The following is a 67494-nucleotide window of genomic DNA, read 5'->3' on the forward strand; positions in this document are numbered from 1 at the left end:
ATGGAGATTGTTTTTTTTTCCCCCAATGGAACATATGAACGTTTGAATAAGGTCAATTAAAAACGTATGAAAGGAAAGGAGAGCAGATTTTTTTTCTATATTTATACACATTGTAAAGAAAAAGACGTTTTTCACACCCACTTTGGCTTTTTCCATGCGAGATGCGTCTGCTTGGAAGGTTGGATACTTGACTGGAAAGCGCACACCTGTACGTTAACAATCAATCATAGAAAGATTCACGCCTAATCTAATCCACCTGGGTCTGCATCGTCGTTCATAACACCCTCTGTAGAAACTCATAGGTTCCGTTAGTTTGAGTCAAGCAGCTCAAACGTGTTCAGCGTGCGTAAATGTCAAACATGCCCACCAAAAACTGTGCTGACGAGCGGCTCTCCAAATATAAAAACAAGGGCAAAGATTTGGCAGTAAGTAGCCAGTTATCTATCAAAGCCACACATAAAAGCAATTCTATCTAAACTGCTTCGTTCCCTCTCGCAGAAACTTCGGGAGAAAAGGATCTCTGAGTGCGTGGAGCTGCGCAAAGCTCAGAAAAACGAGAATTTTCTCAAGAGACGAAACATAACGCTGTCGTCCCTCCCCGACGAAGACGCCATTTCTCCTGGAAGCGACGAGAAAGTCCGTTCATGGGAACTTTAAATAACCGCATTGAAATTAGTGGAGCTTCTCACCTGGCGTATCTGTCCCGCAGGTGACACTCGAGGATATTATCAAAGACGTGAACAGCGAATGCAGAGAGACCCAGACACGAGGCTGTCAGGCAGCCAGGTGAGCCATCAGGGATGATTAACGGTTTTTAAATCTGAGGCCAAGTATTGTCATATTAATGATTTTTCTAAAAAGGTATCTGTACAGAAAAATAAGCTTAAATATAAGGATGTCTCCTGGGGGAACTTTTAGAAATGGCGGCTAATTGAATTTCCTTATGTCCTAACCCTGGACCCTGATGGTGCTAGAAATCAATTCTGTCCTCCCCTCCCTCAGGAAGCTGCTTTCTACAGGGCGTGATTCTCCTCTGAAAGAGGTTATAGATGCAGGCCTGCTTGCCCGTTTTGTGTCCTTCCTGTCCATGGATGATGAGCCAGCACTGCAGTTTGAAGCAGCATGGGCTCTTACCAACATCGCCTCTGGGACATCTTGGCATACACAGCAGGTATCTGTGCTGAAATGAGGAGGCACAGGCCTTATGTGCACTGTGCAGCTGACTATCATTGTAACAATGAACACATCAGGTCATGCTCACAATAACTGAATTTCTGCTCTGAGGTGGTGGAACATGGGGCTGTGCCAGCTTTTATCAACTTGCTGGCCTCACCGAAGTTGCACATCAGTGAACAGGCTGTCTGGGCTCTGGGAAACATTGCAGGTGAAAACAAACTAAACTTCAGTCATGTGTGACGTTGATGTTAAAATGATGCAACTGAAGAGGTACTAAAATGCTGACTTTGTCTTTGTATGGAAGGATATTCTATTCATATATATATTAGATATATATTTCTAATGCGACTTACTACAGTAGCTGGTCAACATGCTCTCTGCAGAAGCAGGATTTAATGTCAACATGAAAACTGAAGAGCAGTTTTTCCACAAACACACTTGAAACCTGAAAAATTGATTGTAACGTACAGACTTGTAAGGTGGATATTTGCATCACATGACTAATGCGGTCACCTAATCATAAATTATACGAATTGCAATGCAGGCCATGTTTGACATTGTTATGTGAACAAAGCTTAAGAAACTGCAAAAAAAATATCAACAATGGTGCTTGCTAGAACCACTACGAAATGTTTATGGCGTTTAAATGGCAAATGTATTCCTCTGGTTCCCATCTATGGAACAGTTGGTTTGCCAGTCATGACTCCTTCCCAATCCAGACTGAAATAGTTGAATGCTGTCTATTGCAGGCAAGATGCCAACTACTCACTTACAAAACCCACTATAAAAAGGGAAACTGCACCTACAACCCACTTCAGTGGTTGTCAATCACAATTGTAAACTCTTGGCAGGTGATGGTTCGGCTTTTCGAGATGTCCTGATCGAGTGCAATGTCATCCCAGCCTTGCTTGCGCGCATCTCCCCAGACACACCAGTAAGTCAGAGCTTTGCATGACCTGCTCAAAACTGTGCACATAGATCTTTCAGAGTCAAGGATGCATTTCTTTAAAGCCAGCTGCTATAAAGAACTCAGTTTAATGAAGCATTACGTACACTTTGGATAAGTGGAATTTATATACATGGACTACTTATTTATTTATATTTTTTTTAAATCAGAGCTTAGTACCTAATAAAGCCAGTTCTGGTCAAAATTAATTTGGAGCATTAGTGAACCAAATCACTAGGGGCCCCATAAAACCAAGAAATGGCATGTAGTATGTAGTTATTATTTGAACTTTTACTACACGAGTTTAGAGTGTTTAAAAGAAACTATTAAAATTAATCTAATTTTAAACTCATTCCATGTGCAGCTGTCATGCATACATTTCCCAGCATGTAGTTCATGATTAATACATGAACAGCGTCATTCTGCTGCATTTAGTCTCTTCAGTTTCAAACTCTGGATTGCCTTGCACAAGAGTATACAGTTGGATAATACCTGAAAAATGATTGCACTTTAAGACCTAATTGTAGTTATTTTCAGAACAACAAGACCAATGATCTAGGGACTTGGTTCATGTTTTGAGTCGACATTAAAAGCTGGAATCAAATGGAAACAGCTGTTCTCAATAGTCTTGCATTTAGACACTTGTCTCCATACTTTATGCCTGCATCCATCTTTGTCTATGGCTACTACTGACTTTGCTTGAGCCTATTTAAATGTTTGCAATTCTCTGGAGTTTGAATGTACTTTTAAAACTGGAAGATTTAATAATTCAAAATTACTCAAGTACAAATCTGCCTGTCAGAGGTAGCCGTTACTGCTGTACGGTTCCATTAATGGACATTTATAACTGCAGGTTGGATACCTGCGTAACCTAACATGGACTCTGTCAAACTTGTGTCGAAACAAGAACCCGAGTCCACCCTTGTCTGCTGTGCAGCAGGTAAGTGAAACCACTGCTCTGTAACGGCTCTTTCAGTTAAAGCTGTTTTGCCAGCAAAACTAATGTGCCGTCTCCGTTATTCCTTCAGATGCTTCCTTCTCTGATCCAGTTGCTCCACCTCAATGATAAAAACATCCTGTCCGACTCATGCTGGGCAGTCTCTTACCTTTCAGATGGCAATAATGATCGCATTGACGTTGTAGTGAAAACTGGCGTCATCCCTCGACTGGTGGCGCTCATGACCCACAAGGACCTCTGCGTATTGGTAGTGTGGTCTCAGATTATAACCCATACATTTTTTTGTTTTCCCTTCAGTAGATATTTTTAAAGAGTTTGTATCTCAGAGATTGCTTTAATTTGTGCTCATACGTCCAGACCCCAGCTCTCCGTTCCATCGGGAACATAGTGAGTGGCTCTGACCTGCACACCCAGATGGTGATTGATGCTGGTGTTCTCAACTTCCTACCAAATTTGATGAGGCACCCAAAATCCACCGTGCAGAAAGAGGCAGCATGGGCACTGTCAAACATTGCTGCTGGACCTTGTAAGCAAATCCAACAGCTCATAACCTGCGGCCTACTTCCTCCCCTTGTGGAACTGCTCAGGAATGTAAGTAGCTTTCAGATCGTTTGTTCAAATGGTTGTCAAGAACTGCTTTGACAATGAAAGCCTGATGTCTACTTGCTTAATTTCAGTCATGACTATATGGAGCCAAACATTAACTTTGCAAATTGCTGCTTGGAGATAAAACTAATGCAATTCAGCTTAATTTCAAGTTGGCTGGACTTCAATTGCCCCTCTCCTGAAGCCTTCATTAGCTTAACGCCTATAACTTTTTTTTTATTTATTTTTTTTATCTTCATCTTACTCAAAATTGCCAGTTAACAAACAATTGTTCATTCTTTCAGGGAGACTTCAAGGCTCAAAAGGAGGCAGTGTGGGCAGTGACAAACTTCACCAGTGGGGGCACTGTAGAGCAGGTGGTCCATTTGGTGCAGAGTGGAGCTCTGGAAGCCATCATCAACCTGCTGCAGGTCAAAGATGCTAAAGTCATTCTAGTCATACTTGAAGCCATCAACAATATGTTCATGGTGAGAACAAAACAAATTTTCTAAACTTAACTATTGGATCAAAACCAGACCTTGATCAGATGGGTTTTGGTAACTGACTTCAGGCTGCTGAGAAGCTTGGGGAAAAGGAGAAGCTTTGCCTGTTGATTGAAGAACTGGGAGGGCTGGAACGCATTGAAACACTGCAAAACCATGACAACAATGTAGTGTATCAGGCTGCGCATACCCTCATCGAGAAACACTTCAGTGACGTAAGTCCAACGTCACTACGCATGTTGATATTAAACACTTGCAGCTTAATGCATTATGCTTGCATGTGAGGTTTTTGTGTATCCACAAGTTTGAAAACTTCCTAACATAATTTGTTCTCCTAGGGTGAAGTTGAAGAAGTCCAGGTTGACACTACAGAAGATGAATTTGTATTGGAGACTTCTGATGTTCAGAGAAACTTTAGAATTTAGAATTTTAAAGTGTTTTGATAAATTCTTGTAAAGGAAAATAAACTTGTTACTCATATTTGTTTCTGGTCCTGGCTACATGTGGATGACTTTCAATGTGCTACATCTAGTAACGCCTTCATTCATGTAGCGTGGTGATCCAGTTTAAAACAAAGGGTTATTTTTCCATGGATTAGGGACATCAGTTCTTGAAGACAATCGATATGGGGGGAATTAAAAAATTTCCATTGCAAAACTGCATTTTTGTGAAATCAAAGATTTAGAGCAACTTGTTTTTTTTTTTTTTTTGGGGTTCAATGGTATTACAGGAAAATGCAGCATTGCTGCAACAGGTACTGGGTCACAAGTTTGGAAGCGCATCTTGCTGAAGATATTGTAGTCTGCAACAGTCGTACAGATCCTTGCTCCAGTGCTTATGATCCCAGATAAGGACATGTCATTTTGGACAAATTCCTAAACACTTTCCTCCAGTGTTGTGAAGAGAGGATAAGCAATTTAGAAATGTAAAGAAGTCTAAAGGTGTTTAAAAAAAAAAAAAAAAATTGGAAACTCTTTACATGTCTAAGTGGTCCATACAAATGTGTTTTTCACAAGACTGTATTTAAGTTCCAATATGGTACCCTCCATTTGTAGAGACTCCACAGCCAAAACGATAGCAATGCTTATTACAGACAAAAATATCCAAGTATTGAGTCAGTTGAAGGGAGAATATTCTATGGTTCACTAGAGGTGAGTAATCTATTTCGGTTGCAACTTTTAGGCAAAGACGGTGCAACAATGAAAGGAAGCTGACTTTAAAATAAAACTACCAGTTTAATTGCTTACAAACATACAGTCTACATGGAGTGAACTTAACATGAATCCTTAAATATAGCAGCATCCCACAGGGTTGTTGGCAGTGTGGATGTTTATTCAGAATATAACTGGAACACTTTATTCTGTAACTGGCCTGCAGTCCATCTCTTACTTTCTCATGCTTCACTGAGTTGCTTTCATAAGAAAGCTCATACTGAGTTTCCAATATCCAACTTGGAAAAAAAAAACATTACAGCAATGGCAACATGAAAGTCTGACTTGACTTCATTTCAGTCTCTATAAAAAATAAAGTGGGGAAGGGCAAAATTTGAGTGCTGCTTTCAAACTGCCAATTTTCTACAACGATATGCCTTTTATCTGACCATAACGACTCCTGACAAAATGAATCCCATTGCAAAGCTCTGGTGAAAGCCAAAATCTTCTATTTCGAAAAGGACACCTGCAAACTTGAATGAACTTGAACGCATAGTAGAGGAGTGTCAAACTACCACCAGGCAGCTGAAAGAGGTTTCAAGAAGTCCAAGTGAAACATTTAGGCTTAATTGTTGCCAAATGTTCTGCAGCCAAATATCCGTGTGGGATGATTGTGTCTGGGATATATTTCATGTTTGTATTTATTCATTTGATTAAAAGTTTTGACTATTAAAACAACCTGATTACACTAAATTGATGTATTTGCATTTATTTACAAAGATATTCAAAATGATGTACTCACAATTATTCTGAGCAGGATTGCTCTTGGCAGAGAGTTTGTCTCCTGCAGAAGCACCAGACATTTTACTTTCAAAACGGTCTTTACATGCGTGTCTACATCTTCTCGTAGGTAAGTTCATGTCCACAGGTGGAGCAAGTTTTCTTGTAGAGGTCCTGCTCTGGATCCACCACCTGCTCTGGTCCGTACTCATGTTGGTGAGTGCTGGTGTTTTTGGTCCACATGCTGCTCCTCACTGCCCTGCGCAGCTCTGACACACACACAGTAGGTGTTCAACATCACATAGCGTGACTTATTTGGCATGTGATCCTCCCCTCACACAGGAAACCAACCTTTGACCTTCTTGTTGAATCGCTTTTGTTTCTGCACTTCTCTGTTTTCTTCCCTCATCTCTCTGGCTTCCTCCAAGGCCTCCTCTGAACCCCAAACCTCCATACATCTCTTCTCCACCTGAGACAGACAAACACAAACATTTTAGGTAAATGTTTTTAGATTAAATTTTTCATCCAAAGGATAGTGTTCAAGTATGACACATAAACATATCGCAGTCTCTGTCACATTAGTCAACGATAAAGAATTTGTGTATTTCCATGAAAAATCTTGTGTACCTGTAGCTTGAGGTAGAGCTTCATATCCCCCCAGCGTGAGTTATGAGGGTTTTTCCTCAGGATAAACCTGAGAGGAGGCTCTCTTATGTCAAAGTCGCAGTCCTTCAACAGGTAGTGCTGCTTGGACTCTGTTCTGGAGATCAGCTTGTGCTTCTCTTCGTTGTCTCTTAAGAGGACAAAGGCTTCAATTGTCAATCCACCTTAATTTCGTTGTACTTCTGTGCAATGACAATGAAGCTTTCTATTCTGATCGCCTTAAAGTCATATTGTTAGCCTAAAAAGTTGGAAATGTTACAATAAATCACCTTAAGACATACTTTAAATAAATATAAACCTGCACATATGCGCCTTAAATGGAACTTGTAAAATTTGCATACAAGTAGGCTAATAGAAACAGTGTTTGTTTTTTTTTTTCTAAAAGGGCTGCCACAATCTAATGCTTAATTTTCTCCTTAATTCAATCTGTGACTGCATTTCAAACCACAAAACTCTGCCTCATTTGCCTTGGCGTCACCTATGAAAAAATATAGCAGCACGAAATGCAAAGAAAAAAGAAAAAAAACTGTATTTGAAACTTAATCTATTCATAATTCAACCAAACTAGGTGTGCGTGTGTTTGTACCTGCACTTGTCACATACAGACAAGTCAAAGCTGTTGCTGAGGAAGGAGTCCATAAAGGGCTTTTGACAGTCATCACACAGCAGGTACTCTGGTTCAATCACAGGAGCTGAGAACAAAGCACACACACACACACACACACACACACACACACACACACACACACACACACACACACACACACACACACGCGCACACACACACACACACACACACACACATTAATGTAAGAAACGCGCGCGCGCAAACACACAAACTCACTCCCGCTACGGAACCCACAAACTCACTCCCGCTACGGAACCCACAAACACACCTGGCTGATGCACCACCTTCTTGGCCTTCTGCTCTCCCTCTCCGTCATCCTCATCCTCGATGAAGAAACCAGCACCAGAGTCGATGGTCTTGGAAACTTTGGCCGAAGTAGCGCCCTCCACCGCGGCCAGAGGCTGACGCGCTAGTCGGGCTTGTCGGAGCATCAACGCCCGCTGCCGGTTCCTCTCGATTTTAGCCCGCATAGCTGCGGAAAGCTCGGGTTTGGGACTCTGTTCTGGGCCGGGACCGGCAGCATCATCTCCCTCTGATTCTGGCCGATCCATGCTGCTCTGCCACAACACAGTGTGTGCAATTTGGACACATACAATGTGCTGTATTAAGCTATTGTTATGAAACTGACAGCGGCATACTTCCGGTTTCTTCTTCTGTGGAGTTTAACGGCAGCTGACTTCCTCGAAGTAGCGTTACTGCCATCCTCAGGATCTGATACGTCATCTGTTTTAATTCTTATTAAACGACCTGCAGCTTTCAAGAACCCCAAGATCCCTGTCTTAACACCCAAAGTCAAGATACTTAAAAAAAAAAAAATGTTATCATGTCACGATTATATGTTAAACTATTCACACAAATAAGTGTATATGGCATCTGTCTCCATGAGTGTGTGACCCTGTGCATGTGCATGTGTGCGTTTAACAGGTGCCAACCTGGATGGGTTAAATGTTGAGGAGTAATTTTGTGTATTTTCCCTGTATTTACATGACATTAAAATCTGATCTTAATCTTAATCACACAATCCAGCCTGGTGTTTCTTTATCATACTATTTAAATTACTATGTCCAATTACTATGTCCAATTCTTAACCAGGTTATTTCAATTTCCTATTTTCCATGTCTCACTACTCTTATTATTAATTAGGCACTTATTAATTAAAAAGTGCCTGCCTTTTTTTGTTTCTTGATCCCAATACTGTTGCAATCCCTCATGAATCCTCATTTTGACTAAACTCTTCCTTTCTGGGCTTGATGATCTGATGAATTCAGTTATTCATTCATACCCCATACTATTATTATCCAACTTAGAGTCACGAGGGGCTGGTGACTATCCCCAGCTGCCATCGAGCAACAGGCAGGGTATAATCTGGACAGGTCACCAGTTTATCACAGGTCCACACAGAGACAAGGTGTACATGCACACACTTAACATGCATGTTTTTGAATGGTGGGAGGAAGCCGGAGTATGAGGATAGAATCCACACATGCAACGGGAGGACATGTCCTCAGATGTCCCGCTAATCTCTACCACATAATGCTGACCATGGCAGCCAGCCATGCATAATTCTATGAGAGGCTTATGTCAAAGTAAACCTCATCAAACACTGATAAATGATGAAATTTGTCAGGTATTGTGTGGAAGTTTGAAATATGGCTCATTATAGTTAAGATATCGCCATGAGATAAAGTTACTCTACAGAATGTTACTCTGTTTTATAGTAATGCTATTGAGAATGAGGAGTCACGTGACTCCTGTCGGCCGATCGGCTATGTTGGCAGGAGACGCTATTGGTTGCTTGATGTCCACTACCCGTAATAATAACCGGACTGTGCGCAATCTATTTCTAGAGGACATTATTTCTGTACCTTGTGCAATCTCAGCTTGGAGTGGATATGCCAACGATATATGCTGGACCAAGGCTTGGACACTACCCAACAGATTCTTACTGGTCAATAAAGTAAAAGAAGTGTCCTTTAAAATCATTCACCGTTTTTACCCAGTTAAATCCTTTTTAGCTAAATTCAGTAATGATATTGATACTAATTGTACTCTTTGTAATACACATCCAGAATAACTTATTCATCTTTTTTGGTTTTGTGATTTTTCAAGAGACTTGTGGCGAAAGATTTGTCGTTTTATAATTGACCATATTTGTGAAACTTTTGAGTTACATTTGCAAGATGTTTTATTTGGTTTTACCAATTTTAGTAAGAAGCTGGATGAGGAATATTTTCTTTATAATTTAATTATTCTTCTGGCAAAATTCCATATACATAAGTGTAAAGTACTTAAAATGAGGCCTTCTTTTGTTTATTTTCATAGGGACGTGGACATTTATCTCAAAAACATTTATGCCTCACAGAACAAAAAAGCAATCAAAACTGTGAATTTATGTACAAAATTTAATATTGTTTTATAGATGTGTGTCTGCTTTGTTTGTGTCTGCATTATCTAACCCCTGGCGTATAGTTATTGTATCTGTCTTTGTTTCTGTAATTGTCTGTTTTTATAATTAAAAAAAAAAAAAAAAACTTAACTGATGTTAAGCCAAAAAAAGCCAAGTATCAGCATTTATTCTGGACCCGTGCAGTGTTTATTGCTGACAATGAATTCAATGAAAACTGACAATGATCCTTTCGAAAATTTAAGTTCTCATTTATTTGACCATAACACTTCATACAGAGATAAATAATATATGTTTTTACAGTATAGTACATGATTCAAGTAGTATGTGAATAAGATTCCATACTTACATAACACATGAGGGAGATACAACACCATTTCACTATTTGTCGTGGTATTGAAACTGGTCAAGGAGAGTTCTTATGGACATTCGTAAAATGCACTCATTCATTCAAACATCCCTCGCCTTCAGATGATCCATAAAAACAAAAAGAAAAAAAAAATAGAGGCGATACTGTATCGACAAGCTACATCTGAACTTGAGTGTGAGCAAATAAAGTTGTGCTGATGTTTATAAACTACTGCATGTGTTGACTAGGACTACATACAGGAACTTATATTCACATACAGTATGTCTCCATGTACAATTCATAAACTTCTTTATAAATATAAACACACAATTAAAGTTTTTTGACATTGGGAACGAATGGAGGGAATTATATGGAACCTCAATTTTACATTGATTTGGGAAAAAAATGTTTGGATTGTAGAGTTGATTTTCTGATTTTATAATTAAATCTAAAAGGGAAAGTCAGATTTGGGAGTCTAAAAAAATGTGTTTACATTCAAAATGAAAAAGCGACACAAATGCAAATTATGCTTGAATACAGTTTCCAAGACCAGGTTAGCACACAGAATATAAAAATTCTAAAAAACAAACAGGACACCATATTTTGCTTTTATTTATCTCCTCTGTTGTTTCAAGATTGCACCGCAACTTTCTTTTTCATTTTTCTGCACTTTTATAAATGAAAAATAGACAACGATTGTTGCTGAGAGACGTCCAAAGAGCCTTCGTTGAACATTTCTCACATACATGAGGGGAAAAAAATGTACTTCATATATTCAACAGAGAAAGCAGGCAACATAAGGAAGATATCAAACTAATCTGCACTGCATAGGCAGCTACAGTGTACACGTTATTACTGGGTCATATTTAAAACAAGATGCTTGTTTCTCCTGAATATTTTGAGCAGTTTGGGGCACTGATAGTTATCAGATTATTCAAATTAATAACTCTGATACTTTGCATATACCAGGGCAGTCAGGCAGTTCAGCAGCAACAGGTGGTGCAATGATGAAGACAAGATGGACGACATTGACACTAATGACATTACCTTGCTGTCTGAGCAAGGCCCTTAATGGGTCCCAATACTTGCCTCACATCATGTTTATTTTCACCCGCTTTCATTGGCAGTTTGGAAACCGCATAAAACAAAACAGGAAACAAACAAAAAAAACAAGCAAAATTTAATATACAGATGTCCGTAAATCTGAGAGCAACACTGCCATACCAGGAAGGGAAAGTTTCAGACACTTCTTTTTTGCATAATATATTGTTTAAAGTTGTAACTTCTTCAGATTAATTGCACTACCTAATGAAAATGATGCATTCGTTTAACTTTTTTGATAACTATAAAATGAACTCATCCTCGGGATGGTGAAGATGATGATGACGAAAACCAGCCTCATCAGAGTGTGTAAGTGAGGCTCTTTGCTGTCCGTGGACCTATCGACTTATTGGGACTGCACAGACATGTCTGTGATCCTGATTCAAAGTGCACAAATGCAGGTCGGAAAACCTCTTTTTGTTGATGCCATGTCCTCAAAAGAAGACTGCGCCGGTACCACGACAAGAACAATAGTATGCCTGCTGGTTGTCACTATGTGCATCAAATAAATCAGTACGTGAGTAGTTTTAAATCAAAACACTGACCAAAACAGTTGATGATACCTTTGATATGGAACACTCCGTTTTTATATTGGAAGAAAACTTAAAAAAGGTCAAACAGATACAATACAACAGAAAGAAAAAAACAGTCTTTTGTCCATCACTTGTTGTCCAAAGAGCAAAATCAGGAAACTGAATTTATTCTTTTCTAAAGTGGTAGATGTAAAGGCAGCCAGAACAGACAAAGTCATGTTCAGAAGCTCATTACAGTACAGGAAATCATCCAAATAAGATACTTGTTTTATATACATATATATATATATATATATATATATATATATATATATATATATATATGTATATGTGTGTGTGTGTGTGTGTGTGAAAGTAGACCTAATGAAAACCTTAGCCAGTTTACACTACTTAGTCTTTCTCTGTACTTTACCATGAATGCGATAAACACTACAATAGCTATTTATGCCAAATGGGATCTAAATCTGTGTCTGAAAACACACCCAAATTGTTACCAGTAAATATTTCAATATTTGTTTATGACATTGCAAAGTCATTCCCGGGGGAATGTACACAGTTAAAACCTAAAAGTCTCTGAATCAGCTATTCCAATTTTGTGCTGCGTCTGCCTTTCAAATGTGTCCATAACCAGATTCCCCTGATCTCAACGCCAGAGCAACAAAATGCCTCTTTGATCTTAACTTGGTTACTTACATGAGTGAGGGGCATTCTTTTTACACTACCACACAGTCCTTTAGCCACTAAATAAAGGGTTTCTTAAAGCCTTCGGTTTCCATCCCACAATTGCGTTCACTCTCCAATAGGTGGTTCCAGTAGGTTTTGCCAGTAGTGACTACACAATGTAGTCACATGGTACAAAGAAAGTCTGGGTACTGGGTGGCCTAAAATCTGTTAAGACATAATAGGCCATGCCACTGTTAAATAGTTGTGATGCACTGGCTTCAAATTGCAAGGTTGATGTATATCACAACTCTTGCTCAACCAACATCGACAACCTGTTTGTGTGTGTGTGTCTGTGCGTACAATACTGGATGCATGTGAAACAGATGAGAGATTGTTTCTGTGTGTGTCAGAGTGTTATTGCACTCTTATAATAAATGTAAGCTATGAGACAATCGGCAGGAGTCCCGCTCTCAGATGGTGACAGGGCACACGAGGATTTTGTCCTCCAGCATGACACTGACGACGAGGAAGACGAAGTAGAGCAGGAACATGAGAAAGCCCAGAAACTTACTCATTCTCCACTTACAAGCTGCGATGGAGATGATGACAAAGAGGAGCATAAGGAACAGGAGGACGATGGCACAGAACAGGCCGTTGCTGCTCACTTGCACTGGCTTAAAGTCATTGATGATGTTGTAGATGAGCCATGGGAATGGCAGGCTGCAGGAAGAGGAACGTAGATGAAAATGTAAAACAGACTGCAATAATAATAATAATTTTTTCTTACCATGTTTCCATTCAAATAATGTGGGTGTCCTTGTTTACATGTGGACTCACCCCACAGTGATATCGAAGATGTTGGAGCCCACTGAGCTGGACACGGCCATGTCACCGAGGCCTTTTCGTGCAACGATCACACTGGTGATCAGGTCAGGGATTGAGGTTCCAGCAGCTAATATGGTCAAACCCATGATTTCTTCTGTGATCCAGAAAGTCTCTCCAACCTACAATGAAGCAAAGTTTAGAAGTTTATGAAGTAGAGACACATTAAACTTAAATCGCCTTGAGCTATCCTGTTGTCTTGTAGATGAATTTGCTAGCACAGATTTCTTCGATTTGTTTAACAGGCCTCGATAGATTTTCAGTAATGTTAATTTGGGTGGCTGATGGTTATCAGTCCAGTTTTATGGGTGTTAACAAAAAGGCGTCTCAAGTTTCCAGTTTTTTTGCTTGGTTTGCTGTTCATGTGTGGGACCTGGGTGAAAAAGAAAAAGCTAAAGCACTTTTAAGACATGAGACTTGTAATATTGATGCCTTTGTCGGCCTACTTAAGCATTTAGTTATTCACACATTGCTCACTTTAGTGTTAATGTCCATCAGGAATTCATTAAGACGTACCTGTGGAAGTAACAGTGAGAGCCACAGTGTGTCGTGCCATATTTGTAGTAAAGTAGTAAAATAAGGGAGGTATATTATCAAAGTTTCATGTCATAGTGACATAACATTTCATCACAGCCTGCAAAGTATGCTGTTGTTGTAAAAAGCAAAGTGGTGGTGGATGGAATCATCTGAAAATATCACTTTCCTGCTTATTTAAGATGATTAAACTGTCAAAATGAATGTTATACTGATCAGAATCAGAATCAGAATCGAGTTTATTGCGAAGTAGGTTTGCACTTACAAGGAATTTGACTTGGTGTAGTTGGTGCAGAAAAAATATATATATATCTATATATATCTATATATATAGATATATATACAGAATCTAGATACATACAAATGATGGGGGTCTCATTTTTTTTTTTTTAATCTAAAGAACATGTTCACGCAAAGACAGCATCCAAGCTGTAGATGGAGGATTGTGGTGACAGTTTCTTTATCTACAGCAGATAAAACACATAGCCTGTACATAGCGGCCTTGTGTGGAAGTGATCAGTGAAACATGGTTGTATACATGGAACACGGTATGTTAGCTGTCTCATGGCTGCAGTTATCTAACATTCTCAATTGAAAAATATAGTATATTTTGTATGTACATATACATTAGTATATATAGAATGTATGAGGACAGAAATATAAAAAATAATAAGAAGAAACAAAATCACTATCATGATGTTCTGGTGAAATTGACTTGTTTTATAAAAAAAGTCTGTTGCTTTTTTTTCTGTTTCTATTTTGTCTTATCGGGCTTCAGTTGCTCTAGAAACATCCATAATCATAGCTCACTCGCACTCACACTGTCTATGGACCTTGCCCATGGTGTGTGTGTGTGTGTGTGTGTGTGTGTGACAACGAGATTCTGAACTATGTGCATGCGTGTGTGTGTGAATATGTGTGCCAAGTACCTGGTGAGCCCACCACACCATCAGGTAGGAGAAGAAAGCAATCCAACTGATAGAACCGATGAACGTTATGGGGAAGAACCTTTCAGAGGACTGGAAAAAATGAAAAGGTAACCCCTTAATCAAGCAGGCAATTTCCAACTTTAAATTACAAAATAACCTAATACTTTGCTCTTGAGATGCTTGATGTTTTACAACTGTGGTTCCAAAATGTTAAGAGTCTGGGCAAAATGTAAATGAAAACAGAAGGCAATATTTTACGAAACAATTTAAATACAACATCTTTTTGAAAGTGATAAATGGTGAAAGTAAGAGATCTGATTGTTTTTTGGATAAATATCTATCTTGTGTATTTCATCACTTATTCTATGAACAACACTACAGAAAACCACCATTTTAAAAGCAAAATGGAGAGTATTACAGCAGCTCAACAGAGTAAAAACTTTCAGTGAGTTATGCCTCGCGGGCCAAGAGAGCGCTGAGGGTTCACTCTGTGAGCTTCAGGGCTAGCCCGATTATCATCATTATCCAGCTGGTTGCTCCCTTAGCTGGTGGTCTCAGAGGTTAGATCCTGTTTAACCAGGAGCAAGTGAGCAAGCTTCTTGCAGATTTCCAGAGCTACGACTCCTTTTTCGGTCTTTCTTCTGCTTTGTTCTCCAGCTATCCTGTACTAATTTCTCAAATTTCCCAAAGCAGAAATCCTCAGCCTTGGCTTATTGTCATGTTGAAAATGTTAAAATGTTTATTTTTAGCCAAGGGGAACTTTAAATATAAGGCATACATTATTTTCAAATCACTGGATTATGTTTTTACTTACATTTTACAAAATGTCTGTACTTTCTGGGAATAATAGGTTAACTTATGCAGCATGTAAAGGGAAAGCCTTATGTGTGTGATTTTATTTCTAACACGAGTCTACAACCGTGAAAGAGAAGCTGTTTTTTGAGATGCACTGTATATAGTTCTGCTCATGATTTTTCATTGTGGGAAAGGGTTTTTGTTTATGCATGATCGTCTTCAAAGCAGAAGTGAAACAAGCATGTATTTACAATTTTCATGTTGAAAAACACAGTAAATAGATATAACATTATTAACTATTTCATGCAGACAAAGACGGTAATGCCCTGCATTCTAGGACAGAGCAGTATAGCGTCATGCAATGTGCATTTAATTGAGTATGTATTGTGTACGTTAGATTTAGTGAGTGTGTTCACCTCTCTCCTGACGTCAGGCAGTGTCAGCCACAAAGGGAAAACAATGGGCAGGATTATGACGTAGGTGAGCTGTTTCCTGGGGGTGTCGGGCCAGGCCAGGCTCAGAGGCTGGTTTTCATCATCATCGTCCTCACCACCCTGAGGATGAGTTCATTATCTTACATTGTGTATAGTACATACACCTGTGCATAGCAATATCTGTCAATATAGTTTGGTGTTGGAAAACTTAGCAGAATGCAGTCAGGTACATTCATCATATCCATTTTACTGATGCAAAGTTATTGAAACTTTATTAAAAAAATACTGTATGGAGAAACTTTTGAAGCAAGGTGACATACCATGTCTCCTCCAGCGATGCCATTCATTGGCGGTGTGACTTCGACTGCAACGTTTGAACTATTGGGGATTTTTTTATCAGCTGTGGAGCAAAAAGACAAGTTAAGACATAAATTATGGGGAAATGTTGATTTGATTGGTAAGAAATGGATGAATCAGATTTATACCAGTTAACCTGATTTGTTTTCATAACCTGCTTATAATAACTTCATCTAATGTACCAGACTTGTTTCACACTTATATTCATGTATTTATGTAAAAGAGTTCAACCTGAAATCAGAAAAAAATGGAAAGGTATGAAAGATGGAAAAAAAAGGGATTATTTTAATTTGCTTTGACTTTTTTTCAATAGCAGATTGTATGAACCCAAGATATTTCATGTTTTGTTCTGGGCAACCTCAAACGCAGGAAGAGGTTTGCATATTTACCCCTCTAGAGTGCATGATATCAGTATCAGTTGGACACCTGTGATCTTTGATGCACTGCATCATGAATCGTCATTGACCAGTGGCCGATATAACCACACGGGCAAAGGACCCTGTACAACTGCACATCTTAAGACACCGGAAACTCTTCACTGCTTAGTAATAAGTGGTAAAAGCTTCCTCGCACCAAATTTTTGTCAAATATGTCGCAGGCCCGAAATAAAAACAAAACAAAACAGTATATTAACAAATAAAGTGAAAAATTCTGAAATGTCTTGGGTTGATACTGTCTGTGATTAAATGAAAGTCAATATGAATGTAAGAATCACTGCCTTTTTGCTGTTTTATTTAGCATTCACACTGTCCCATAATTTCCGATCTTTGGTTGTACATTAGGTAAACGCATATAATTAACATGATTAGGGAAAATGAAAACTACAAAAAAAATGCAGGCGTAAGTTTAGGTGTGCTCCACACTTTCAGCCTTTGATCATTTCTACGGATTAATGAATTAAACATTTTGTGCACTGTTAATCAGTAACCTTTCAACAATCAAACTAATGACTTGAGGCAGGTGGCTGCACTTTCTGAGTCTGGAGGTCTTTCCCTTTTTAAGTGTCACTCTGTGCCTTAATCCAAGCTAAGGGCAAACATGCATACAATTACAATGTATTGGAATTCATTGTGTCATAATTAGACTGAACTGGACTGCTGTGTATTATTAACTTTGTATTGAAAGCTCAATAAGTTGAATGAATTTTGTTGTGAATTGGCACTATAAAAAAAGTGAATTGAACTGATCTCAAATCATTTCAGTATTATTTCATCTTTTATCTGTCACTTGAATCTTGTTCCATTGTGTCAGTGGTACACACCTATACCGTTGGCACTGATAGCATCATCTTTACACTTCTTCTTGGCCATTTTGTGAAGGATTGATGCCTTCTCTCTGAAACGTCCTGCAACAGAGGCACCAGACATATCACTACCTCCTACACGAGGTAGCAAGACTTGTGACAATTATATAGCCAAGAGCAAATTGAAATGTTTGAATGAAAAATATTTTCCTGAACAGCCCATTTCTGTGCGGCATACCTTCATCACTGAGGGGGTCCAGTGTGTGTATCATGAGCTGGAAGATGCTGTTTCTCATCAGTGAGTTGTGTAGAGAAGCACAGCTTCCTTCTCTCTGCAGCTTGGGTTTGGCCTGTTAAAAAGCAATTTGACCACAAATGCCACACTGAATGAAAACAAACTCGAGTCTTAATCAACATTTAACCAAGTTTTCATTTGACCTTTCTTATTTTATTTTTTTTTTTAACCAACCATTGATCAAATGTCACACCATGATATATACAGAAGTTTGCTGAATATGCAGCATAATGTCGTACAAACACACAAACCAAACTCACCATCAGCCTGTTCTCATCATCTCCGGATGCATTTGCCTTCAGTGAAAATACAAAAAAACAAAACATTACTTATTTAGCAAATAAGACAAATTAAAGCTTAGATTACCTTCTCCTAGCAACAATCCTCAAATGGACAAATGTTTATTTTTCTGCTGATACATACATCATGCGTCATACGTCATTGTGTATTCCTAATTTATGGACGTCTGTCATTCCTTTCCCTGATGGTAACTGGGCCAAGATCCAGGCCCCTTGTTACCCTGAATTAGATTAAGAGGCTATAGAAAATGAATGGGTGTATGGAAATAAGTCATGCAAGATATTTGTAGACTGTGGTAGCTCAAATTTGGTCAGGGAGCACTCTTATTTGTTAGTTTTTGTCAGTGGATTGGATTGCATTAATACCATTCTGAGGTGGAGAGAGAATAAATTAATGCAAGCATTCATCATTACGTAAACTTTACATATATAGATAGATAGAGTGGGGGGATAGATAGAGTGGGGGGATATGACTATAGAGAAAACCTCAACTTCAGAACTTTGAAGGCTCGAACAACAATGAAAAGAATGTGCATTTCTGGTGTTGGTGTGAAGATCTGGAATAAACTCTCTAAAGAGCTGAAGCAAAGTCCAAGCATGAGATATTTTAAGAAAGGTCTCAAAATGGTTATTATTCAAAGGTATAAGGAAGAACAAGGGGGATGATCCTGGCTGGGAATTAAAACTCTATGTATGATTTCAGCAAGTGTGTGCAGGTCTGTGCATGTGTGGGTAAATGTATATAGGTCTGTAAATAGTGTGTATTATTTTTGTATATAAGCAGATGGGTGTGTATATGGGTGTATGTATGTATATGTGTGTATAGGTGTATGTATATGTGAATATGTATATATGTATGTGTACATATGTATATGTGTGTGTATGTAGTACTTTCATCTCTCTGAGGAAATATAACTATAATTATTATTTCATGTTGTCAGAAAGGATATTGGAAACTGAAAATAATGTGATAAATTACGACTGGAAAAGGGGTATGATTATATAAGTTATACTTCATCATACTCCTTTTCAGACTCATAATCACCGATGTGATGTGTCTTCAAGAAATTTATTTATAATTATGGGTGCCAAATGCCAAAGGCATTAGGCAAACATATTACTACTGTGCCAGATTATTATTATTATTATTATTATTTTCCCGTTTCCGCCCTAAAGTTCGGCGCGTAACTAGTCTGGCTGCGATGGTCCCACCGACATAAAAAGCGCACCGTTAGGTGCGCTTTCCTCAGGAGTAGGGTGCAAAGACTTTTCTCTCTCATTAGTCTAAAGGAATTCCGGAAAAATGGGAAAACGTCGGAAAATTTAAACAGGAAATCCCTATTCAAAAGTCACAAACTGCCGATTTGGAACCTTCACGAGCTGAAAAAGGGCATTTTTAGAGGCCTTATAACTCAGCCATACAGCATCGTACAGACCTCATTCAAAGTTTGTAAGTGACACGAGACTCTCGGCTATAACCGACTCGAAGGGCTTGAATATATTCAATACGGCTTGGACACGACGGCAGTTTACGTTTGAGGGTGCCAAAATGTCAGATCTGGCATCTCTCCCACTCAACCTCTCACTCTAAAAATCATTAATCACAGATTCTTCAAACAAAACTCTCTCACGTCGGAAATATCTGGCCGATATGGACAAATTTTATAGCAAAACGTAGGTATTTTTGTCCTCTTTCACACAATGTCACACTCGTTTACCTCTGCCGCACACATTTATCACAATTTGCCTTTGAGCGCAAAGTTCCATCCCTCAATCCCATTATAAATGCCTAAAATCCTAAAATCAGTGTTTCAACGTGATTTTAAAATTGCCATTTAAAAGGAGCCCGAGGGGTTAGCCGAATGAAAATCACACCGCTGGATTCGGCCGTCCCTTGTGGCGCTCACGGTACAAAAATGATACGGATTCGAGCTTTACTTTTCGAGCTGTGACCGTTTGTTCGAGAAAGTAGCCGCAAATCAAAAATGCTCCATTTTAAGCAGGGAGAAGTCTGTGTCAGTTGGAGAACTGGCAGTTGGAACCTGTGCGCATGCTGACGAGCTGTCTCCTAGCAACAAGCTTAAGAGCCTGCTCAGGGCTGACACAGAGACTGCTTAGGAGAAAAGGCCAAGGTGGAGGCCTTAAGCTTATTTAAAATTGCATAAAAACTGTTTTTTACACTGGACATTGATAAAAATGACTTAAAATGAAGTTTATATGTGACAGGAGTCTCTAAAGCTTCTTCAGAAGACCTGTCTTAGGAATTTTGGGTCTCGCAGAGACCCAAAATTCAAAGGAAAATCAATTGAAAAGTACTTAATGAGCCAAATATGCCACAAAATGCCGTTTTGGAGGCCTAAATGCTCTGCCATACGACATCCCAGAGACCTCATTCAAAGTTTATATGTAACAGGAGGCTCTCAACTTTCTTCAGAACACATGTCTTAGGAATTTTGGGTCTCGCAGAGACCCCAAATTCAAAGGAAATATCGATTGAAAAGCACTTAACAAGCCAAATATGCCAAAAAATGCCGTTTTGGAGGCCTCATAACTCTGCCATACAAAGTCACAGAGACCTCATTCAAAGTTTATATGTGACAGGAGTCTCTCATATTTATAGGTTTGTTCATGGAAAATGCATCAGCATTAAAACTCATTGTCATAAGGAGAGAAAAACAAGTCACTTTTGCCTCTAATGCCAGAAACTGCCCTATTTTGGAGTTGCCATAACTCAGCCATCCGACATCGCAGAGACCTCATTCAAAGTTTATATGTGACAGGAGACTCTAAAGCTTCTTCAGAAGACCTGTCTTAGGAATTTTGGGTCTCGCAGAGACCCAAAATTCGAAGGAAAATTAATTGAAAAGCACTAAATGAGCCAAATATGCCACAAAATTCCGTTTTGTAGGCCTCAATGCTCTGCCATACGACATCCCAGAGACCTCATTCAAAGTTTATATGTAACAGGAGGCTCTCAACTTTCTTCAGAACACATGTCTTAGGAATTTTGGGTCTCGCAGAGACCCAAAATTCAAAGGAAAATCAATTGAAAAGTACTTAATGAGCCAAATATGCCACTAAATGCCGTTTTGGAGGCCTCATAACTCTGCCATACAAAGTCACAGAGACCTCATTCAAAGTTTATATGTGACAGGAGTCTCTAAAGCTTCTTCAGAAGACCTGTCTTAGGAATTTTGGGTCTCGCAGAGACCCAAAATTCAAAGGAAAATTAATTGAAAAGCACTAAATGAGCCAAATATGCCACAAAATTCCGTTTTGTAGGCCTCAATGCTCTGCCATACGACATCCCAGAGACCTCATTCAAAGTTTATATGTAACAGGAGGCTCTCAACTTTCTTCAGAACACATGTCTTAGGAATTTTGGGTCTCGCAGAGACCCAAAATTCAAAGGAAAATCAATTGAAAAGTACTTAATGAGCCAAATATGCCACTAAATGCCGTTTTGGAGGCCTCATAACTCTGCCATACAAAGTCACAGAGACCTCATTCAAAGTTTATATGTGACAGGAGTCTCTAAAGCTTCTTCAGAAGACCTGTCTTAGGAATTTTGGGTCTCGCAGAGACCCAAAATTCAAAGGAAAAATCGATTGAAAAGCACTTAACGAGCCAAATATGCCAAAAAATAAGCCGTTTTGGAGGCCTCATAACTCAGCCATACAACATCACAGAGACCTCATTCAAAGTTTAAATGTGACAGGAGGCTCTAAACTTATCGATTGGACGGGCAGTAGATTGGCACCCATCAAAATTTCTTTAGGAATTTTCTAGTTTATTATGTACTTTGTGTTTGCTTTGCACTGACCGGTGAAATGTTTTGTCTGAAATAAATTACTATCATCATCATATCAGTGTGTGTTATTTTGATGGGTAAATACATATAATCGGATCTAGGAAGTCTGGTTACGTCCATTTAGTAATATCATAGATGAAACAAAAAAAGAAAGTTGGAAGTGGAAGGGATGAAAGCACAGAGGAGTCTAGGTTTAAGATTGCCACAAGAACTGAATTTTAGTCATGTTTTAATGTCTTTCCTTCATCAGAGATGTATGACAGTATGAAACTTATTAATGTAACAATTGATCCAAATTTACCACACTTTCAGTCTTTAAAAGAACAGCTAATAATTAATTATGGTTACATTAAGCAACAACATCCGAATAAACCTCTAGGCTCAATTTAAGTGTGTGACATAATCTTCTTTTCCTTAATTAGTCCTCACAGCAGGACTGAGCCAGTGCCAAAGCCTTCCAGTCCAGCTCCAATCTGATGCCTATACACGCAATGTGGAAGTCTACCACTAACCTCAACCTCAGACAATTTTCTAGGTGATATATATATATATATATATATATATATATATATATATATATATATATATATATATATATACACATACACAGAACAGCACCACAAAGAAAAAGCCACTCTAACAGTCCACTGATGGAGGTCTGCAGAAGTGGTGAGAGTTGTCCAACAGGGGAAGTCCGATGTGGGTGGAAAGAGTATTTGGAGACTTAAAGTTTTGTGGGAAGATGTAATGTAAATGTTTCTATAAACAGAATTTGGATATTTCCTCAAAGCTCTACAGTCTAATTAATTAGGAACTTAATCCTATAAAATACCTTAATTAGATTTATTTCTACCGATTTATGGAGGTGTATTAAAAAGCTAACTCACTCCTGCTGCATCAAATGTCACAGAGCTACTTTCAGAAGGTGCAAGCTATGTCGACCGAGAAGGTAAGAGTAATCAAATGTACCTGGGAGCGTGAGAGGGGTCTATTTGTTTTTGCGGTAGGTGTGCCAGAAAGCAAGTCAAAGTACTTCCACTCAGCTCCCGGGCCGGTCCAGCAAAGTTACATAGCGCAGTTTTTCCAACTCGGACCCCCGAAGGGCATAGGAGACAGGCCAATCGTAATATTAAAACTCATTCTAGCCGCACAATTTTTTTCAAGCTGTTATTTTAAGGTAGAAATGTTACATAGTATTTACATAGTACATGTTTGTCATTAGAATATTTAGCAAATGGATTTGCCTTGTCTGTCTCATGATGCATTTTATGTATATTTTCATCGAGCACTCAATTGCTTGCGGTTGTTATCTTGTAAAACACTTTGAAGTTAATTTATATGCCAATGACAGCCAACTTTAACGAACATAATGTTTAAAAGATAATGAGCAGACATAGTTTAACAATATAGTACAAAGACATATGAGAACCTACACAGTCTGGTTTTGTGATGGCACTGTATTATTTGTGGATTAAATCATTCAAGATTATACTTTGTTCTTTTTCGATGTATTTATTTCAACCAATAATACAAGATACTTCTTTTTTTTCTGTGGCCAAACAGCAGAGCACATTTTTATGCTGTAAACCTCTGAGTTTGAGCAGATAATCCCTTTAGCCCACATTTGATAAAGCACCTGCTGCTATGGCAGCCGAACAAAAGCGGAGGATGTCCACTTTGTATTTTAAGCTAATCTCCATGTACCTATAAAGTTTGTGTCCAATCCAGATATGAAAAAGCTACTGTCATTACAGGTATGCATCCTATCAACTGTGGCTGCAGTTCACCGCTTTTATCTTGTTCACATCCTGTAAGGTTCACTCACTTTACAAACTCAGCTACAGAAATGTAAAACCAGGCTTTTGAAACCAAGTCTGAGCTATTCACTTTGAGTATGTATGATGACATCTTTTTAGGAAAACGATGCATTATGCAATATGATCAAATTAAAGACGACTTTATACGGGGATGCTGATGAAACCCAGAAGAGACGAACAAAAACAACAGCAGCTGAAAGGACAAAGGAAGCTGTGGACACTGGTCTGTATTGTCCTTGTGATTGCTGCACACTGTGCTATGCATTAGCAGCTTGGTCCTGGTTCATCTTGATGAGCTCATATGGATCATGAGAGCTGCTCAGTGGCTACAGACACTTTCAACCTGCTGTAGAATTTTAGATATAGTTTAATAAAAGGCAAATGTTCTTCCTTTTGAATTACATTTCTTAAGTTTAAGAACTCTTTTGACTTGTAAACTCATTTTACCTTTTACACTAGACAAGGAGTTAAGCCCAACTTGTCACCATATTTCCATTAATATGCATTTTTATAACTTTACTAAGAATTAATAATCTCAGCTCTAACTCAGTAACTTACAGCAAACACCTTTTTTTGTTTTGTTTAGTTTTTATAGATAAAATTGTACAATGAGCGTTTGGTTGATCCTTCAGGCTGAAGTGCAGAGGCCAGTGCTGTGAATCCCTCATATAATTTGGATACACAAACTTCAGACTGTCAGATCCACAAATTGTTGCAAATAGGAGCCGCCGTTGTTGTCACTCCTTCTTTGATCAATAAGCTGGGTCTTTTCAGAAGGAGAACTTTAAAGAGACAGAAGCTAAATCAGAGTATTTCAGAGGTTGAGTGGAGCTGCAGCACTATAGAGTGTGAGACTAATATTGTCTTGGTTTATTTACTTAGATTAAGGGAGCAATGTGGAGGATTTTGTGAAATCTAGCATCAAAGTTGTAGATTGCAACCAACTCAGTTATCCTTGAATTTCCCTCCACCTCAAAGTTGGTGGGAGAAACAGCAAAAAAATGCAAAAGGATTTCTCTGGAGCCAGTATGGGGTTTGGCGGCTGTGGGCCATGATAAAAACATGGGAGTGCAACATGACTCAGAAAAAGAACCTGTGCCTTCTACAGATGTTTTACAAATGTTATATTGCATTTTTTGCTTACCTTGGATGTTATATAGTATATGAAATAAATCTAGTAGATAAAACAGAAATATAAATCATTTAAATGACTTTAAACTGATTTGATATTTTAAACCTTGTCTGTAGGTTGAACTCGGGTGATATTTACAGTATACAAATTTCAATCTCTAAGAAACTATATCTGCCCCTGTTAGAAAGCCCATGTTGTTTAGTGTTTACAGTTGAATACCATTCATTTATATTGTGTTTTACGGTGAGTTTTCATACGTCCAACGCTCGTGAACGCACTATAGACGATGAGTCATATATGATTGATGATTACAGTCCTTTATATTTCAGAGTTACATTATTCTGTACATTATGTATGGTGTTTCCATACTGATTGTTGTTTGTATCTTTATTATAGAACCACAGCCAAATAAATCCACCACAAACTGGACATCTGTATCCGTGTCTTTTAACGGGGACACACACCATACACCTTGCCGCTCTAACTAACACAGCTAATTACTGGAGAACCCCAAACTCTTCTTTTAGCCCCCTTAAATGAATGAAGCAGTAACAAGCGTATCATGACTTGTTGAACGTATCTGTAGAAAATGCTTGGGTTTCCTCAGAAGAATAGTAATTCTTTACCTAACTTTTTGTTCACTTTGGATAGAGCTGTTGCTCTGCTGCAGTTGTCTCAGCCCCTCCAGACAGGACGCTTCAGGGGAGACAGCCAAGGTGAAAAGTGCCGACCTGGGATCAACGGATTTACACCAGGCTTTCAACCTCATCCCGATTACCATCATGCTACCATGGTGCAATCAGATCACCTTTCTTTCTGCAACGTTCCCTCCCTCCCTTAGCCACCTGACTGCCCGAGCTGTGGGACTTATCCAGGATTAATCTGCAGAGATCACTACTTTTAGACTGGAAATTTTCGAGCCCGCGTGTGAAGTCCTGTACCAACCCTTGCAGGGTCACGAGACAGTCATACAACACTCTTTCAGTCTCAGCTGTCAGCCAATCCCCATTACCCTGTCCTTTAAGTGTTTACAGTTGCACGACCACAATTCTAATACCACAATTTCGTCAAGTGCTGCAGCAGTCACTGATGAAGTGCCAGGCTCAGCAGAACACCTCAGCTGCAATGTGTTGCAGCGACGAAAAGAAACTCCCAGTTGCGATTATTAAAAACATTCCCTTTTCAGCAACTGTGGACTAATAAATTAGTTGCGACAAGACATCTCTCCATTCAGGAACTTGCATCATGCCAACTCTGTTTAACATATAATGACTGAAAGAAAAAAAAAATCAAAACCTAAAAGTTTTCTAGAAATCCTAAAGCTGCCCACTAAAAGCTTTTATTTGTCATCCTCTGAATAAACTAAAATCAAGAAAAAAAACTATATTGAAGGTTAAACCTTTAGCTTTAACTGTAAATTATTGTCTTTGCCTGTATGTTTATCAATATATCATAAAAATTCCCACAGCTCTTGTGTCTTGAGATGGTTTACATTCTTCCAGGCTTGTTTAGTGAAGGCACAAATGTTGAATCAGGTCATAATGGGTTAGATACGAGGATTTTGTTATCTGGCACATATTCATGTATGCAAGAAGAATTCAAACACTTCTTCATCACTCTGCAGACACAGAGTGACAGCGTTCTGTGGTTGGTTTGCTGTCGTCACTGCAGGTAAGCAGTTGATAAGGGGATCAAAGAGGATTGCCTATCTTAGCACCATCAAAGAGAAAACCTGCAGAACTGTCCTTCTTACATGGACACAGTAGGCAGCACATACAGTGCAAACCCAAAACCCAGTTTTGCACAAAATGAAAACCAAACTTTTTCATGAGCATGTCTGCAGACCACGAAAGGAACATCCAGTTTTTTTTCTCTCAATGATCTACTGATTCCCGCTCCCCCGGGAAGCATCTGACTATTATTAGTGGCTCTGATGGGATTGGAGAGCATTAACCTGGAGGATTATTTAGCAGCCACTGACATATGAGGGCAAGGCAGCTGGACATCAAGTGCTATCGCCAGGAGGAGAAAAGCTGCTCTTGGGGCTGAAGTGAGGCAGTCTGAAGAACAGCTGATTCCCAGAAGGACACACATGTCAAACAGACAGAGCTTATGCAACAGCACTGATACTAATAGGTACTAATGAGGATGTCTTTTAATGATCAGTTTTATAAAAACTGCTTGGTGAGTAGCTGATTCGGAGTGGATGGAACACACTGGAAAAAAATTGTAGAATTGATCTGATATTTCTTATCTATAAAGTTCTCAGTAAATAGACATGCTTCTTTAGGTTTATTTTCCCATTTGTTTCCACATAACAAAGCATTTAATGGGAGAGGCTCGAAAGCAGATGAGCTCATACAGGGGTCAGGTGATTATGAGCTCATCTGTGGCCTAAAACGTGAGTCCTGATTCTTGCTATCGCAACAATAAGGTCTTCAAAAACTGCATCCCATCAACAGCCATTGTGCTTTCAAAGTTTGTGTGCATCTTAAAAGGTAGAATTTGACAACTCGGGTTTCCAGGGGATTAAGACAGATCCTGTGCAGCACTTCCTTGTATTAACGCCTGAAGAAGTAATGGACGTTGATGTTGGACAGTCTCAAGCAGTTTTCATATTTGCCACTTTAGCATCATCAACAGATCTGATTCAAAATGCTCACAAATACATGCACTATTCCAGCAGACTAGAGACAAAAAAATTCGATAACCTTTTTGAGTTGGTGCTGAAATTTGTTTAAGACATGATAATGTGTTTGAGTGTTGCTTTATTCATCCATCCATCCATTAACTATACCCGCTTAATCCAACCCAGGGTTGTGGGGGGCTGGAGCCTATCCCAGCTGTCATTGCGTGAAGGGCTGGGTACACCCTGGACACGTCACCAGTCCAGCACAGCCGTTCTATTCATGCATGTGTTATTCATGATCACAGCGTCGCGTCATGAAACGATCAGTTTAGTCATCTTAAAGGGAAGTCCTCATTAAGCAAACGCCTTCAAGTTGAAAATGATGCTTTTGTAATGACTCCTCATTGCTCAGATTTCTTCTCTCAAAACTTGAAGCAACTTTTTAATGTGTCCATATTATTGCCAACAGACACAGAGAAGCATTGTTTTTAGATCTTCAATCCATGTTTCGATGAATAACCACCGATGCTCCAAAATTAAGCTTGTTATGTAGGTTTGTTTACAGTTTTGAAAAAGGGGACACACACAAATTCCCCCTTCCTACTCAAACAACAGACTACGGTGAATTGTCAAGAATCCAGACAACCAGTGAGTTTGGAGGTTTTGCTCCTTCTGTCATCACTTTTCTACTTTTTTCTTCTTTTTTTGTCCAGTAGGGATTAGGAAATGGCTTTCAAAACAATTTATATTACATTAGCGGTCACCCTATTGATAGAATGATTGATAGATGAAAAATTAAATAGATAAATTATCAAAAAAATCTAAAGACCCAGTGTTGGATTTCTGTTTGTTCTTTGTTTGTTAGAAAGAGCGCAGGCAGCACTCTCTGAATGTCTCTATTGCAAAAAATATGATTCAGATCCACACCAAAATAAAAAAAGGTTTTTCATTTGCCTATCCAGAGCACCACTGAATTTCAAGAAATTCGAGTCAATCATTTCCTTGTGTAAGTTTGCAGACAGACAGATAAAATAATGATAATGATCACGTACCTCTACCTCATCACCGGGGAAGGACTATCAACAGTTATCTGAGCTTGGTTTATGATAAATAATGATGTGGAAATTCCAACACCCCTCCATAAAATGTAGTTTGTACATTAATAAGCGTGAATGATAAATTAAGCTATTCTTTTAAAGTCTTGAGTATTCTAACGTAGACTTAACGTAGTATCATAATCCAGATAAATTGAGGACATCCACCCAGAACTGTTATATCACTCCTTTTCTGAGAGCCCCGCTGGCCTCTGGTTTGAACGAGGTCACTAATAGCTGAAGATGAGGCCTGCTCATAGACTTAGTCAGCACAAACAGATTGCAGTTTGGCTCTGCCTGACATTGGACGAGCTGCACAGGTGGGGGGTTAAAATAGATCTTTATATCCTTTGAAAGGGAAATTCAAAGATTTTTGGCTGCCAGACAAACTGCGGTCTGTTCTGTTTAAGATCGTCTCAGAATAAGAGCACAACTATGCTCAGGATCAGTAGCTATATCGGATTTTCCCTATAATCTTATTTATTGTGTAAAATATATGTTTGATCTCAGATCAGTTAGCAAGAATGACTCAAACTGAAAATCATTTGAGTTTTATAATGATGGATGCACTGTGAAAACTAAGAGTTATATTTTTGACTGACATTTTGTATTGTAGTTTCTGAATAATATGATTAATTTAAATCCAGCCCTCTTACTTTGATACAGATATAGCAGAACAAAACGGAGTGTTAAAAGTCAAGGTGATTGTTTTTGGTGGGAACGTCCCTTTGTTGACCGAGATTAAAGAATGACAAAGGATGGATTATGGTTAATTATCTGTGGATGAGTGGATAGATGGGCAGATAGATGGATGGATGGATGGATGAATGGATGGATGGATTGATGAATGGATGGTTGGTTGGATAGATAAATGGATAGATGAATGGATAGATGGATGGATGGATGGATGGATGGATGGATGGATGGATGGATGGATGGATGGATGGATGGATGGATGGATGGATGGATGGCTGGCTGGCTGGCTGGATGGATGGATTAATAGATAGATGGATAGATAGATGGATAGATGAATGGATGGTTGGATGGATGAATAGATAGATGGATAGATAGATGGATAGATGAATGGATGGATGGATGGATGGATGGATGGATGGATGGATGGATGGATGGATGGATGGATGGATGGATGGATGGATAGATGGATAGATGGATAGATAGATGTAGACATCCTCACCTTTGGTGCATTCTCCAGCTCATCCACTTGGTTGCCACCCAGCTTGCTCTTGATGAAAAGTTCTACAGTACCATTGAACTTCATGAATGTCACGTAGCAAGCATAGCACGTGAGTAGGCTGATACTTTCCGCCAATGTGATTTGATTATCCAGAAAGAAATAGATGAGCATGAGCAAGCCAATTGTATAGAAAGAGACATCTCTAAACAGAGGCCACCAGGTCAGGTTCAGCACCTCTTTGGAGAACAGGGCGCACATCCCGATCACAAAAAGGATGTTGAAGACGGCCGATCCCACAATTGTACCAATACCCACATTACTGTGAGAGACGAACACTCCTATGACAGAGGTGAAGAGCTCTGGGGCCGAGCCACCTGCGGCCATAAAGGTGGCTCCTGCCACATCATCAGAGATCTCCAGCTTCTCTGTGATGACAGTGAGGGCAGGGACAAAAAACTCATCGCAAACGATGGCTAAGGCTATGAACATGTACAACATTCCAAACATATGAAACACCACAAAGCCCTGGCGTCTCTGCTCTATACTGAATAAGTCCGTTGGGTAGTCCCCCTCATTCAGTACTATGTCAGAAGACTTCATGGCCACTGGTGTGTCCTCTGGGGCAGCTGAGAGGTTGTGGTGCTGCAGAAGAGTCCTCTGGGGCAATGCTGCATCACCTGAGCCCTGAGCAGGTGATCCCAGCTCAGTTGCCACTACTGTGACCAGCGACAAGGCACTGAATGAACAAACTGTGCAGGCAACCACCAGGCCGACGATGAAGCCCAGAATCCGACCGGGCCTCAGCTTTCTTTTGACACCCTGATAGTGATCCCGGTTGCTGCTCCTTTTAGGACCCAGAAGGGGATCAGAACAGGAGTAAGCTATCATGTCTTGACTTCTTATGGGTAGCGTGAAATCCATGGTGTTTGGCGCAGGTTGTCAGGCAGAGTGGAAGTCTGGAATCCCCGCCAAAGCTGGGTTGGTGATGTTGGTGGCTACAAGGGCGGGGTTCTGACAGGCCGCAGTGGATTACCGGTGTGTCAGCATGTTGCTCCCAAGACTAAACACAATGGAGGCCCTCTAGTCTTATTCCAGGATCTAGCACATTCAAAGGTTTCCTCATATTACTCCCTGCAAGACAGAGAAAACAGTAGTCATAAGTTATGATGCAAAAACGTAAATTGAAATATAAGCAAAAATGTTCACTGTCTAAACACTCTGATGTATGAAGATTAGGAACATATAAAACTAAAATCAGCCACTCTCCCGCAACAATTAAAAAATGTAGATCTTAGCAAGTACTTACACGTTTAAGTTGTCTGTTTTCTGTTTGATTCAAGATTTCTTCCACCCCTGATATCTGTTCATTCATAGGTCTTATTTGACTTGTTCAATGAGATGAAAAGAAAATAATTTATTCAGAACCATTTTGTGATTTCTTCCTTCAGAATTTACACTTTCTGTCACTATCATTGTGCTCCTCCTGAGCAAATAGTTTGGAAATAGTTGCCATTAATATTTACAGGTTAGTTTAAAGATTATATATCAAGACAGTTTTAAGTTCTCTTTAAACCTACTACTTGCTTATGTAAGTATTTCAGTATCAGTAAACCATTATAAAAAGTGCTTAAAGTGAAAGAACAACCTGCAGTTCTGAGCAATGATTGTTTTTTCATTTCTATTACTTAACTCTGTTCCAAAAAAGTTTTGTTATCTGTATCTGATTCAAAAGAATAGAAAAAAACATGTCAAATGTTGAAACTGATTATATGTTTTTACATATATTTCTAATAGCAATAAACACAATCAGTTTCAACATTGAAGAGTTGCATTAAAAAAAGATGGACTAAAGCAAATTTTTACAATAGAAGTAAAGTGCAGAGGGATAATCCAGCTGTTTATCAGCACACGGCTCAAACTCCAGCCTCTGTGATGGTGCATGAGTTGCATTAGTTCGCATGACCGAGTTGGACATTTTGGAAGTCACCGTCAATGCTGAATGATAAATACAGGGTTTGACATTACATGTTCTGCCATCAGGCGATGCTATGCTAATTTGAATAAGTCATTAGCAAGCCACTCTACAAGTGTTAAAACCAGCATGACTCTATCTCAATATTAGTAAATAACGGAATAAAAATTTCCAGATGCAAAATGGCCTGCCTGCAGTCCAGACATGTCATCCACTAAAAATGTTGAAATAAGAATGGGAAAAAAACATTTTGCTTTAAAAACAACAAAAGTTGTTGTCTGCAGTTCCCAAATGCTGTCAGAGAGTTGTTGATGCAATACAGTGATAAACACAGAAAAAAACAATGAAATTACTCAGCTTCAACATCCAATTGATGTATTTGTACTACCAACAATTATATATAATGATTAATTGTTAGTAACACATTGTGTCTTTTTCTTTACATCATATTACTACTTGTGCTCAAATTCAAGTTCCCACCAGTTTAGATGACTTGCTCACATCATTGAATACCTGTAAATGCTTTTTTCTTGTAAAACCTAGTTGGATTGTAGCTTCTGAAACAAATGAATTATCATTCAAACAGTTGAATTTGCCAATTTTAAATAATGGCTCATGATGATGCCTCTGAGCTCAGGTGAACTATGAGGGCTACATAAAACCAGCTTCTGACAGAATTTTGCTTAATGTTCATTTGGATTGCTTTTTTAGACTGTTTTTTTTAGTTAATAAGTTGTGATGATTGGATGATTTAAGTATACCTAATTGTAGTTGCAGTCTGTTTTCCATTATAAAAGTACATAAAAATACATAGAATATTAATATGTAAGACTTTTGGAGGAGTTGCAGTGTCGTGAATTAGAAATGAAAGTATTAATAGCTACATTTCTGTTAAAATGACAAAGCTTTCTGGTGGGGAGCTGTCTTTTAACTGAGGCTTGGACATTAGTGAAAGCTCATTAAGAAACCTTTTAATCCCTGAGAAGATATACTCAGATTAGCCTCAGGCCCTGCACACTGGTGCCACTCCACAAAGTCAAAAATCAGACACCAATGGTATTAACTTTATGACAAATAAAAACTGGAGCGGTTCATTTGCACATATGTTATTTAACTATACAGCTAACACTTGTGTAAACTGCAAATATTATATCGGTCCTTTAAATTCTGCTCGGTCTCAGTGAACCATCAAGTTTTTGTAAAACACAATGTTTTCAAATCTCAAAACTCTAGTGAGGAAGCAGCTCTTGAGTAGTTTGAACTGTTTTAGAGCATTAGAGGGAAGACAAACTAATACTACTTTTGCTCTTATACTACAACTGATTATGTTCTCATACCACTCTTGGATATCTCTCATTCTGCAGGAGGCACTCCAGCAGGTAGCAGTCAGTCAGATCCTGAGTCTCTGGGGGAATATTCCAGTAAATTGACACCAAAAGCAGAAGAATCCCGAGCGTCTAGTGCTCAGTCTGAAGGTCCAAACTGAAAATCCTCAGTGGGATTTTCATCTCTGAGCTGAGGAGGAGCTCCAAGACACCGGGTCAGAGTGGGCAACTCCCTCCCTCTCAGTGTCCCTCCCCTCCCTGATATTGTCTCCTTACTTGTCCTCCCTCTGTCATCTCTATGAGACTCCAAGACTGAGGCATCAGTGCTTTCTCACCTCCTCTCTTCTGTCAGTTCCCCTACTTGTTCCCACTTTGGTAAGCACCCTTTATATTTCTTCCCAGGTCCAACAGAAACAAATTTGTACTTTACAACAAACTCAGACCTTGTTGGGGCTGTTAATTATCATATCTTTGGATCACAGTGCTGGATAAAAAGCATTTGCTATCAGTCCCTGTCACTTTTTGAAATAATGCAGAACAGCAAAGTTTAGAATCGACACTGCATGATATTTACACGTGTAAGAGCTTTACAACTTTTAAAGTCAGATGTCAGTCTAAAGTGAACGAGGCATTATGACTATGATTGCCCTACATGCATCAGATATAAAAAAAAAAGTTGCTGTAGGTGACATCACTCTACCTTCTGTCTTTCATTTCCCACTTGTCTGTAATTGGCTCTGGGTGCAACACCTGCTCTCATTAGACAAACCTGTCCCCACAAAGTGGAGCCAAACAATACTGACACATGCTAATCTGAGCCCAAATACTTTATACAGAATGAATGCAGAATTACACTCCCATTAATATAACTGTATATTCTTCCCCTCTGCAATTTACTGCAATTATGAACATTTTCATTTTTATGTAGCTTGTAAATAATTTTATTAGGTTACTAAAAGGCTGCTAATTTATAGGATTCTATGAGTGCAATGCAGGATAAGCAAATAACAGGACATGTCTCAACACATATCTGAATGAGAATGGGCACAGCTGATCTTTTTGGTAATAACCTTGCAGCTAATGATACTTTAAATTTTGAAACCCTGGCTGGAAATAATAAGTGCATTGGGTGTCTCCCATGCATTGTAAAGCCAAAATTCTTGGTTGTTTAAATGGTGACCTGGAAGTTTATTTGTGTTAGTATTATTACTATTATTAGTGTTACTCTTCAATACTCTTAGTATTATTAATGAGGACTCTCACACCGCTTGCTCTAATGATCACCATGTCACACTTTGTATTTGTATTTCCAAGTAATTTAGATCTGCCAGCTCTTGAAAATTGTCAGGTCTAAATATTTTGAAAATTACTTCAACAAAACTTGCAGAGGATTTTGTTCCACCACCATTGCTTCCTTGTTTTATACATCTCTTAGATACCAGTGAAACTCCCTTCTCATGAAGATGTGATGTTGTTCTTGCTCTATTATATTTTTAATTATGCTGTTTATCTGTGTCTATTATGGAATTGGACTTTAATCAAGCATTAGAGAAAAAAAAACAATAGAATTAAAGCTGGCTAGAATGTAATAAAACATTCAAAAGTATTGTTCTGAATGCCAACGAAACAAATTATGCTACAACATGCAAAATCGTTTCTAATCAGACTTGAATCTATCAGATAAGATAGACTCAGTATCAGCATAACTGTATAGGAAATGTGATACATCACCAGCTCCAGAAAAGTTTCAATTTTGAGTAGAAAGGGGAATAAAATCTGAATGCAATTATATATGTAAAGAAATATTGCATCCACAATAGAACATAGAAACCATATTAAATGTTAAAAATGACACATTTTACGATGTCATGAACAATATTAGTTAATCTTGTATTTGATGGCATCATTACATCTCCTAAAAGTTGGGACAATGCCATATTATAGCTATATAAAACGGCATAAAAATCAGAATGCAAAGATAGCTTCATAAAATTTTACATTTTATTTACAATTTACAAAGAAGATTTACAATTTTTTGGGGGGAATTGGGGCTGTGGATGATTCTTAATGAAACTTGAATATTCAAACTCATTATAAAAATGCTGTCTATGAAAATTCACTAGTCTAATGTTCATTGTTACTTTATTTGGATATATCTGCCTTCTGGAAATGAGTGGATTAGATGCAAAACATGGCTTGGAGAGAACATCATATCTGGATGACAAAGCTTATTTATCGTGTCTGTGCGTGTGTATGAGTGCATGACTCTAGGTGCACCCTTTAAGTGCAGATCAAGCTTTACACGTGAGTTTTGTAAGCCTGAGTAGCCAGAAGGTGAGCGCAAATGATGTGGCCTCTCTTGTCACATACTGTCTCACTCAAGAGTGTGCAAGTGCTTTCATGTGTATGTGTCTTAAAAAGAGAGAATTATTATTTTTCAGTTCCTTCATAAACTGTAATCTATAATCCTGTTAGGTGTAAACCCACCTCTCACTGCTTTCATCAAGATACCAGACGCATATTCAGTAAAGAACACTGAATTTTCCCTGTAAGCAGAATGTTGCATATTAAAACTTATCAAGCAATCAGACTGACCAGGCCAAAAATACTTCAAAGCTTCTTCACCTTCAAGCTATGAGAACAAGCGTTCTTTATAAAAAACATTTTTGTGAATGGTTTTAAGGACCCAAACGTGAAAGCAGCTGTCTGGAGGCAACGTGTGAATGATAAAAGTATCTATTTAAAGAACAAACAAAAAGCACAACTGAGCTGGAACTCCAAGAACTAAACTTAAAGTACATATATCTAAATCAACAAAACAACATGAGAATAATGCTGATGAGTGAAGTGAGTGCAGCTGTGACTCATTAACAACAAGTACGTGTGGAGGAGAGCCAGGACAAAAGACTATGACAACTGAGGAATACTGTGGGTAATGACTAGATCTAAGTCATGGATGCCCCTGTTTCTATGCCTCTTTTCCAACTGAGTTTTCTATATTCAGCAATTTTCAGTGAACACACTGAAAATCATTTCTTCTGTACTGCTGTCTACTTGATGACGGTTCAAACAGATTTTAGTTTGTTGCATTTTTTTCTGGAAATAGGGTTTGAAGGATACAACTGCAACACTGATTAAAGGCTGTGTTCACTTTCTGTATTTAGTTACATTTCACACTTTCCACATTGTAATGTTATAAGTCAATGTTATGTCCTGAGGTCACATTTGGTTTGGGGGAAAAGGGGTTTGACCTCAGTAATGGATCTGGGTTGTAGCTGCTTTATTAAGGGCAATGCAATGCCCTGAAAAGGCTAAACTAGTTACATAATCAACCAAGCTAACTTAAACCTAATTTTGGGTGGGCTGAAGTACATCTCAGGCAAAGCCTTAAATACTAACACGCGGAAAGCACCTCTCAAGACCTTTGGTATCTGTTTTAGTTTGTGTTCACAAAAAAACTTTCCTTACAGTGATCAATAATATCTTCAAAATCAGAATCAGAAGTGACTTTTCTTTGGGTTCCCAGGCAGTGAAAAGTCAGACAGAAAGATGTTCCCTTGTGAAGCTGGGATCAGCAGCAGCTTATTGGCTAAAGCTCCTGCTTGAAATAGCTTCCAAGTTATATAGGAGAAAGGGAGGAACCTTATTTTTGGCAGTAGCGATAGCTCAGGTAATCAGAGAGATCTATATAATGAGTCTTTACCTCCTCTCAAGAAAACTTACTGTTGAGCTCTCCCCAAGCGCAAATGCAGTTAACGATGAAAAGGGCACTCAGGGAGCAAATGTCCTGCAAAGAACAATGCACACTTTTTTATAATTGACTGTAGACCAGCACCAGATATTAATGGTGTCTTCATATGCTCAAGTTTCATGACATTACACTTGGTAGATTTTGTGTAATCTTGCAGACAGAGAGCTCTTGAGATCATCATCTTGGCTCTCACTTGGCAGTTTACCTCATTTAACTCATTTAATACTTCCCATTTCTTTTTTACATTCATTTTGACTTTAGAACATTTGATTAAACCTCAGCTTGAAACTGAGGACAAGTGTCAGAAAAATAGATTAGAATTTAATGTAACAATATTTGACAGCTTATTTATTCTTGGACACAGTGATTAGAGGTGCACAGTGGTGGTAGATTTATAGCTTGTTTAATTTTAACTATATGCAATGAAGTATACGCCCAACAGTGAAAACGAGTTGGGTTTACTGGGGACTACTTTGTCTAAAACTGGCCCACGTTAGGCCACCCATGGTTCGGTGGCATATGTTGACTCTACAGTGGTACCCCACTTACATTCTGCCAACCAATCACTTTCCAGCAGCAGTCTCTGATAGGACTGTGGGTAGCCACTGTGTCAGCTTTATGCTAATCTTATGCCAACTGTGTCACACAAATACTATCTCAAATCTATGTATATAATGTATATAATATATTTTAAAAAATTTGCACATTATTGCACCTATTTTGGTGCATGGTTTGGCTCCCCTTAGCTCTGACCTCTGAAAGAAGCTTTTAAGTAATTTAGAAACTGTGTTAGACTTTACATTTCAACACAATGACAGTAGGAGGTTTTGAAGTTCCTAGATTTCATGCACATTTGCTTGCCTTGATTGTGAATAAAGGTAGAAAAATACAAATATGTCTACGATAGTAGTCTTCTTCTATTGAAATTATATCATTGGCATTGAATTTTCACATTGATGCAACAGTGCAGTAATTAGCCAAGAGTGGTAAGCCAGCAAATATCAAGCAGCACCTGCCAGTGACACATTTACAGTCCAAACTGTTCATATAAGAATCAACATATGCCACTGCAGCAGGAGCAACATACCATCTGCCGCTCTTCCATGTCAGTCTTTCTCATCATTTTTTTTTTTGTCTTAACAAGACTCACTATCTTACTAAATGATGTAGTCTTTCTAGTTTATAATGTCTGCAATGCTTTGGTCCTCACTAATACTGGGTTGCAGTTTATAGAGAAATGCAAAGTTTGAGACACCTGTGAAACAAATGATCAATTAATGCTTGATTTTTGCTTGCTTAATTTTTTTTTTTTTACTGCTGTTTCAAGTTACATGTGAGAATAGGAATTCAGTGAAGCTCACTGGAAATATCATCAAAGCAAATCACAAAAAAACTCAACATGGAGATTTTAACAACATCAAATGTAATTTGGTTTATTTATACAGTGCCTGTTCACAAACAGACTTAATCTCTCAGACAAGAGAAAACATAAGAGAAATGTATCATTATTATTATTATTATTATTGTTATCCTCAATATCAACTATTTCTTTTGCAGTAACTTTAAATTAAATTAATTCTTTGGAAATATAATAAAGCTAACCTATCAAATACTGTAACTGCAAATTGAGATGTAGTTCAGCATATGAAAGAACCCTGTTTTACAGATAAAGTTCTGCTACACTGTGGTAAGGATCATAATATCAGTAGCTGGGATGGGTGATGCAGCAACTTTAGAGCTGATTTGTTGTATTTGGCTCCACCTTTTACTGCCACCCAATACGAGCATAATACTGGAGGCCTAAAACGAGTCCAGATTCTTAGTAACGAAATCCTCTGATCCTCAGAGGCAGAAAGAAGGATTACTCCTGGCCAGGAGCCACGCAACAGACAGAAGACTGTTATTATGTTGTATCATATTGTGCTTGTTAGTTGAGAACTAGATAACAAGGTGGGTTTCTTATCATTCAGTAATTAGACTGATTATCAACTCCTCTCACAAATAAAAAAAAATTGGAGTTTCAAGTGTCTGATAAGTAATTGACAAATGTTCATTCTCCTGCTTATGAAGTTTAAACTGAACTATTGTACATGTCGTAAAGAAATCAAAAGCAAATGTTAAATCCTCTGGCTCTGATGATGATCCTGTCCCAGTTAGGTGCTCGGATTTGGATTCATGCCTAAGGTTAGCTGTATCTTAATGCACTCAGTGCCCCATGTGTACCAGCAACATGTTCCGAACATAATCCATGTAACCAGAACAGTTGCTTAACCCTACACTGATGTGACGGGCATTGAAGATCATACAGCATGTGTGCAGGCCAACAAGCATCTAGAGCAGAAATGACTGTTGTCTTTCTTAATGTAACCACTAAAGCACTAAAGTTACACCTTTTAAAATCTAATATGCGTTGAAGTTGATAAGGAGCGGGATTGTTCTGATTTTTTTCTATAGATCTGTCCATGAATTAATATATTGATGTTTTTATCAACAAGGGCTAATGTTAAATCTATTTACTGTTTAAACGGAGGGCATTTCAATGCTGTTTGTATGCTGAAATGAAAGATGCTCTCTGTAACTTGGTATTTGTTGCAATGTTTTTCTTTTTTACCTTACAGAGTACTTGAGACTATTTAAAGTCTGATACTGACATCCTCTCTATAACGGATGACTCATAGTTAATAAAATGTGCTCAAACAGGCTTTTTATGAAAATAATCTATCCAGGAAGCTTTATGGACAAATATACACTGAATCTGACAGCTTTTTTTTTCTACTGCAGATATAAAATGCATATTCACCCAATTGTACTGTAATAAAAAAACAACAACATGGTAACTAACTATAAATACCATGTCATAAGCACTTCTATGAATATGCTGTACACTCAGTTACTTGACGTGGGCAAGGAGCGTAATCATCAAACTTTGGCAACATTTTATTGGTAGGTTTCATTTTCTCAGAACATGTCAGAGCTCAAATATAAACGTGTAAAAATTTACATGTGTGTGATGATGTCCTTCATCTTCACATCACGATGACAAAAAGCTTTTGGTCATGAACAGAACGGAAGGAGTTGGCTTGATGATGAAATAAAAAGATTAGTTGTGAGTGTGGACATAAGGCAGTAATCACATAAGATTTCTAAATACATACACAGGGCTTTATCAATCTGACACATTGGCTCCTGTACATTAACAGGTTCTATTTTCTGGTCTCAGTTTGTATAATCTTATGTCTTCTGGTACCTTTTGACATTGTAAGCAACTCAGTGAACTGCTGGGCAAACAGGCTCTGATTTGACTGAACTGAATGAGACGATCAGCAGCGGCTTCAGCGTTGTGTTTCTAAACTTAAGTCTATTCTCTCCAGTGCAGACTAAAGCAATGTTTAGATGACAGTTACATCCGGTGGTTGTGCAACTTCTGGAAGAACAACATCAGTACCGACTACTGAGCTGGAGCTACTACCGAGCCTCTGGGTATCACCTTTGCCAGGTTTATTATCTTAAGGCCGCTTTTTAAAAATGTGAAAATGCTTTCGCTGAGAAGAATTAAGAGGTTAAATCATTTATAAGAGCTGTGATGACATTTAGCTATTTAACCTTGCTGTCCGATCACTTGTCAGATTCCTGATGATCAATGACTTAGATGTCAAGGATCTCACCCAAGGTGAGTAAAATTACTCTCATACTCCTCTATGTGTCATCTTGACTACATCCAAATTATCCCCTCAGGAATCAATTAAATTTGCTCTCAAAATAAATGCATTTGTAAACCAATTTCAAGCCTATTTTTTTATTTTTTATTATTATTCTCAGCATTTGGCTTTCTTGCCATAGCTGTCCACCACCTCAGGCGTGACGCTCTCATCTTTCTCCACTTTCTCCGTCACAGTTTTGCCAACAAGCTGGAAGATGTCCTCAGCTGCGACGCCCATGGGCTCGGCCACCTTCACCGCCAACATGTCCAGAGTCAGGGAGGTTCCTTTGGGGATCTTTACCTTGGCAACCACTGACTTCCCCAACTAAGGCCAAAGGAATGAAGAGGAGTGACATTATTACAGCTTTAATGTTCTCAGTCTAAATAAATCCCGTAAAATGCCAGTGTTACTGACTGCTGGGGGGGTTTAGTGTTAAGTGTTGGCAAACCTTGTCATGGCATGGCTTCTCGCAGGGCAGCATCTGCTTGAGGCCCGTTCCCATCGCTCTCTCCACCAGCCGAATGGAGCGAACCAGCTCAGTCAACTCAGAGGGCTCCAGTGAGGCTTCGTGGTCACTTCCTTTCCATGTTTTGTCCAAGGTTACGTGACGCTCGATGACCTTCGCTCCCAGAGCAACAGCTGCCACTGAAACATAGATTCCAGACTCGTGGCCGGAATATCCAATGGGAATATCTGGAAATTCCTTTTGGTATTCCTGCATTCAAAAAGTGGATGAAATAAAACTTATTTTTATAGAAAGAAATAGCTACTAACATCTAAAAGTGTTTTAGAGTGCATTAAAATAAGGTACATAAGTGCTAATTTCAGCCTTCTTTTCATTAGGGCCCCTGATGATCAAATCTCATCTGCAGTTCAGATAAATTTAAGTAAAAGTTGATTTATATAGCAACTATCATAGATAAATTTGATATTAAGGAAAAGAAAATATCAGAAATGGGCATTTAATTAACTTTGAAGCTCAAGGATCTCCAACTTCAACTAAATATCTGGATTGTATTTAATTTCACTGTAGTGATGGAACTAATGAACAGAAGCTTTCAGGCATGTGCAGAGTACGAATGGAAATTTTCAGATGAAGTCCAGATTCAAGGCTTGTATCGTTCTCCCAGAATTCACACGATCAACTAGAAATGAAGCTGCACCAGCAATAACAGACACACGAATGGTTCAACACTCCCTGACGAATTTACGTGACTGATTTGGGCTTTTTTTTCCGGGGGCATCTTAAAGCAATATCTTATTTGAGTTTCAGAGTTTCTAAAAGTAGAATGTGAGGCAGAGCCTTCAGTTATCAGGCCCCCCTCTTGTGGAACCAGCTGGCAGTAAATGTCCGGGAAGCAGACTCCCTCTCTAACTTTAAGATTAAGCTTAAAACTTTGCTTTTTGACAAAGCTTATAGTTAGGGATGGCTCAGGTGACACTGAAACATCCCATGCTGCTATAGGCCTAGACTGAAGAGAGGTTTCGGTGCAATCTGTTGGTTTCAAATTGGCTCTGTGTGTATGAATTGGACTATGATTACAATGAGTTGGACTCCAATTGACTTGAATTGGACTGTATTATTGAAGTGCCTTGAGATGACATTTTTTTGTGATTTGGCGCTATATAAATAAACCTCAATTTAATTGAATTTGGGAACATCAAGGAATTACAATATTGTCATTAACTCAACTGAAGCAGGAGCAAAAAGAAAGGAAATTAGTGGGTTGTTTTTTGGCGATAGTGGATGAGGTGGAACAAGTTGCAATTACAAGATATTTGCTTGTGACCCAATATTTTGAAATGGTATTAACTAACGATGTAAAAAAAAATATATATATATATATATATAATATTTATTTGCAGTTTTGAACAGAAATAAATGTGAGTACAAACAACAGGGCTGGCAGCTCAGATACTAAACCAAAATTTTTTAACAGAATTGGCCCGGAGGTAACCCAGCCTCACAAATGCAGCTTGTTACATTTCCTGCCTACAGGGTATTTCTGCTATTCGAATGAAATGATCTGACAATGCAACTTGTTTCAAGAATCCACGAAACCGTTCAATCGATCAATCACTTAAACTTTACTTAAACACCCCTTTTCACAAAATCAAAAGTACAAATGCAAAAATCTTTAAAACACAAGCACAAAAAAAAACAACACATCCCACCTTATCCCACCAACAACTTCCACAAATTCCCTGGTTTTTCATGTGTGAAAACAATTTGCAAAAGTGATATCCTACTCACTGTGATCACTCTGAGGTTGACATCTTCAGGCTCCAGGGGGTAGGCACTGGTACACTGAAGGATGGTAAAGTTTTCATTGTGCTGCTTCACTGTCTTGTACACCCGACGCATTGTCTCCATAGACTGCATCCCACTGGACACCACCATGGGACGACCTGACAAACAGGCCGGAACAGACATATAAACATTACGTGGACCTTTTGCAGAAAGCAAAATACTATAATATCTATCAGTAAGGAGTCTCTCTAACCTTTCTTGGCGGTTTTCTCCAGATAGGGAAAGTTGTTGGTGTCTCCAGAGCCGACTTTGAAGAAAGGCACATCGAGTTCGTGGAGGAACTCGACTGCCATCTAACAGACAGTGTAAACAGTTGGAGTTAAACCTCTCAGCTGATTTAAGCATCACAAACATGTGAACACACATCTCTCTTACCTCGTCCATCCCTGAGGCCGTGAAGAAGATTCCCACCTCTGCAGCATATTTCTGCAGCTCCCTGTACTGCTCGTGGCTGAACTCCAGGTGGCGCTTGTGTTCACCATATGTTTTTCCCCAGGAGTTTTTGGAGGTGTATGGACGCTCCAAGGCTCGCTTGTTGAATTTGTGCTCCAACTCACTCTTCTGGAATTTGGCACAGTCTGCACCACAGGCCTGTGAAGGTGGAAAAAGGAAAATGCAGAAAAAAAAATGAAACCAGTGAAGTTTCACTGAATTTCCACTAAAATACATACCTAAATAAAACTCTATTGGGACATAAATCTCTTCTACACCAATGATGTCCTGTGCTTGTATAAATAACCGAGTTGTTTCTTTTTCTTTATGTGCATCAGTTTATGTCAATGTGTGCGACTTTTCTGACTTCCAAAGAAGACAAACTGTCGTAGCACCAACAGTGTAACAAAGCACAGTGTAACAAAATGATACACTGTGCTTTTTTCTCTATTACACACACACACACACACACACACACACACACACACACACACACACACACACACACACAGATGGACTAATGAAGCCGATGGATTAATGAAGCCAACAATATTAATAATTTAATCACACGGCGACATTAGTATGGAGTCACACTGTGAAAATATTGGCATTTGGACACACACACACACTCTCTCTTCCTGAGTCGCTCCAAAAATCCCCCCAAAGTCTGCAGAGTTATCACGTGTTTAGGAAAACGTGTCGAAACAAGCCATGCTTGTTTAACAAAAACAAAGATGATAATGCGCTGGTTTGTGCAGTTGAAATGGTTAAAAACTTGCACAAAGAGCACAGCAGGAATGTGGACTACGTGGTCTGGTCTCTATAATCCAACATGTGTGGTGCATATTGGAGCAGAAATCAAGGAACTCCTTCCACCTGTCATCATCTTTCAAAGACCTGGCACAGGAAAATGTGCAAAAGGAAAGGATTCATATTCGAGATTCCATCATTTTGTCCAACCCACAGATTGTATTTTTACATCACACCTCGACATGAATCATCAACTCAAGATCATAAGTTCATAAAACACTAAAAAGCATAAATATGATGATTTATGATTATGACATATAAAACAGATCTAATATTAAATATAGTTTAACAAAGCACCATACGATGAGTGTGGGTCGTATAAGAGAACATATGACACAGAGCTCGCTCGAAATAAACCGCGTTTTAATTTACCTTTGCCATTTTTATCATTTTCTTGGCAATCTCAATGTCTCCCTGGTGGTTCTGTCCAATCTCAGCGATGATGAAGCACGGATGGTTCCCTCCAATCATTCGACCAGGACACAGCTCAAATTCTAAAGGCATTTTGATTGTTCGGAGACAAATAAACACAAACTGTGAATGTAATTATTTAACACACCGACGGAGGAAGCGAAAGCGGTTAGGTTTGAGAAGGAGCAGCCGACCCGGAGCGGTTAAACTGCTGCACATTCCGGATGCGCATGATTTCCGTTTGTTGTAGTGACGTGCATAGGTGACGTGTGCTACAGTGCAGCAGCATTTCCTTGAAAGAATAACCATAAACTTTTGCGTTTATTGATTGTATGTTCACAGTTCTTCTCTCTCTTTTTGAAATTTCGCTTTCTTTTAGTCACAGGAGAGGATAAGGAAAAAAAATTATGTTTTGCTTTTGCGTTTTCACTCAGGAGGCTGATAAAAGGTAAATCCAGCCTCTACTGTTGATTTACCTTTCAAGCTATCAATTCAAATCAAATCAAATCAAACTTTATTTATCAATCACTTTTCATACATTAAAAATGTAGCACAAAGTGCTATACATGTTTAAGAGCAGCCCCCATCCCCACCCCACCCTAGCACATACACACAAACAGACATATGCACACACATACACAACATAAATAAATAAAATAAACTTAGAAACGTGTGGCTGAATACAGAGTAACCAGGTCAGAAAACACCATCACAGGAGGCCATCTGCGCTGGGTGCTGATCACAACCCACGACCAGGACGCCTCCACCCGGGCGCAGGGGCCCACAGCAGTGGAGCACTGCCGCAGACCCCCACCTGGCCAAGCCAATGCTCACCACGAGTCAGAGACATCCCAGCCAGAGTTGATCACAGCCCCCAGCACAGACAGCCCCCACCGAGGAAACACTGGGAATATGGAATAAGAACATAAAACTACAAAGGCTAAGAACATTAAATAAATAAATAGATCAACTAAAATAATAATAGGAAATAGCTAAAATGAACTCTCGTAAAAAGTAAAAAGAATAAAATAATAAAAGGGCAAAAAATATAAATACTAAAATAATTAAATGAATGTATAAATAAGACATTAGTTAAAAGCCAAGTTAAATAGGTGGGTCTTGAGGCTGTTTTTAAAAATATCAACACTCTCTGCGGCCCTCAGGTCCTCCGGCAGGCTATTCCTCAGACGGGGGCCATAGTGCTGAAAAGATGCCTCACCGTAAGTTCGTGTTCTAGCTTTGGGTATTATTAAAAGGCCAGTGCCGGAGGATCTCAGGGTGCGCGAGGGTTCATATGATAAAAGCAATTCTGATAGATAAGAAGGTCCAAGACCCCTAAGACATTTATAAACCAATAAAAAAAAAACTTAAAATCAATCCTAAAACACACAGGGAGCCAATGCAGCGATTTTAAAACCGGTGTAATATGTGCCCGCTTTCTGGTCTTCGTCAGCACACGTGCTGCTGAGTTCTGTAAAAGTTGTAAACCTAAAATGTTTCTTTTTGGAAGACCAGAAAGCAGTAGTCAATACGACTGGAAATAAAAGCATGCATTAGTGTCTCCGTGTTAGCACGAGAGAGAAAGGGGTGGACTCTCTGGCTATGTTCTTTAAGTGATAAAATCCTGTTTTTGTTACCTGCTTAATATGTGGAATAAAGTTGAGCTCAGAGTCAAAGATAACGCCCAGATTCTTTACCTGATTGGAAGGATTTAAAGACAGTGTTTGCAGTTTTGGTAAAAGTGTCTCTCTCTGAGCCTTAGGATCGATAATTAAAATCCTTTCAAGTAATCTTACAAGCAAGGTTGTGGGAGGTAGAGGTGTGAAGGGAGCTGCAAGACGTGCTGATAGATGATCTTCCTTCTACAACTATAAGATTCCAGAGTCTATGAGATCTTTAGGATTTGATGACGCATGGCTTGAGAGAAGAATTATAAAATCTGTTCTGGATTTAACAAATGGAGCCAGTAAAGAGAAGCCACAATTTAAGCTATAGGATCTCTTCTACTAGTTCTCATCAGAACTCTGGATGCAGTATGGTTGATCAGCGTGGGGCTTTTCAGGGAATTGTTGGAACATCCCAGTAATAGGGAATTACTGTAATCCAGTCTTAAAGTAACAAATAAATGTACCAGTTCTTCTGCATCACTCAGACAGGATGTTCCTAATTTTAGCAATATTACAAAGGCTAAAGAAGGCAGTCTTAGAAACCTGTTTTATTTGTCAATCGAGGGAAAGATCCCGATTAATAATAACTCCAAGGTTTCTCATGGTAGTGCTGGAAGCCAAGGTAATGCCACCTAGAATAAGTATATAACTAAACGATGTCTTTCTGAAAGCGCTAGGGTCCAAAGACAACAACTTCAGTTTTGCCTGAATTTAGAAACAGAAAATTCAGTCATGCAGGCTTTTATATCCCTAAGACATGCTTGTTGCCTACCCAACTGATTGGTTTAATCTAACTTCGGGTAAAAGTATAACTAATTTATGCCAAGCTGTCTAATATTGCATGTTAAATCAAACATTTTCATTTTTGTCGTTGCTCCATAAATGAAGTTTGCGATGCCCATGTCTGTGATATGCACATTTCTTCGATAAGCTTTTTTTGGGCATCCAGGACAGAATATTTCCAAATGGTATAGTCCAAAAGGAGAACTTCCTTAGATTGCAATATTATCTAAAATTTCTAGGAGAAGGGTTAAACATCTATGTACTGCAGCTTGTCTTCTTGCATCTCTTGCTTAGTGGAGAAAATTGCAAGATGAAGTTAAGCTTTGGTGGCTTTTATCTTAATGTTGGAAAACAGCCATTTGGTTGGTGAGATCCACATACAGATATATTTGGTCATCAACAGTAAAACAGTAAAATCCTGTTAAACTTTTTATTCTCAAGACATTCCTGTCAGTTAAAAATTGAGTGGCAGTGTGCCATTTGATGCTGATCTTTTTTCATTTAGGATTCATATTATCTAGATTATAAAGATTTCAGACAAACCTGTAAAACATCCCAGATTTATTTCCTTTACTGCAGTTTTGTGAACCCACTTATTCGCTTACTGTGCATCTTTGTGGATATAAATAACTAGCTAAACACAGTGGTAAAAAGAAACCTTAAAACACATCTTTCCAGGATCTAGAAGCACCACATTCATCAGGATACATTAAATATCCTGTTAAAGGAGGACAGGACAGCAAGTCTCATTTACTTTTTACTGATATTGAAATCAAATGGACAATGAACACACATGGTCAAGCATCAGCTGGCTAGCATCTAGTTCTCTTTGAAACCACAACTGTCTAATTTCAGTGACATAAATGTTTTATATACTGTATATATATTGTCTTCTGTATATGTACATAGGTACACGCATAAAGTACATACACACACACTGTTGAGGTCTTAACACATACAAACAGGTATTGTAATGACTGGACATTATTCAATTCTGACTGGATAGAGAGAGGCTTTCAAAAGAAAATATAACACAATATGCCACAAGCAGGCACTACACACACAGTTCAAAGTACACACACTGAATTTGGAGTTTGTCTTAAGAGTTTGGTCCTTAGAAATAGAGAAAAAAAGAAAATCCTGCTGATACTTTTTTTTTTGTAAGGTGAACACGAGGAATTACATTGGAGGGCAAAATGTGAATAAAACCACTAAATATTTCAACCCTTGAAGGTAAGATTTATTTGACTGATGAGTTAAGAGTTACAGCACAGCATTATAGGAATGATATTGTTAAGGGGGGGTGCATGTGACGCAGGACGTAGTATAGCTGTAGGCCCAAACAAACATCAACCCTTCCCTTTTAGTGTCCCAACTCACCACCCGTACAGCATTATGCAGGACCACAGACCGTGTGAACTGGTGAAATTCTAACAGGTCTTGATCTCAGGGAAAAACATCAGATGGTCTCGGTTGGTCTGTGGAAGAGGTGCACACAGATAAAAATCTTTCAGTGGGTTGAGATGGTGCATCAAGGCTAATCTCTAGAGCCCTGCCAGGGGGAGATAGAAAGGGGGTAGGACCACTGGCTATTTCCTTCCACTGGGTGAAAAACAGGGCCATTCGTGGCAAAAAGATGTGAACAGAAGGGATGAGAGCCCTCTTGTCCTCAGATTACAAGTGGTGCGACGTCTGCAGCTGGGCTGGTGTGTGGTGGAAAAAGAATGATATGGAATGACGCTCCGAGCTCCGTCTGGTGCCTAGCGGACCAGCGGGGACTGCTTCAGGGAGATGAGGACGGAGCGCATGCGGGACACATCTTTGGCCTGCTTGCTCGACTTGGGGTTGAAGTCGCAGAGCCGAGCCACCCGCTCCCACTCTGTGCCAGGGTTACTCTCATCCAGATCTGATATCATGGCTTCCTCAGCCGCCCTAGACGTAACAGAGGAGGCGAAGAAACAGGGAAAAAAAACAAAAAACAGTCAGCGGAGGAAGATGTAAAATACACATACACAAATCAGCCGTGAGAAAGTCCTCTGCTGAGCACCAACACAGTTTCTAGTGGGAGACTCTTGTGTCTACGGCACAATTGTGAATCAAATTGTAGTTTTGTTAAGCTTTAGCTCAGTTTTAACTCTATACACTTCAGTAAAAATGTTTAAAAAAAAAATAAAAATCATTATCTGAGTCTTTTCACAGTTTTTGACTGGGTTGGACTTTGAGCTCAGCAGTGTCTACCTCAGGCCAGAGCTGTCCACACAGGAACAAACATGTCTTTACACCCACAAAGAAAAGAAACAGACCGTCACAGCTTCAAAACCTGCAGCATGCCCCCAACTGTGCTACATGTAAAACTACAGTTACCTGTATTACTGAATACGCTACAACAGTAAAGGGAGGGTGGGGCATACAAAAAAATAAATAAGTAACATAAATACATCTTAAAAAAAAAAAAAAGTGGATAAAAATGAAGATCTGATAAGCGCTTTTGGTTGGTTAAAAATGCAGTTCTGAACAGAACTGGGGGACAGGAGTTTGCCCACATCCACATACTTAACTTTGCCTTGTGATTGCATATTTCCTAAACAAGAACCAAGCACAGGGATGATAAGCTCATCCCTGTGCTTCATCTTGAAAATAAGGGAACAATAACGACAAAGTTCTGTTTCTTTTTTTCTTTTTTTTTTAACCAAGCCCAAATGAACTGGAAGCACTACTGGGCGTTAGCCATGCATTTTGCCGTGGCAGAGGAGCAGGCTTATTTGAGTTGAAAAGAATGGGTGCAACTTTGATCTGATGTGTCAATAGTGTGGCAAAAGAAAAGCTTATCTTCTCAGTGAAGCTGTTTTTTTTTTTTTCTTTTGAACATCTATGAAAAAAGGAATAAATACAATTTGCTAAAAGGTTTAAAAACAAAATTTAAAATAAATAAATAAATAAATCAAGAAAAATAAAAACGGATCGGTACCACTATTGAACATTTTCAGATGCAAACCAAAGGTCGTGGTCCTCCTTACTCCCCACCCACAAACATACATAGTACCAACTGCAGTATCTAACTTCTATTTACACATACTCGACTTTTTTCTAGTCTCCACCCCACCTGCAAACACAACCTCGGCTACAAACTAAAACACAGTACACAAAGCAAAATGGGGAATGGAAAGCTAATGGACATTGACTAACACAACCAACTACAAATAACACAAGGGGACGACAACATCAAATACGGGAAATTACACCAAACTTCTACGTAGGCAGTGGATAACTGACGGGCAAGTACACTAGTATCTGTGCAACACATAAGTACACACACAGTCACAAAACTGCATCTATACCCTGTCAAAAATATAGAGTAGTTGGAGGTTCTGGGGTTTTATGTTTTTACTTAACTGGTCTAGGCGGTAGCAAGGATGGTTAATGTGTGTGCTTTAAGGTGCATAGGAAAAGAAAACAGGGAGAAACAGTTTCACAAGTCAGAATTCAGAAAAGAGAAAGAGGGGGAGGGAATGGAAAAAATAAATAAACAAAACAACAACAAAATGAGCCAGTTGCAGTTGCTGAAAGCCAGCATGCAAAAGCAACATTGTTTAAAAAGTATCATCATCATCTTTTTATACTAAAAAAATAAAATAAAAAAATAGCGTGCAGCTTTTGGTTTGGCAAGAGGAGGTAATGTGACCAGCTCTCACTTTTGCCCAAAAGTTTGAAGGCACTAACAATTTTTATTCTGCTGTCAGTTCTGAATTCTATCGTGGGAAGTGGAAGTTGGATGATCAAATCCCACGTGTACTTTTTGCACATACATCTCTGTCGAGCCTCACAAAAGACGCCTCAAAGCCTCATCCTGGACCAACAGTGCTGTGCCGAAAATTCATTCAGGAGTGTAAATCAACAAAGCAGGCAAAACTGTTTGATAGTGAAACCAAAGGCTGCACAGCTCAAGCAACTGGATAGCTAGCTGGACATAGAAGCAGGTCATCCTATAGGACAGCAGTAGCTACAGAGCGGCATAAGCATCAATTCTAATAAAGCATGAAATCATCTGAGTTTGAAGCAGTTGTGTATTCATGACATAGCCATAGGTACCACCAATAAAATAAGTGTAGCAACAACGATAACAACAGATGATGGAGGAACTGTTTGTTAGAGCTTATTGCATCAGAAGTGAAAACATGCTTCTGATTAATGTCAACCCTGTAGGTTCAGGCGATACCGATACACTCAAGTGCAAATTTCTAACACACAATTGCTTCAAAAGGATTTATAAGCATCTTACTTCTGAATAACTTTTAATTTTGTGTCATGTGTGAGAGAAAACGACATTCGTAAAGGCATTATACTAAACATTTTGTAAAAGTTTATACAATCAATACAAGCAAATGTTAATAGTTGGACACATACAAACTGTATTTGCTGAAATGACTTTCTGAAAACGGCACAGAAATGAATGGAGAATGAATAAAGACAGGCAGTTATGAAGGAATGAATGGGATTTCAATGGATGCAACTGAGGCAGCTTGTGTAATTTAGAAGTAGACCGACAGGGGATGTTTGAATGGAGATGCGTTAATTGAATGCCATATGCTCATTACTTGGACCATTAATAAGCATTAGCTTTATTTTTAAGTTTGACCTATGTAGTCAAAATGTGTTAAATACTGATTAAGGATTTTTGCTGGAACCTTAATATGTAGGGGTGGGGGGGACCAAAAAAAACTAGTTGTTTCCTTAACAGTACCATCAAAAATAATTTCAGGTGACAGGCTGCAAAATTAAAAAAAGACAAAGGAATTAGCTGATGAGCTTGTAAAAATAAGTGCATTAGCCCCATACCACGTACCAAAGTCAGTGTCCTCATGCTCAGTGAGTCACTTCTGCTGTAGTTCGTCTGCTAATTCTGCTCCCAGTGAAGCAGATGCAAAAGTGCCCAATTTTATTTCATAAACTGATAGTTAAAGGATGTGGCCCCCGACTTGCTGACTGATCTGCATCATGCAGTTCTGGCTGTCATGCGGACAAGTCTCTCCATCATCATTAACAAACCCGATGGCTTCTTTCATACATGCTTTTTCAAGCAGGGACTGATGCCCCTTTGTTGCACATAGTGTCACGCGTAATACAGAGGTGGAACGGGGGTGGGGGGGGGGGGTCAAAGTTAATCCTAATAATAATCATAATATAATTCTTATAATAATAAGCCTCTGAGCCAGCAAGGGAGGCAAAATGACCGCACCTCGTGTGCACATCAAGCCGGCCTCGCAGAAGTTGCCTCTCAAACCAACGGAAATGTCGCCACTCAGCTGACAACACGACGCTGGCTTGATGTGTAAGGACAAAGCGATGCGAGACCAATCCGCTTCTGTTCGGCAAGTGTGAATTTACGAGGAAGAACAGGTTAACAAAGACGTCTTTTTTTGCGTTGATAAAGCGCAACCAATGTGTGAAAGACCCTGATGACAAGACTGTACTGACTCCAGTCACTGACCACCATCAGAGCAAATTTCCTCAGAAAAAGGCAGATTCTATAACCTCTTGATCAGCCAAATTAATTAATCGGTCTACCTCTGGTGTAACTGCATGCATTTATACTTTTGAATTAAGATTTCTGTCAGACATCCACTCACATAAGACATGCAGAAACATGGGGTTAAAATGACTTTTTTTTTTTTTTTTTTTTTTTAAATGCAGGCTGTTAAAATGATAAAAACCTGGCAGCACAAAGAGGAAACACGTCCCTAACTAATCTGATGAATATGATGTCAGTGGATGATACAAATTGAGTAAACAAAAGCAAAAATAAATAAAGGAGGATGTTAGTTGGAGCAACATACACATAACCAATGAGTTCAGAGAAGGGCTGCTTGTAGAAGTCTTCATCCAGCACCCTGGACAAACATCCGCCCAACGACAGAGCAGCAAGAAGGCAGGAGAGAAGAGAGAAAGCAGTAAAAGGGAGGAGAGGATGGAAACACAAGCGTTATCAGTTACCACACAGTGACAAGCTCAGACATTCAGTCAAAGTCTCAGGTTTTAGGAAGGGCTTCTAAAAAGAGTCACCCAGTCTTTCAGCTGACTGTGTCCATCTTCTTCAAGGGGACAGTGAAGTGTCAACACCTTTATCTCTTTGCATTTACACCAAAACGTATACAAAACAGTGTCACAGTTACAATATCCATCTTCTAAAGAAGAAGTCAATTAATCAAATTATCACGATATAGTATCCTGCACTTAATGAATAACTTATACATCCGGGAATTTGTCCTCTTATTTGTCGGAGATCGCGTTAAACATACAGATGCAATTTTTTTCCCAATATTCTTCACAGATTACACATTTTACTTATAAACCAAGTGATTAGTTAGTCAGTAATGATCAAATCCCTGAAAGGACCTTCTGCTATCCTAGTTTATTCATTTGTGGCTCCTTTTCCATCGTGCGAAGAAGCCAGTACCTGTTGTTAGATTTAGTTTTCTCCAGCTGCTCGTTCTGCCTGGCATGCCACTCCTCCAGCTCCACTTTGGCCTTCTCTTTCCATTCAGACTCCTGTTTGCGGGAGTTATCATCTGGAGAGGGAGAAGACAGGAACAGTGACCACGTGAGGAGACAGACGAAGAATTAACACAGCAGTGGAGGACGGTGAGAGGACAAAGCAGGAAGCACTAATGATATGTCTGTATAGATGTAGGCGGAAATTGCAGGGGGGACGGGACCCTGGCAAAAATGCATTTTATCTATTCATCTATACATTTCCAGGCTTTCTTTAAAAAATAAATAAATAAACTTAATTTGTTGTCTTTTGCTCAGTTAAGAGGTGTTGCTTCTCCTGCTTGATTACAACAAGAAACACGCGGTAATTTTTCAGGGCACCAAAAATACCGTGCAAAGAAATTGTCCCATGTGACATCAAAGGGCAGTTTGCTAATGTTTTCACAAGTGAAGTTTTAATGAAAACGTTTCATAATTCAATTCAATTCAATTCAAAATTCAATTCAAAAATACTTTATTTATCCCAGAGGGAAATTAAATAAAATGGAATGGTGTCATCGGGGGAAAGCAATGCAAAGAACAGAGCTGGACTCAGACAGAAAGGGGCAGCCGGAGAGGAGCAGGAGGTCTCTGATAAATTTATTGATCTTCCATCAATCTCAAGTTGTAAAAACACGAACATGGCATCCTTACTGTTTGGCAATTCTCAGTATGCTGAACACCTTTGGTCTGTTCTAAGAGCACCACCATTCAGATTCTTTGAAGGAAGTGGAACAATCAGAGTCGGTGATGAAGCCATGATGATAAAACTACTGAAGCATCAGGGTCACCCACAACATTTGCTCCTGGAAACTTTTCTGTTCATTGTCCCGCTCTGTACCTACCCAGCAACTCGAGCCTGTCACTTTGCTCCTCTCTCCATTTGCGGAGACTTTCAGGTTCGGCCTGCAGTCGATCTGCATTGGAAATTGCTGAATATGCATCTGACGGACCGTTGCTTTCCTGCAAAACAAGAAGCAATTGGCATTCTACTCTTAACACATTACAGAAACAATGTAAGTTAGTCATGTTTACCGAGATGTGAGATAAGAACATTTTAGCTTTTCATCCTCAAGTATTCAATTATTCCTCTTTTCTGACTATCATACACAAGATGCCTTTAGAATAGGTTCTTTGCATCTCATTGCAAATATGCAGGCATTGCATCCGTTCTTAGAAGTGAGTTTCCTTTACTGCCAGAAGCCCTGACAGTGCAAAAGGAAGAGATGTTGCAATGGCAGCACAGGAAAAGGAAGCTGGAGTCACTAACAGAAAGAATCTCAACCCTCAGAGTTTAACACTTATGTGATGCTGCAGTGTTTAAACGTAATGAGTATTTCCAATGCTAAAGATATTACAAACATTTCCAACAGTTTGAACAATGAGAATGCAACAACGTTCAGTACGTTTAGTTTAGTATCCCATTTAAATTGCTCCAAGGACAAATGTAGTTTATGAATTATCTGGAACATGGCAACACCACTAAAAGGAGGCTGCAGTTACAAAATCAAAGAGGATTTAGGCCAACTACAAGGACACTCAACAAAATCAACATTTACATGAAGAGTTGGTGGATCAACTGTGCCTACAGCACTTTCTGCAGCTGGGCTGTAGCCTACTGTGCAATAATGGCTCATTAGTGATTTTTAATGGACACATTTTAGTTTTACCTCCTCGTGAACCGTTTAAATAATCTGCTTCCTTATGATGTGTATGTAGTTTTTCTTAGCCCATTGGTAACGTGGTGGCTAAGTGTGTAGATCTGAACAATAAATATGTGTATAATTACTGTCATCCCACCTAACTCAGGGGATAAGCCAAACAAAAATGATCAAACGCACTTTAATTACACACTCGCAGCGTTTTATGTACCTACAGAATTATTATCTCCCCTCCATCTGACAACCTTGAGGCTGTTTTTATTTTTTTCCACAGTGACATGACAACAAATACGTCACTATAGCAGTATAGTTTAACAAAATACCAAAACGACAACATCGGTGACCGGATAATCATCTGTGAAATGTTTTAGTGACAAGAAAGCAGAAATACAGCAACAGTCAGAAGCTTGGACACACCTACCAATTGAAAATGAATAGAAAACATTTAAGTGGTATTGTATGTGTAAATTCTCTCCACTTCCACAGAAAAGGCACATATATAAACTTAGAAAATGTGAAAGTGTTATCATTCACAAGAAAAGTAACATTGACCAAAAAAAAAAAAAAAAAAAAAATTATTGAAGTATTACCCCATGGAGCTCTCCATTGACAGCGCCATCTGTGAAAGAAATGAGCAGAAATCAATATACACAAAAAAGAGACAGAGAAAGAGAGAGAGAGATAGTGAGGTATATGTTAGATGAAGACAAATAACACTAATGTATAGACAGTGGCTAAGATATACTCCTTCCCTGTGGCTAAATCCTCAAGATTGTCATAAGAGCACGATTTCAAGTATGACATGTCAGCATTTTTTAACTACAGTCCCAATTGCTACACCACAGCCCTGTAATAGCTTTGGATATATGAGCAGTCACGGCCAAAGGTTGTTAAGTTGAATTTCCTCTAGTGGCTGTACCACTAGCCGCTGGTCACAAGAAGTAAAACTGAATGAAGGCAAAATGAATGACGGCCGAGACCGGTTGAGCTGATGTTATCAGGAAGATTGACTCGTTTAAGAAACGCTAGCAAAGGCTATATTCCCACACAATGGGTATTGACAAACCATATCGGGTTCCATTTTCCTACTCTCTTCGGCATATTTGGAACTCGCATTTACAAGTTTATGTTAACGTTAACTAAACCTGGCAGCGCCTAACAAATCTGCTAGCACAGTTAGCATTAGCTAAAGCACCAACTTCGGTGTCACGTTACCGTTTGTGTTCATAGAAAAGAATTCAATTTCGTATCCAACATATACCCCAAACAATAATGATACATATACGAGCAAAAATAACACTTAAAGAGTGTCAGCGCTGGACCACGGCCGTCACACACCGTTGGAGTCTCCCAGCGATGAGGGCACCTCTCCACTGTCCAGGATGCTGAAGCCCTCGTCGTTTTCAATCCCAGCGATTTCGCTCTCCTGCTGGGCTAAAAAAGCGGCCGCGGGATCCTCCTCCGAGCCGACACCGTTTCCAGCGACGGGTGCGTTCAACATGTCAAAATCATCCATGTTGAGTGTATTTGTACGAGGATAATGTAGGAAACGAAGAGCAGGTTTAGCAACACACAGACAACGATCAGCTCGATAGGAGGAAGGACGAGCAGAAAAGAAAAATGACGATAGCGAATGGGAAATAGAATATCAGCCAATCACAAACCAGTACAGATTACTGATATTTATTTTGGCCAATCACATAACAACTGCCTCACAATTTGACCAATACTATCTTTGAATTTTTGCATACAGGTCCCATGACTTGCAACGTGTAATACAACTGTCAGAGGTGTAAAAAAATCCGCAGTCTCTGAGTCTTGAGGCAAGATTCACATACTGCATGCTTATACACTCTTATTGCCATATATAAATATAAATATGTTCATGTATATATATGTCATGCATGATGTTTGTTGTTTTGTTGGGATTAGTTAATAAAACAGTTCTTCCAGTCCTATCTGTATGGTCCTAATAAAGTTTGCAGCTGTTTTCCCTCCTCAGGCTTACAAACCTTCAAGGCCCTTCTCTCCTTATCTTCATGTAGTCAACCCCAAGCCACATAGTAAGAATGGCACTTTCTTGCTATATGTCACTTTTGCTTTACACACTAAACACTGCTTTACGTAATCAAATAAATAATTTAATCATTTGGCCTCATCAAAACACAAGAGCTTTATTTTATGTTGCTTTAGTCCTCATGCCTTCTGTTGAACACAACAGTTTTTGGCAGAGTTTTTGGCTTTGTCTTGGCAACTCTAGCAACAGTTGTGTCCTGCCCAAGCCTAATGGTCCACTGGTTAATAATTAACAGCTCTGGGAGTCTCAAAGGGCTCAGGTGACAAGCAAGGACTCACCTGACTCACTTGAAGTATGTAGCAGGGAGCAAATGGATTGTTTTTTTTTAAACATGATAACAATCCACAAGAAACCCAGTGAACCCTTGAATTGCTATGCGAGTACATATTGCAAGAATAATGTGCAAGCTGCAAAGCATTACAGCTTAAAACCTACACTGTCAGTGGAAGGAGTGAGACACAGTTCAATGACAAATACCTGATGCATGATTAGATAGTGGTGAATAGACTTAAGAGTCAGGTTTATAGTAGAGGATTCAGACATTTTGAGTAGCAGAGATGCATCTCAGTATCAGGGGAGACTGTCAATCTGGCCTTAATAGTTAAATCGCTGCAAAGTGACCATTAATAAGTGAGACAAGAAGAGAAGTGCTAGGGCTGAGTTACTTAATGGACCTAAAAGCAAGATGGACATTAGCCCATGGATGTCCATTATTCAATTTGGTGAGTAATTTTTTAATCCAGCTTCTGTGTATTTATGAGATCTTCTTGGAAGCATGGAGAAGGAGCTGTGATGGTTCGTGAGTGACACTTAACCAGCAATATCATCTCTAGCTCTTTTTAGGGATCCGCTACTTCATCTGTTTTACCTTTAATGTGGCCATCATGTGTTTTTTAGCAAGATAATTAGCAAACGAGTATCCAGACACTGTTAAGCCTCATAGGAGTGATGGAGTGCAGCATCAGATGGTTTGGCCTCAGCAGTTATCCAAATGTAACTTTCCTAAGGTTTTGAGATGACTTAGACTGCAGAGTGAAGAAAAGGCTGTCAACACATACGAACATATTTGCGAACTCTCAAGAATTTTAGAGAGGTTACAGATTACGTCCTCATGACACTACATGAGAAAACGAAGCAGATGCAAAGCCGTCATCAAAACCACGAGGTATTAAAATATTTTTGGTAAATTGACTGTACTTGTATAGCGCTTTTACACTACATGCCATATCATTTTGAAAATGATTATGATTACGATGAACTGAATTCCAATTGGCTTGAATTGGACTGTTTTATTTAAGTGCCTTGAGATGACATTTGTTGTATTTGGCGCTATATACGGTAAATAAAACTGAATTGAATTGAATTGAATTCACTCAAACAGCACATCTTATTCCATATGGAGGCTACACAGTGCATTCTTCTACATTCACATATATATTTATGTTTTTCATACACCAATACATACGCTGGATGCATTGGTAGGGAAGATGGGGTTGCCCAAAGACACTTTGACATGAGGCCCTCCTGGAAGCCAGGCCCACTGCACCCCTGAATTGGATTATGCAGATATAGAAAATGGATGGAGACCCTGAAATATTGTAAATGTTTTTTTTTTTTCATTTGCAACTGTGTAAAGTAAAGTAGAATTTCTATTGTTGTGAACATCTCAACAGTTTCAATTAGAATCAAATGAAGCATTTCTTGTGAATGCCTAAAATCTTTATTCATTATTTGGACCAACATAAATCAATGACCTTGTATAGTAAAGCATCTATACATTTACAAAAATCATTTAATGTACAATGCAGTATGTAATAGCACATACAAACTATGGTATATTTAAAAGGCTAAAATCCTCATGGTCAGTAGTAATGTAATGCGTGAAAAAGAAAAAAAAGCAGTTGTTGCCTTAGCAATTAATTTATATGCTAGTATAGTCCCTACGTCTAATAAATACCAACTTAAAATAATTCAATAACAAAACATGGAAATATTACATAACTGTTTAGTAACTTTTTTTTCAATAAGAGATAAACGTGGGAACAACACTCCTACAAGATTCATATAAAATTGAAAAAGTAATCATTTAAAACAAATAAAATAGCTACTGTACAGGAGAATGTCTATGCAATATTTTGGTCACATCTAATGCTTTGTTCAGTTTCATTAAACCTTGACTTCATTTTAGGCACCATTTAAAGAGGATGAAATTTCAAACATGTACACTGGACTCACTCCACACCGTGTTTCCAGGTTCTGATCTACTAATTTATCAGCAGAATTTTTTTTAAATGTATGAAACTCATACCAAGCATCAGCTTTCACCCTAGCTTTAAAAAGTCTCTAGCTATCTGTGCAGTAGAGGCACTAAAGTCAGTTTTTGGGTCCATCTCTTGGAAGCAGTCTTTACTATATCAGAACTACAGTTGGATGCAGAAATATTTGGGACACTGAGGCCAGTTTTGTTACTTTCAAGTTACGGTTACATAATGAAAATGAGCTTTAAGTGAAGACTTTCAGCTTTGAAGTGAGGATATTAACATCCAAATTATAGAAATGTTTTAAGAATTCGCTATTTTAATGTGGAAAGATTTATGGTTGATTTCAACTGTGTTATCCTCGCCTGGAGGCTGTTTCTGAGAACTCACAACATGCCATTTAAGAAGCCTCCTATGCAAGCAAAAAAGGCCGTTATTGAACTGTAAAAACTAAAGTAAACAAATCTATCAGAAAGATAGATGATTAATTAAGACAATGACCCAAAACACAGAGCGAAAACAATCCAACGGCTTTTGAAGTTAAAGGCCAAGTCAAAGTCCAAGTGATATCAACCCCAATGGAGCTGTATTCACTCGCTAAACACAAAACTAAAAGGCAGGAAGACCTGTGAACAAACAACTACGGACAGCTGCAATGAACACTTGGGAAAGCATCATCGACAATGATAAAACTCGTTTGAGCCCCTGAAACGGAAGCTTCTACATAAAAAAATATACCATTCGTTCAAAATCCCTTCAATTTAATGTGAATACCAATCAAATTAAAGCAGTGAGCATATGTTTAAAGTCCATTTTCATTAGAAAAATGTTACCTCAATATGTTTTGCAAATAAAAGATAAAAAAAGACGATGAACAACGATGAGTGTCCTAATATGTCTAGAGCCAACTGTAGATCCCTCAGTATATTCTTCTTGTGGCGTAGTCTAACACCATGCTTGCAGCTCCAAGTAAAGCAGGCTCTTCCAAGTCTGATGTAAAAACCTTGATACTCTGGGCAGATAAGAGAGCTCTCTCTGAGATGATGTGCTGGACTGGGTCCTGGTAGTAAGAGGCCAGGACTCCAGACAGAATGACCAGTGAGGGGTTGACAATGTGGAGGATGTTTACGATCCCCACACCAAGTGCTGTGGATGCTGCAGGAGGGAAAAGACACAGAGAAGTTAGTTTTTCTTTGGGTTTATAAGTCTTCAGTTGGTGCCCAGAGAAATATAAAGCTTCTACACTCTTTTTTCACTAGGCCCGTTTTCATTTTGTCTCAAGTATCCATCCAGATGTTCTAATCAAGTGAAAGTAATAAATTACAAATCAAAAAGTGGTCGAAAAAAAAAAAAAAAAAAACTTTCCACAGTTGGCTTTGGACAAAGGAAAGGTCGTAGGGAACCTAACATAACATTTTCATTTTCTCCAGCAGAGTCATGCGTTTGTGTGTATGACTGGGATTTTTTTGTGCTCTGACCTTTGCGCAAAACAGCATCAGCTTTTGAGTTCCCCATTCTGGATGCGCTGATGAGGTGGGCAGCTGTGATTGGCTCAGAGAGCTTATTATCCATCCCCTCTATCTTCAGCAGGTCCTCTGTACAGCACACCATCACACAGGTCAGATGTATAAAAGTAAATGATGGATTTTTTTTTTTTTTTTTGTATTTTCCTCACAGCTTTTGAAAAACAAAAAGCAATCTTTTACCATCATGCAGCCTTTTGGCCTCTCTCTGCAGCGCCAAACCGGATGCATAGGCCTCTATGCAGCCACGACTCCCACACGAACACTCGGGGCCATCCAGTGAAACCATGATGTGACCCAGTTCGGCTGCACAGAAGGTACTGCCATGGACCAGCTCATGGTGATGGATAATTCCTCCTCCAATACCTAAACACAGTCAAGATATTTCCTTGTACTTCCTGTTTCATGATCCATCCAATCCAGTACATATAAGAATTCATTCCACTAGTTTAAACACTTTGATGACTCTGCTTTAATCGATGGGGTCAGTCAGGCTGCCATCAATCAAACTTTTTGGAAACGTTACCATTTTGTTTTAGTCCTAATATCTTCATATGTAATACGCAATCAAAAATAAAATAAAATAATAAACTTTACCACAGGAATCCTGCTTTCTCACCTGTTCCTGTTATAACGGTGACAAAGTTTTCCACTCCCTTTCCATGACCAAACTTCCTCTCGGCCAACGCTGCACAGTTGCCATCATTGTCCACCCAAACAGGCAGGTGTAGAGCATCTGAGATGGGCGTCCTCAAGTTCACGGAAGTCCACTCCTGGATCAGCTTTGTGGAGTGTAGGACAACACCTTCTTGTGGGTTTACACGTCCACCAGTGGAAATTCCTTAGAAGCAGATTTTGAGAAAGCTGAAACTTAAATGTAAAAAGTGCATTTTTATAAGAGGGCTGTTTGCTATTAAGAAATGAGAGTAAGCCTTTTCATACCGACACCAAGTATTCTACAGTTGAGGTGCACTGCATCCCGCATGGCATCTGTACACATCTTTAATATCAGACACATCCTCTCCTCAAAAGTCTTTGGATTGGCCTCTGTGTATTTCTTCACTATCTTTCCCTGAACAGAGAAAAGAGGATAGAGTGGAAGATGAGAGATAGAAAGATAATGCAGACACCAAAGGGATGAATAGATGAAAACAGAGCTTTAAAAGCTTTATAGCATCATCATTATCACACACTTATTACAGATTAAGTTAAAGGAAGAGTGGATAAAAGTAATGTTTCTTCATAGTTACATCATTAAGGGTTAGAATCAATAACTGGGATATGAAAGATATTAGTGCCCATAAACATAGGCTATCTTAAGATCTATCTTAGTTTTATTTAATGTAGGGCTGGGCAACGATTAAAATTTTTAATCTAATTAATCACATGATTTCCCTGATTAATCACGATTAATCGCATTTCTACGCAAAATCCAAAAATGAATTCAAAAGTAGTGTATAGCTTTTAGCATTTAGTTTTATTTTAAATGTACTGCCATATGAATGAAAGTGCCATAATGTCACGATGGGTGGGTGCGAGGCGAAGAAGGACACGGATTTGGACTTCAGAGGTAAAAGCAAACTGATTTATTATTTAAAAAAAAAAAAAAAAGTTAACACAAAGCGCGGCTGAGCCGGATGACAAAAACTAGACTGAGAAAAAACAAAACATGACCATGACTGTGAGAAAACAAAAGACTTAGTTTAGTATGACTTGGCTTGACTTGAGACCATGGCTGTGTTCGAAACCGCCTACTTCTCCTACTACTCCCACTACTCCTACTAACTCTAACTTTTTTTAAGTTCCCGGATGCAAAATAGATTTGCCGAAATGTCGGGTATGCATCATGAGATTACTACTCATACTCAAACTACCCAAGATGCAACGTAACGTGACGTCGCCGAACGTCATTTCCTGTCAAAACGGCAGTTACAAGCTAGCTACAACGAGGGTAGGTTTACTTCCTGTTTTCAAAACAAAAGGACCAATTGTATCGTAATGGCTTTCCCTATGACAAAAGGCAACGGGTATTTTGTTTGTGAAAATAACCGGAAGTGCGTTGCTCACTACGGCTAGCTTTAGTAGCGCCGAATTCGTCAGAACAAAATTGTAAATAGCCGGTATTTTGTCAGATTTTCAACACATTGGGGATCTAAACGACTACTTTCTCGCCTGAAAATGTTTCAAATGTTGCTAAAGTTATATATTTACAGAGTTTATAGCTTAAGCGAAATCAGCTTTTCAGGCCGGCTGATTTCGGCTCGGGCAGGAGCGAAGTGCATTGTGTGTAAACGCTCTGCATACTGTCTGATCGATGAGTATGCCGTTTGCAAGTATGTAGTATGTAGTAGGCGGTTTCGAACACAGCCCATGAGTGACGGTGAGGATCTGGCAAAGTGCATGGGGAAACCTGGAAACTAAGGCTACATTTACACTGTCAGTTAAATGTTACCCAATTCCGATTTTTTGCTCTCATGTGACACAGATCAGATATGTTTTTTGACCATGTAAATAGGACAAGGACGCATGCATTCGGATATTTTGAGATCGGATACAGGCCTCCTTCATAATGGAAATTTATCAGATACGAATCGGATATGTGACAATGCGACCGCCGTGTAAACAGGCAGATCGGATATTCTTACACTAACACGCATTTTCAGTGGAATCGCCCGACGAAATGTGGTGTCTTGGTAGGAGAAGAATCGGGACAAATTCTCACACAGCATATCAAAAGTTTGTTGGCTCATTCTAAAATTGCTGACCCACTGCTCTTCATCAAAGCCCGCCACAACATTCTCCCACCAGTCCTGGGATCGGTCTCGCACCCAGACACTCCTCTGAACAGCTGAGGAGGCAATAATTGCAGCGTGTGCACAGGATGCAATAATGGCCCTTTTCCTCCTTCTCTGCCTTAAAATCCTGCCAATGTTGGGCGAACTTCTCATGTACCGCAACGCTAGCATCACACCTATGTCAACATCGTCCATTTGCCTCAGCAGTAGAGTTTGGTAAACACTTAAGTAGGCATGCGCGATGTTTCAGGTGATAGGCAAGTGTAATCGCGTGAATCAGATATGAGTCACATTATTAAAGTACGTGTAAGCACAAGTTAAAAAAAAAACGGATTTAGGCAAAAAATCTGATCTGGGCATCAAGACTTGCAGTGTAAATGTAGCCTAAATACTGAGGAGGGTGATTGGTGAGTGAGTGCAGCTGATGGGGAAAACACAGGTGAGGGAAGTGAAGCTGATGGCAGGGCAGTAGAAAGACTGAGGTGGCATATCATGGCAAAAACTAAAAACAAGACCTGAACCTAAAACTTAACAAAACTAAGACATGAAAAACTAAAACATGGTAAAACTAAGAACTTAAACAGAAACTAAAAACGTGGCAAAAACCCACAGACATAACACATAACATTTGTTGTGCAAACACACTTTTAACATCATCATTTTTCTGTAGTTTTTATGTAGAAGCCTCGCTCCACTGTCTGTTTCCTTGAATGACTTGCTGGTATCAATTGTGTGTTTTGCCTTTAAGCGATATTTTAGACTGGAACTACTACGGTGATAAGACAATTGTACTTGGCTGTAAATGCAGGAGTTTTTAAATTTATTTTGAAATACATGCTTTTATGTTGAAACGAGTAAAACAGGAAGTAGCGCCGGTTAGCTCCGTGAGCTTCACACACAGACCGAGGACCGCCTGATGTTGATGATGATGGTGATGTTACCTGCTAGTTTATTTTTATTTTCTTACTCCATGCTTCGTGGTGTTTGCTGTAACCGTGTGAATGTGATGCATAGGAGAAGTGGAAGTTAAAGAATCCTAGTTTTGACCGTGAAGATTGCCTCTGGGGAATGACTCTGCCGTTGGTTGAGAAGCAGGCTAAAGCGGCTAGTATTACTTTGATTATTTATTGGTACCAGCGACAATGCTAAGAATGCTATTTCTTTAATGATTACAACAACTAATGCTGTCTTTTACTTTGTTTACTTGAACATTTAGTTCTACAGTGTTGATGTGGCGTTAATAAACATCTGTGAAAAGAACCGGAGTCTCGCATCCAATCAATGGGTGGCATATTGGCAGTGTTTACAGATGACTTTGGTTCTGTCGACTCCACCGTCTGGAAGAATTTTAAAATGAAAATGGCCGAGTAAAGGTTCTGTACCCTTCTCCATGTTTGGTGGATCCGCCAATTACTTTCTTTTCCGGTTCCGCAGCAGACAGCAACAGACTTTTACAAAATAAAAGCCTGTGAGCAACAGACTTTTACAATAATAAAACCTGCGTTAATGCGTGATAAAATATTTATTTATAGGTGTTAAATAATTAACAAGTTAACGCGAAAATAACGAGTTAACTTGCCCAGCCATAATTTAATGTAATTTGTTTGAAACTAAATTCATTTCATCATTATGACATAATGGTGGCCCTTTTCTCCACACAAAAGCTCCACATACAAGCTCTGATAAAAGAATTATGGAATGAAAATTGAAGAGACGGCTGAGTAAAAATGATTAAATATTTATTCTGTCCACATATTTATATTTGTGAAACCTACCCTCATGCAGACGATGGCCACTCTGAGGTTGGTCCCTCCCAGGTCAACAGCCAGAGCACTCTGAGTCTCAAGAATGTGATCGATATCCTGAGAAATGGGGTCTTTCACAGGAGGGAAGCAGAAGGTCTTCTGGAGGGGCTCGTCCAGGTCAATCGTACGCAGAAACTTGAGAATACGAGGCACTGCGCTGCCGTCACCATAGATCTTTGAGCTGGTTTAAAAACAAACATTATTTTGCTTTGTAAAAAAAAAAAAAAAAACTTATTTTGACTTAATTTGTATAACAATGCTTATAAGCACATGTGTTTCCCTGAGATGTATGCACAGTTGCGAGCTTAAAGGGATATGCCACCCCCAGGCCAAATTAAGTGTATCCCCGCATTCCCGAGACATAAATAAGTGTGTGGGAGCGTTTTCCTGGCGACCCAGGCATTGTCTGAATCTCACAGCACTGACCACTGCTTGGTTGCGCGTAATACATACATGCTAGCGTCGCCAGTCGAAATATTTCGCCCAACGTGAATTAATTTACTTGATTTACCTTCTAATTACTGTGTGAGTGGTGTACTTTCACACTTTGGGAATCCCCCCCCCCCGGCTGCTTCACGCTGGTTTGTTTGAAGAAACCAAGCCTTCCGTGTAGATTTACACAGTCATTTGCACTCGATGTGAAAGTACACCACTCACACAGTAATTAGAAGGTAAATCAAGTAAATTAATTCACGTTGGGCAAAATATTTCGATTGCCGACGCTGGCGACGCTAGCATGTATGTATTACGAGCAACCAAGCAGTGGTCAGTGCTGTGAGATTCGGACAATGCCTGGGTCGCCAGGAAAACGCTCCCACACACTTATTTATGTCTCGGGAATGCGGGGATACACTTAATTTGGCCTGGGGGTGGCATATCCCTTTAAGAGTACCAATCTGACCACTTGTGGTGCGTATTTGTGATTTCACTGCAGACCTTAAGCTTACGCAGAGTGCAAGCATCAAATTCTGTGCAAGACTGACATGATCTTTACACTCTGAATCATCACTGATCTGCAACCTTAAGCTCAAAACATGAACTTCACGTCTGGAAACTAACATTCGCCTGAGCCAGGAGATTTGGCTTCTCTTCTCTTTTTCAGTGCGAGATGCAAATCCACATTTTCATGTGGCCAGAGTTGGATTTCTAGCGCGCGTTCCAAAAACAGCAGGCTGTACAATCTGCCAAATAAGATCAGGTTAAGTCTTGTTTTCTTATAGGTGCTGGCTAAGAACTTACTGATCACTCCTTGTAATAAAAGGTCAGAAATCACATTCTTTAAATCACCATTTAAAAAAATAAAAAATCCTAAGTCTTGTAGGTGCAAAACGTTGCTGCAATGATCTCTATTGAGAACTGTAATACAGAAATGTCTAAAATTCTGCGATTCTTTGATGGCAATAAATGCTTTGGATATGACTCCAAGTAAAGCTGAGAGTGATCCCACAGCTGTACTTAGGTGATCTTTTGACCTCTATTGTCACGCCATGGGACTCACGTTTTTAGTTTCATGTTGTAGTTGCGTTTTTGTATTCAGTTTAGGTCCAGGTTTTGATTTTCAGTCCATGTTTAGTTTTTCTTTAGCCATGCCTCAGTTTCCCTGCACTCTGTTTATTAGTTCACTCACTTCACCTGTGTTTTTTCCCTCAGCTGCACTCACTCCCCAATCACTCTCACTCCCTATTTAGGCTACGTGCCCACGACAACGCTCTGAAGCATAAACGCAGATGTCCGTTTTTTTCCTCCACAATTTATCTGCGTTCTCACGAGCGTCTTGGGATGGATATCTGTCTACCCA

The 67494-nt window shown here is 39.0% G+C and overlaps 6 protein-coding genes across 9 annotated transcripts in view; 1 reads left to right on the top strand and 5 right to left on the bottom strand.

The window, feature by feature from the left end:
- The first annotated feature begins 359 nt into the window (after nucleotides 1-359).
- On the top strand, nucleotides 360-4593 carry kpna7 (karyopherin alpha 7 (importin alpha 8)). Its single transcript, XM_075464282.1, has 12 exons — nucleotides 360-425; nucleotides 499-636; nucleotides 710-786; nucleotides 1003-1171; nucleotides 1285-1384; nucleotides 2028-2110; nucleotides 2976-3062; nucleotides 3151-3327; nucleotides 3438-3671; nucleotides 3971-4153; nucleotides 4237-4383; nucleotides 4507-4593. The coding sequence occupies exons 1-12, from the start codon at nucleotides 360-362 to the stop codon at nucleotides 4591-4593; spliced, it is 1548 nt and encodes a 515-aa protein (XP_075320397.1).
- A 790-nt stretch (nucleotides 4594-5383) lies between these two features.
- xpa (xeroderma pigmentosum, complementation group A) lies at nucleotides 5384-8042 on the bottom strand. Its single transcript, XM_075464540.1, has 5 exons — nucleotides 7659-8042; nucleotides 7349-7454; nucleotides 6727-6892; nucleotides 6451-6568; nucleotides 5384-6368 (listed from the first exon to the last, which is right to left on the bottom strand). Exons 1-5 carry the CDS (start codon nucleotides 7939-7941, stop codon nucleotides 6214-6216), a joined length of 828 nt encoding a protein of 275 aa, XP_075320655.1. The 5' UTR covers nucleotides 7942-8042; the 3' UTR covers nucleotides 5384-6213.
- Nucleotides 8043-12910: 4868 nt separating this feature from the next.
- On the bottom strand, nucleotides 12911-30807 carry slc24a2 (solute carrier family 24 member 2). Its single transcript, XM_075464541.1, has 9 exons — nucleotides 29887-30807; nucleotides 18170-18205; nucleotides 17853-17964; nucleotides 17633-17716; nucleotides 16335-16414; nucleotides 15997-16134; nucleotides 14786-14875; nucleotides 13278-13444; nucleotides 12911-13160 (listed from the first exon to the last, which is right to left on the bottom strand). Exons 1-9 carry the CDS (start codon nucleotides 30805-30807, stop codon nucleotides 12911-12913), a joined length of 1878 nt encoding a protein of 625 aa, XP_075320656.1.
- Nucleotides 30808-39856: 9049 nt separating this feature from the next.
- Nucleotides 39857-44811, bottom strand: nansa (N-acetylneuraminic acid synthase a). Its single transcript, XM_075464542.1, has 6 exons — nucleotides 44561-44811; nucleotides 43322-43537; nucleotides 43140-43239; nucleotides 42890-43044; nucleotides 41084-41350; nucleotides 39857-40959 (listed from the first exon to the last, which is right to left on the bottom strand). Exons 1-6 carry the CDS (start codon nucleotides 44690-44692, stop codon nucleotides 40750-40752), a joined length of 1080 nt encoding a protein of 359 aa, XP_075320657.1. The 5' UTR covers nucleotides 44693-44811; the 3' UTR covers nucleotides 39857-40749.
- A 2982-nt stretch (nucleotides 44812-47793) lies between these two features.
- clta (clathrin, light chain A) lies at nucleotides 47794-56852 on the bottom strand. Of its 3 annotated transcripts, XM_075463862.1 has the most exons (7): nucleotides 56577-56852; nucleotides 55829-55857; nucleotides 54423-54540; nucleotides 53504-53615; nucleotides 52884-52937; nucleotides 50443-50478; nucleotides 47794-48981 (listed from the first exon to the last, which is right to left on the bottom strand). In XM_075463862.1, the coding sequence occupies exons 1-7, from the start codon at nucleotides 56752-56754 to the stop codon at nucleotides 48810-48812; spliced, it is 699 nt and encodes a 232-aa protein (XP_075319977.1). In that variant the 5' UTR covers nucleotides 56755-56852; the 3' UTR covers nucleotides 47794-48809. The 3 variants fall into 3 exon arrangements, with proteins under 3 accessions (XP_075319977.1, XP_075319978.1, XP_075319979.1); XM_075463863.1 differs by lacking the exon at nucleotides 50443-50478; XM_075463864.1 differs by lacking the exons at nucleotides 50443-50478; nucleotides 52884-52937.
- A 2179-nt stretch (nucleotides 56853-59031) lies between these two features.
- Nucleotides 59032-67494, bottom strand: part of gne (glucosamine (UDP-N-acetyl)-2-epimerase/N-acetylmannosamine kinase) — a 17737-nt gene continuing 9274 nt past the window's right edge. For both annotated transcript variants that reach the window (XM_075463866.1, XM_075463865.1), the window contains exons 9-14: nucleotides 65667-65877; nucleotides 62039-62168; nucleotides 61716-61937; nucleotides 61280-61462; nucleotides 61052-61168; nucleotides 59032-60728 (exon numbers count right to left, since the gene is read on the bottom strand). In XM_075463866.1, the coding sequence (XP_075319981.1) occupies nucleotides 60493-60728; nucleotides 61052-61168; nucleotides 61280-61462; nucleotides 61716-61937; nucleotides 62039-62168; nucleotides 65667-65877 (1099 nt within the window). In that variant the 3' untranslated portion in view covers nucleotides 59032-60492. The remainder of the gene's footprint in view (nucleotides 60729-61051; nucleotides 61169-61279; nucleotides 61463-61715; nucleotides 61938-62038; nucleotides 62169-65666; nucleotides 65878-67494) is intronic.

This window comes from Odontesthes bonariensis, chromosome 4 (assembly GCF_027942865.1).
Source record: "Odontesthes bonariensis isolate fOdoBon6 chromosome 4, fOdoBon6.hap1, whole genome shotgun sequence".
Lineage (NCBI taxonomy): Eukaryota > Metazoa > Chordata > Actinopteri > Atheriniformes > Atherinopsidae > Odontesthes > Odontesthes bonariensis.

Coding starts and splice junctions, on each gene's coding strand:
- clta (XM_075463862.1), bottom strand. CDS start 56,754: ATGGATGATTTTGACATGTTGAACGCACCCGTCGCTGGAAACGGTGTC. Junction 55,858..56,576: donor ATCGCTGGGAGACTCCAACG/GTGTGTGACGGC, acceptor TTTCTTTCACAG/ATGGCGCTGTCAATGGAGAG. Junction 53,616..54,422: donor TGACAGGCTCGAGTTGCTGG/GTAGGTACAGAG, acceptor CTCCCTCTCCAG/ATGATAACTCCCGCAAACAG.
- slc24a2 (XM_075464541.1), bottom strand. CDS start 30,807: ATGGATTTCACGCTACCCATAAGAAGTCAAGACATGATAGCTTACTCC. Junction 17,965..18,169: donor ATGATGAGAACAGGCTGATG/GTGAGTTTGGTT, acceptor GCTTTTTAACAG/GCCAAACCCAAGCTGCAGAG. Junction 17,717..17,852: donor GGACCCCCTCAGTGATGAAG/GTATGCCGCACA, acceptor CCTCTGTTGCAG/GACGTTTCAGAGAGAAGGCA.
- kpna7 (XM_075464282.1), top strand. CDS start 360: ATGCCCACCAAAAACTGTGCTGACGAGCGGCTCTCCAAATATAAAAAC. Junction 637..709: donor CTCCTGGAAGCGACGAGAAA/GTCCGTTCATGG, acceptor TCTGTCCCGCAG/GTGACACTCGAGGATATTAT. Junction 1,385..2,027: donor GGCTCTGGGAAACATTGCAG/GTGAAAACAAAC, acceptor AACTCTTGGCAG/GTGATGGTTCGGCTTTTCGA.
- nansa (XM_075464542.1), bottom strand. CDS start 44,692: ATGCCTTTAGAATTTGAGCTGTGTCCTGGTCGAATGATTGGAGGGAAC. Junction 43,240..43,321: donor CGGCCTCAGGGATGGACGAG/GTAAGAGAGATG, acceptor ACTGTCTGTTAG/ATGGCAGTCGAGTTCCTCCA. Junction 40,960..41,083: donor AGAAGCCATGCCATGACAAG/GTTTGCCAACAC, acceptor CTTTGGCCTTAG/TTGGGGAAGTCAGTGGTTGC.
- xpa (XM_075464540.1), bottom strand. CDS start 7,941: ATGGATCGGCCAGAATCAGAGGGAGATGATGCTGCCGGTCCCGGCCCA. Junction 7,455..7,658: donor GAAGGTGGTGCATCAGCCAG/GTGTGTTTGTGG, acceptor CTTTGTTCTCAG/CTCCTGTGATTGAACCAGAG. Junction 6,893..7,348: donor TCTGTATGTGACAAGTGCAG/GTACAAACACAC, acceptor TGTCCTCTTAAG/AGACAACGAAGAGAAGCACA.